The sequence below is a fragment of the Sciurus carolinensis genome, chromosome 11, assembly GCF_902686445.1.
Source record: "Sciurus carolinensis chromosome 11, mSciCar1.2, whole genome shotgun sequence".
Taxonomy (NCBI): Eukaryota; Metazoa; Chordata; class Mammalia; order Rodentia; family Sciuridae; genus Sciurus; species Sciurus carolinensis.
In genome coordinates, this window is record NC_062223.1 from 58,169,147 (window position 1) to 58,241,235 (window position 72,089).

At 37.9% G+C, this 72,089-nt stretch overlaps 1 protein-coding gene across 1 annotated transcript; it reads left to right on the plus strand.

Moving 5' to 3' along the window:
• Positions 1–24,202: 24,202 nt before the first annotated feature.
• Positions 24,203–52,582, plus strand: LOC124959477 (mas-related G-protein coupled receptor member X3-like). Its single transcript, XM_047517918.1, has 4 exons — positions 24,203–24,393; positions 39,302–39,374; positions 47,092–47,207; positions 51,574–52,582. The coding sequence occupies exons 1-4, from the start codon at positions 24,203–24,205 to the stop codon at positions 52,580–52,582; spliced, it is 1,389 nt and encodes a 462-aa protein (XP_047373874.1).
• Positions 52,583–72,089: the final 19,507 nt, after the last annotated feature.

Consider the following 72,089-nt stretch of genomic DNA (forward strand, 5'->3'; position numbering starts at 1 on the left):
TGAATTAACTGTACCTACAGGCATGTAGGGTGCGGCTGGAAGAATTAGGTCACTGGAAATATGACTTGGAGTTTGTATTTTCTCCCTAGGGAGAGGTGCTCTCTCTCTCTTTCTCTCTCTCTCTGCTCCATGGTTGTCATGTCCTCACCTGCTTTCCTCTGCCACATCCTTATGCCTTGATGTTCTGCCTCATCTCAGGATCAGTGCTCTGGAGTTGGCTCTAAAATTCTGAGCCAAATTAAACTTTTCTTCCTCTAAGTTGTTCTTTTGTTAGGTCTTTTGATCACAGCAACAAAAAAGCTTAATAAAATAGCAGCTGAGTTATGTTATCTTCCCACTAACACCATATAAGAGTTCTACTTATCCAAATGTTTCCAAGGTTTAAACAAAAAAATTATGGATATGATAAAAGAATTATTGTGCTCTTTTATATGGGTGACTAATGAGACCCTTCTTCATGGTTTGTCAATGGAATCTTCTTTTCCTTATATATTCACATGATCCCTCTTCTGTGTTTCTGTTTCCTAATTCCTCCCCCCCCATCCACCTTTTTTTATAAGCATACCATTCACTTTGGAGAAAGCACACCCAAATGAACTTCTGACTCATTTAGCACTCTAAGGACATCTTCTCAAAATAAAGTCATATTCTGAGATAATGAGATTAGTATTTATACATGTGAATAGTGGACAAACATATTTCGATCCATAGAAAGTTCTTTTAAATATTTCTTGAATTGACTGAATAAATATTTGAATATTTTAATTAACTTCTTTATGAGTCACCTTTTCTTACTATAACAAAATTTCTAACACAGAGTACTAATGAAATAAATATAATAAATTAACTTATGGTTTTAGCCAAAAATTCAAACATGGGCCAGGTCCCATGGTTAATGGTGGTAGTACATCTGGAGCAAGGGTTACATCTTCAGCAAGGAAGCAAAGAAAGCTCTCTGAGACCAGTTTTATCCCTTTATAACAAATCTCTCAAAATAAGTATGAAGGTTGTTTGAAAATTATGTTTCCAACAATGACAACAAAAATATCCTCCAAAGACCTGAAATCCTCCCACTAGTCCACACCCACCTCTTAAAAATTTCAATAAAACTCACAGTACTGCCACTCTGGAGACCAAGAATCAATCACATGAAAACTTGGGGTGACACACAATTAAACCATATCTAAACCACAGCATTTCACCCATGGCCCCCAAGGCTCATGTCCATCTCAGTTTTCAATTCAAATTATCCTTATTAAAAATTACAAATAAGCTAATATGAGTGTAATACAAAGAACAAAAATAAAGGGATAGGAAATAAAACCTAAACTTTTGAGTGTCTACATTACATAAAAATAAATAAAAATGCTTATAATGTGAAGGAGGAATATAATGTGTTATATGTTTGAACACATTTCATATGGATGTCAGATGATTAACTTCTTCATACTGACAAATTAAAATTAGAAATATAAATTTACAATTCACAACTAATTATAAGAGAAATAAAAATGGGTAAAGATGAAGAGTAATGGGCTTGAAAGAATAGGAAGCAAGACTTTGAGTACATTTCTCTGTCATTTGGAACAAAAGAGTAGAAATAAATGCTTACTGATGAGATGAAGGAAACAATTTCCAAAATGTTATGTGATCAGGGCATGATAACTCCTGAATGACCCAATGATATAAATAATTATTTAATAATAAATCTCCATTATGAAAACTCACATTGCTTATATTACCAGCTAACATCATAGCTGGCAATAACCAGATAGAAGAGCAATTACATGCAAAATAGAGGGTTGGAAGGAGCTGATATGTAAGTGGAAATAGTGCAGATGCCCAAAATCATCCCTGTGAAAATGAAGTCTCAAAAGGCTCTGGTCTCCATTTTGCTCACAACCCTGGGGTAGGAAATCACAAGGGCCATTCAAAAATTTAATAAGCATGCATTGTTCACCAGAGTTAAATCTACTTCTATAGGCATCTCTAGACTTGAAGGACAAAGAAGCATACCCTGGTTTCAGCAGTCTGAGAAAAGCTTCACTATCAGCACAGGTACAGTCTCCAACTCTGTACATGAGAATGGAAGTAAGATAATAGTATGATCCAAGAACTGTCAGAATTCCTGTTATGTATGGTATTTGCTCTGAGTTCATATTCCTGTGTTTCTACCACAGGATACTACATGAAGGGGATTGTATTAGACAACTGTTTTGCTACTGTGACTAAAAGATCTGACCAAACAATTGTAGAGGAGAAAAAGTTTATTTGATGGTCACAGTTTCAGAGGTCTTAATCCACAGAAGGTTGGTTTCATTGGTCTGGGCTAGAGGCAAGGCTGAACATCATGGAGGGAGAGTGCGATAGAGGGAAATAGCTCACACAGTGATCAGGAAGCAAAGAGACAGTCTACTTGCCACACCCTACCATGTCAGTTATCACTCATTTAATCCCTATCAGGGAATTAATTCACTGATTGGGTTAAGACTCTTACAACCCAATCATTTCTCATCTAAACCTTAAAAAACCCTAGCATCAGACTTTCCTTCTGCAGCTTCCTCCTCATTTTCTCAGTCTTCAGAGAGTTGAAGAGAGTTAGAGTCCTGGTCTGGATTATGCATCGGATTAAAGGAATCTTGTGGTTGGTTCGATTTTCTATCCAGACCACTAATGCTTTCCCCATATCAGCAATCAGGCTGTTTTATCTCCAAGGTTCACTGGAGTAGTACTTGGAGTTTCCTTCTAGAACTTTTCCTTTGTAGCCACCATTTGGCTCAGTGGAACAAAAGGCCCAGTTTTCAGCCCAGTTTGGTTTTCATCATGTCTTTCTCACTAAGTTCAAACATTTCTAACTTTTCATTTAAAATGAGAGATGTGCAATTCTTCCTTCCACTTAAACATTTAGAGGGCTTTCAGGGACTGATTTCAATATTGTGGTGTCTCGGGAAATAGGTAGGACTCAGGACATGGGGAGGAGTGGAGAATAGTCACTCAGTGCAGCAGTGAAAACACACAGCATTTATCACTAAGTTCACTGCCCAACAAGGCATAATATGTGGGCCCTGAAACAATAACAGTAGCAACATCCAAGAACAAAGCTCACAATTCACCATAACAGAAATAATGAGGATGGGAAAGTTTGAAATATGGTGAAAATCACCAAAATGTGACAACAGAGACATAAAACCTACATGTGTTATTGAAAAAGTGATGTTGACAAGATTTCCTCAAAATAGGGTTGCTAGAGTTTTCAATTGGAAAAAAGAGAGCAAGAAGGAGGAGGAGGAAGAGGAAAGAATGATATAAAGAAAAAATAAGGAAGAAATTAGGGTAGAAATATATATGGATCTCTATAAAGAAATGCACAATAAAATGAGGTATGCTCGAATTTATGTTAGGTTATGAAAGGAACCTCTTTCTGGGCAGTAGTTCTCAAGAGTGAGCTTAAAATATTCAGAATACCATGTTGCAAATAGACGTACTGCCATCCAGGCTTTGCTGTTGCAGCCCTAGAGCACAGACTCTAGGTGATTAATAATCACCTTAAATGTAAATGAATTACATCCCCAAACATAAAGGAGCAGTGTGACTTACAGGATTTTAAATAATGAAAAAGTGTAATATTGGAAATCTTATGGACATAGACATTAAACCTGCTCCTAAAGAATAAAAGTGCAATGAGAAATTTGAAAGAAAAATTGCAATCCTATTGAGAAAGACAACAATGTGCCCAAAACAAGTGTAGTGTAGCAAATGCATTTCTAAGAAGAAAACATGCAAAAACATGCATGCATGCAAAACACAGAAATATTGCAACCAGACAACCTAACAGAATGCCTCAAGGAAGTATAAAAGGATCAAACTGAGTATAATATTAGCAGAATGAAATAAATAATGCATGTTAGAGCACAAATAAAAGAGTTGAGAAAAACAATACAAGAGATGAAACAGAACAGATTTGACTTTTAAAGGATAATCAAAAGCAACAAACTTTTATCTATACTAACAAGAAAAGAGTCTCAAATGAATAAAATCAGATATAAAACCAAGGCACTATAACCAATACCACATAAATGTGAAGGATAGTAAAAATTAAGTATGAAGAAGTACTCACCAAAAGAAGGTAACCTAAAAAATGAATAAATTCCTAGACATATACAGCTTACTAATGCTTAATCATGTTTCTGCTCACAATCTCTTTGTCAGTGAATAGTAACATAAGGTTATAAACATCATGAAAAAAATGAAAAATATGGTCCTTTGTTCTGATTTAATCTTCTTTTAAAAATTTGGTGACAGAGGGGAGAATTGACACTGGAGAAAACTATCAGTTTCTGCAAACCCATGCCTCACAGGTTGTGCACTCTCATGAAAATATTTTCAAAACTTCTCAACATTTCTTTGGTCTATCTACTTGCTCTGGCTACAGTTTCAAGGACAATGTTGAATAGAAGTGGTGAAAGGGGGCATCCCTGTGTTGTTCCAGTTTTTAGGGGGAATGCTTTCAGTTTTACACCATTTAGAATGATATTAGCCATGGGCTTAGCATACATAGCCTTTTCAATGTTAAGGAATGTCCCCACTATCCCTATTTTTTCTAGAGTTTTGAGCATGAAGGGGTGCTGTATTTTATCAAATGCTTTCTCTGCATCTATTGAAATAATCATGTGATTCTTGACTTTAAGTCTGTTGATATGGTGAATGATATTTATTGATTTCCTGATGTTGAACCAACCTTGCATCCCTGGGATGAAACCCTCTTGATCATGGTGCACTATCTTTTTAATATATTTTTGTATGCAATTTGTTAAGATTTTGTTGAGAATTTTTGCATCAATATTCATTAAGGATATTGTATTCATTAAGGATATTGGTCTGAAATTTTCTTTCCTCAATGTGTCTCTGTTTGGTTTAGGTATCAGGGTGCTATTGGCTTCATCGAATGAGTTTGGGAGGGTTCCCTCCTCATCTATTTCATGGAATACTTTGAGAAGTATTGGAATGAGCTCTTCTTTAAAGGTTTTGTAGAACTCGACTGAAAACCCATCTGGTTCTGGACTTTTCTTTGTTGGTAGACTTTTGATGACTTCTTCTATTTCATTACTTGAAATTGGTCTATTTAAATTGTGTATGTCCTCCTCGTTCAGTTTAGGCAATTCATATGTCTCTAGAAACCTGTTGATGTCTTTGAAATTTTCTATTTTTTTGGAGTATAGATTTTCAAAATACCTTCTAATTATGTTTTGTATTTCAGTCGTGTCTGTTGTGATATTTCCTTGTTCATTCCGAATTTTAGTAATTTGGGTTTTCTCTCTTCTTCTCTTTGTTAGTGTGGCTAAGGGTTTATCAATTTTGTTTATTTTTTCAAAGAACCAACTACTTATTTTGTCAATTTTTTGAATTGTTTCTTTTGTTGCGATTTCGTTGATTTCGGCTCTCAGTTTAACTATTTCCTGTCTTCTACTACTTTTGGTGTTGGTCTGTTCTTCTTTTTCTAGGACTTTGAGCTGTAGTGTTAGATCATTTATTTGTTGATTTTTTCTTCTTTTATTGAATGCGCTCCATGAAATAAATTTTCCTCTAAGTACTGCTTTCATAGTGTCCCAGAGATTTTGATATGATATTTCTTTGTTCTCATTTACCTCTAAGAATTTTTTTATTTCCTTCCTGATATCTTCTGTTATCCATTCATCATATAATAGCATATTGTTTAACCTCTGGGTGTTGGAGTAGTTTCTGTTTTTTACTCTTTCATTTATTTCTAATTTCAATCCATTATGATCTGATAGAGTACAAGGTAGTGTCTCTATCTTCTTGTATTTACTAACGTTAGCTTTGTGGCGTAATATATGGCCTATTTTAGAGAAGGATCCATGTGCTGCTGAGAAGAAAGTGTATTCGCTCTTGGTTGGATGGTATATTCTATAAATGTCCAATAACTCTAAAGTATTGATTGTGTTATTGAGATCTATGTTTTCTTTGTTCAATTTTTTTTTGGAAGATATGTCCAGTGGTGAGAGAGGCATGTTAAAATCACCTAGTATTATTGTATTATGGTCTATTTGGTTTCTGAAATTGAGAAGGGTTTGTTTGACATACATGGATGAGCCATTGTTTGGGGCATAGATATTTATGATTGTTATATCTTGCTGATTTATGCTTCCCTTAAGCAGTATGAAATGTCCTTCTTTATCCCTTCTGAGTAACTTTGGCTTGAAGTCCACATTATCTGAAATGAGGATGGATACTCCAGCTTTTTTGCTGAGTCCATGTGCATGATGTTTTTCCCCATCCTTTCACCTTTAGTCTATGGGTATCTTTTTCTATGAGATGAGTCTCTTGCAGGCAACTACAGAACACTAAAGAAAGAAATTAAAGAAAACCTTAGAAGATGGAAAGATCTCCCATGTTCTTGGATAGGCAGAATTAATATTGTCAAAATGGCCATACTACCAAAAGTGCTATACAGATTCGATGCAATTCCAATTAAAATCCCAATGACGTACCTTACAAAAATAGAGCAAGCAATCATGAAATTCATCTGGAAGCATAAGAAACCCAGAATAACTAAGGCAATCCTTGACAGGAAAGATGAAGCTAGGGGTATCACAATACCAGAACTTCAACTATACTACAAAGCAATAGTAACAAAAACGGCATGGTATTGGTACCAAAATAGACAGGTAGATCAATGGTACAGAATAGAGGACATGGACACAAACCCAAATAAATACAATTTTCTCATACTAGACAAAGGGTCCAAAAATATGCAATGGAGAAAAGATAGCCTCTTCAACAAATGGTGCTGGGAAAACTGGAAATCCATATGCAACAGAATGAAACTAAACTCATATCTCTCACTGTGCACAAAACTCAACTCAAAATGGATTAAGGACCTCAGAAACAGACCAGAGACCCTGCAGATTATAGAAGAAAAAGTAGGTCCAAATCTTCAACATGTCGGCTTAGAACCAGACTTCCTCAACAGGACTCCCATAGCACAAGAAATAAAAGCAAGAATCAATAACTTGGATATATTCAAACTAAAAACCTTTCTCTCAGCAAAGGAAACTATCAGCAATGTGAAGAAAGAGCCTACAGAGTGGGAGAAAATCTTTGCCAATCATACTTCAGATAGAGCACTAATCTCCAGAATGTATAAAGAACTCAAAAAACTCTACACCAAGAATGCAAATAATCCAATCGACAAATGGGCTAAGGAAATGAATAGACACTTCACAGAAGTAGATATACAAGCAATCAACAAACATATGGAAAAATGTTCAACATCCCTAGTAATAAGAGAAATGCAAATCAAAACCACCCTAAGATTCCATCTCACCCCAATTAGAATGGCAATTATCAAGAATACAAGCAACAACAGGTGTTGGTGAGGATGTGGGGAAAAAGGTACACTCATACATTGCTGGTGGGGTTGCAACTTAGTGCAGCCACTCTGGAAAGAAGTGTGGAGATTCCTTAGAAAACTTGGAATGGAACCACCATTTGGCCCAGCTATCCCACTCCTCGGCCTATACCCAAAGGACTTAAAATCAGCATACTGCAGAGATACAGCCACATCAATGTTCATTGCTGCTCAATTCACCATAGTCAGATTGTGGAACCAACCTAGATGCCCTTCAATTGATGAATGGATAAAGAAACTGTGGCATATATATACAATGGAATATTACTCAGTCATAAAGAATGATAAAATTATGGCATTTACAGGCAAATGGATGCAATTGGAGAATATCATGCTAAGTGAGATAAGCCAATCTCAAAAAAAACAAAGGAGTATGATCTCGCTGATAAGCAGATGATGACACATAATGGGGGGTGGGAAGGGATAGTGTTAGGGTTAGGGTTAGGGTTATCGTTAGAGAGGGGGGCAAGAATGGGGGAAGGAAGGACTGTATAGAGGGAAAAGAAGTGTTGGAGGGGTGGGGGGAAGGGAAAAAATAACAGAATGAAACAAACAACATTGCCCTATGTAAATTTATGATCACACAAATGGTATGCGTTTACTCCATGTACAAACAGAGAAACAACATGTATCCCATTTGTTTACAATAATAAAAAAAGAAGGAAACAAAAAACTTCTCAACAATAATGAATAAAATAAGAGAGAACAGTGAGAAGCTCATGGAAAGAACTTGAGGAAACCAGGGGCTGGCTTTGGAAACATTCCTCTTGGTGTCATTTCAGAAAATCTTGTTTTCTGTTAAAGCCTCAGTTTCTTCATGTATTTAGTGAGGATATTACAATATATGGCCATTAAGGAACTTGAGGTTCTTTGGTGAAAGAAGCAAGCATGACTTATAGTCTTATTAAGCTTCTAATTTAATGAAATCAAACACATCACTCCCTAATGACAGCTGTGTGAACTCTAAGTCCCCTGAGTGCAAATACATAGGTTCTGGTTTTCCTTCCACATCTTTTCCTGACCAGTCAGGGATGGGAAGCTTCTTTCTCTAAGACAGCGCATGATGGAGGCCATCACTTCAGTCCTGAGTGCTTCTACATATTCAGGAGATATGCATTCCCTGTCCACTTGGAGTCATTATTTCCCTCTTATTCCTCTAGATTCTGAAAGCATGTCTCTCTTTGTGAGACAACAAAGTGCACCTGGAATATCTATTCCTAGATTACGCCACCCCACCTTTCTTTTGTTTTTTTATTTGAGTGGATTCTCTTCCTCTCTGTTTCTGGAATGTGCCACACTGAATTTAATGAGGGAATTGTTCCTTTACTTTTCCTGCATCCATGTGAGATCAGCACAGAGAGGGTGTGAGTCACAAGGACTGGACTGAGGGTAGACCATGAGACAGCACTGCTGGGTTAACCTTCACAGCCTGTGAGGTCAAGGGCTAATAACTCATCCTGTATGTGCTACAATTAATCCTCTGTAAAACGGGAAAATGCCAATTCTTGCATCATTGATTGTCACAGGATTCAAAAATGCAGCACCAGGTGGATTCTCAAGCACACACCATTTGTTTTCCACTTAGGTAGGAGCATGTTCCTCTTTCCCATTTGAAATTTTCATGAGTAACTCTCATATTCAAGCACTTAACTTTATCAACAGTTCCTCACAGATGCACAAAAAGCTTTAATCTGCAAAACAACTGTGCTAAGTATTCTCTGGAGAGAAAGGAAGTATATTTCTCCTGTACATACCCCAAAGTACCACTTATATGCTGTTCATACACAGTCCAACACTTTCTTTATTGGCACTCTGACCCCACATTGCTTATTCTTTTCCTTGATTTGCTGCACATTTCAGTTGAAATAAAAATTCTACTTCCATAGTGGATGAAAATGCTTCTAGGTGCTCAACAAAGCCATTTTAATGCCTTACTTTAAATGCATACAGTGCTCAATTTAATTTTTTGAGCACATATGAGAAATGCTAAACACACGCAGAACTTTTCACAAAAAGACTGACAATATGAAGTTTATTTAATCTAACTTTTTATGTATTTTGTAAATTTTTTCACTTTTGCATTAAATCAAAATCTTCACTATGGTTATACTCCTCATTCATTTGTTGAATGCATATGAATATACGAGATGCTAGAGATACAAACACTGCTTCTGTCCTCACTGGCACTCACACATGAGTCACTTCTAGTGACTTCAAGCCATCCTCACACCTGCCCTAGAAAGAATCCACATTCCCTTTTGGGTACTAAAACAAGGTCTTCTGTTCCTAGGAAGGAATATATTTTAGTCATGGTGGTTTCATGGCCACCTCTACATTTTCTGAATTCCTGAACCTGAGAGAAAATTTCTGAATGCCGCTCACACTCAAGTGGTGCTTCTGTTCTTCTCTTAATCATCTTGACTGGGGACGTTGAGAATAGAAATTCCCATGAAATAGAGCATCTGCTCTGCACTGCAGAGTACAAACTTTAAAGAGGGCCAAAAGTGGGTTTGCATTCAGGTTCTAGTAACGTCTGGCCTTTGATAGGTTACTTAACTCTACAAACCTCCCATTCTTCCCTTGCCACAGCCTGAGAGTAAATTAAATATAACAGTATGGTCCTGAGAATAGTAATCATGCAGTAGGTGCTCACATCTGGATGGTGTTTTCAGAAGACAAGGAGGGTTTCTCAGCATGAACCCAAACATTTCCACCCGAGGGATGGGACTCACACAAACAAATGGAAAGGACAGGATCATCTCTGCAACTTTTAATGAGAAGAATATGATCCAGGATGTGGTGGTTCTCTTTTCTACGCAGGTTGATTTGTCTGGCACATGGTTGTGCTGTGGCCCCTGGGTTCTCCAATGCACAGAAACACTACACCCTCAATCTTTCTGTGTCTACTTTCTCTTCACCTGCAACAACATTATGGATTTCCTGCTGGTACTCATCAGAACTTTCCAGTCCAGCACTATCTTCCTCCATAGCTTTGACATGGATCATATTTCTGTACATTGCAGGCCTCACCATGCTCAGTGTCAGTAGGACTAAGCACTGCCTGTCCTAACTGCAGCCTATCTTGAACTGCTTCTGGCACCCAAAAAACACGTCATGGGTAATGCACGCCCTGCTCTGGGCCCACGCTTTGCTTCTTAACATTCTGAATGAGTATTATCATGGATTCCTGGATATAAAATATGAATATGATACACAAGAATGCAAGACCTGGTGTCAGTCATCTAATTTTTTCACTGCAATGCATCTAGTGTTTTTATGTGTGAGTTGTTCTGGGGCCAGACTGACCTTGCTGGCTACATTCTTGTGGATTCCAAAACATGCAGAAGAGCAGGCCTTACATGACAATCCTGCTCTTGTGTTGGTCCACCTCCCCAGAAACCTGTCCATCTTTTGACTTTTCTAGTTTTGTTAGATAAAAACATTGGTCACAAGATACAATATCTCCTTCCTACTTGACATTACCAGTAAACTTCTCAAGTTAACTTCCTCCTATTTTCTTATTAAATGTTATCTCTTCTCAATTATTTATTGCAATGGAAAGAATCTCTGTCCAAAACCACAACTTTCTTGTTTTCAACCTGATGTTACAGGAGTTAACATCCTCAGCAGTTCTCTATATTCATGAAATTAAAAATCTCATGATGTCAAATCTTAGAGTTGTCCTCATGCTACACTCTGACATCAAAGCAAAATGCACCTCCTAAAATTATTTCGAGAAGGAGAACCTCCAGGTACTTAGACCACAGGCATTGTTCTATTCCGTACTTCCGCTACCCAGTGATTCAGCAAAGGATTTAATTCTCTCCAACCAGTTTACCTCAGCAACCAGTTTTTAAATACCTAGGGACGCAGAACCTGAACCTTGGATGGGGAAGAGCATTTCACCTAGAGTCATGTAACCTGTATTCTCAAGCTGATCTGTGACTACCTGGGACCACAGCCCATTCAGGGAAACTGAAGTAGGTAATGAAGTTATAGACTGAACTGATCTGATTTGTGCCACAGAAAGTGTGGAATCTCTGTTAGGAATACATGTGAAGTGTTATATATGGACTGAAAAAACTACCACCTTGATGAGGAGAGACAAGTTAATATCTCTATACCATCAGTATAATCATAATAGACACAGACTCTTTGTACCTGTCAGATACCTGGGATTTGCAGAAGCTCCCGTGATGCTCTCTCTGTATGTCAGCGTAATATATACTGAATCCAAATACTGTCAATACACTAATGTGGCCCTAAAGATAGGTGAGATTTGGTTCCTACGCCCGGAAGTTTAGAGTATGGAAGAAGAGATTTCCTCACATACACATAAAATATAGGCTGAACTGGCTGAATTCTTCCAGGATACAAGATGAGATGGGGAAGAGGAAAGGAGCTCTCATAAAACTCTGTATACAGAGATGAGTAAACCTGGGATGTCTTATTGGCATATGTAAAATTTAAACTGGTAACTACAGTTTTACCATCCACACCAACAGTTGTTGGTAGGCATGCAAGTATAAATACAATTTAGACAAAACAAATGGTAGGGAGGCAATGCATAGTGGTGTTTATAGGTCTTCAGGGAATGATTATCAGGATGCATAAATTTTATTCCCTTTGCCTCTCTATATATTTGGGGAGATTGAAAGATTCCTTTTAAGAAACTAGAATACTAGAACAAACATCTCTGTCTCTCATGGGCTTAACGTGACTAAAATTGGCATAATGTTTAAAACATTGGAGTCTACTCTAATTTACTGTCAAATTCAAACAACCAGTCATGGGAGGCCAGGACAAGGCCACAACCTGTAGTTCCTATCCTCTTCCAAGGAATATGTCCAACCTTCTGGGTCAGAAGCTATTTAAAAAAAAAACAGAGAAATAGAACAAGAAATTTGGGAAGTAAGGCACAAAGAAAGACTCCCTGGAATGTATCCACTTTTCTGATGCTTTTTGACCTGCAAAAAGCCCTAGCTGAGAACAGGAAAGGGTAACTCATCTTCAAAATACAATGAAAATATTATTCCTGACATAAAAATTCAACAGTGAGCATTTTCTATAGCCATATATTTGATGGCTTATGAGTTGGGTAAAGGATTTTCAGAACTATGTTGAAATTTTGCGTGCTGGTCCCTCTGTGGGCATACAGTACCAATACTATCTTTTTGGTTTGTTTGTTGCTTTCAGTGCAGGTCCTCTCACATGCCTAGCTAGTGCTCTACTCCTGAGCTCCACCCCAGCCTAAACTCTCCTTGAGTTGCTGATTAAATCTTTGTTTTGACATGCTGTGATACATGTGACAGAATAATGCTTACCCACTGGACGAGTTCTGAAGACCAGGGTGGGAGAGCACATGAAGCCATGAGCCTATAGTTCGACCAGTAAATTTTTATTTCTTACTTTTCAAACTATTAGAAGAAAATAGCATGAATCTTTAACATTTGCTTAGTTATGGTGGAGAGTTTGTGGTGTGAATCTTATATTTTCTTTTTCTTTAATTTATTTTATTGTAAACAAATGGGATACGTCTTGTTTCTCTGTACATGAAGTAGAGGCATACGTTTACATAGGGTAATGGTGTTTGATTCATTCTGTTACTTTTTCCTCCCCCCCACCCTTCCCACCCCTCTTTTCCCTCTACACAGTCCCTCCTTCCTCCATTCTTGCCTCCCTCCCTTGGCCCGTTATATATCATCATTCGCTTATCAGCAAGATAATTCACCCTTTGGTTTTTTGAGATTGGCTTATCACACATAGCATGATATTCTCCAATTGCATCCATTTGCCTGCAAATGCCATAATTTTATTATTCTTCATGACTGAGTAATATTCCATTGTGTGTGTGTGTGTGTGTGTGTGTGTATAATATATATATATATATATATATATATATATATACATATATATATATATCACAGTTTATTTATTCATTCATCGATTGAAGGGCATCTAGGTTGGTTCCACAGTCTGGCTATTGTGAATTGAGCAGCTATGAACATTGATGTGGCTGCATCACTGTAGTATGATGATTTTAAGTCATTTGGGTATAGATCAAGGAGTGGGATAGCTGGGTCAAATGGTGGGTCCATTCCAAGTTTTCTAAGGAATCTCCACACTGCTTTCCAGAGTGGCTGCACTAATTTGCAACCCCACCAGCAATGTATGAGTGTACCTTTTCCCCCACATCCTTGCCAACACCTATTGTTGCTTGTATTCTTGATAATCGTCATTCTAATTGGGGTGAGATGGAATCTTAGGGTGGTTTTGATTTGCATTTCTCTTATTACTAGAGATGTTGAACATTTTTTCATATGTTTGTTGATTGCTTGTAGATCTTTTGTGAAGTGTCTGTTCATTTGCTTAGCCCATTTGTTGACTGGATTATTTGTATTCTTGGTGTAGAGTTTTTTGAGTTCTTTATAGATTCTGGAGATTAGTGCTCTATCTGAAGTATGAGTGGCAAAGATTTTTCTCCCACTCTGTAGGCTCTCTCTTCACATTGCTGATAGTTTCCTTTGCTGAGAGAAAGCTATTTAGTTTGAATCTATCCCAGTTATTGATTCTTAGTTTATTTCTTGTGCTATGGGAGTCCCATTAAGGAAGTCTGATCCTAAGCCAACATGTTGAAGATTTGGACCTACTTTTTCTTCTATAAGATGCAGTATCTCTGGTCTGATTTCAAGGTCCTTGATCCATTGTGAGTTGATTTTTGTGCACAGTGAGAGATAGGGGTTTAGTTTCATTCTGTTGCATATGGATTTCCAGTTTTCCCAGCACCATTTGTTGAAGAGGCTATCTTTTCTCCATTGCATATGTTTGGACCCTTTGTCTAGTATGAGAAAATTGTATTTATTTGGGATCTTATGATATTTTCTACAGTCCTTGGTACCTGGTTTATAAAATTCTCTCTATGTTCCCTTATGTCCTCTTTAATGTTGACTTCAATATTCATGTAAGTTGTCCATCCAACAACTGAAACTTTCAGTTTTTTTAAAGTAATTCCTTCTGCATTAACTATAGACTAGCAAAATTTGCAAAAATGGTAGAATTTCTGTATAACCATGACCAGGATCACACTAATTGTGATATTTTACATTAATGTATTATATTACCCAAGCTAGGAAATTGATGTTATTATAACAAAATCACCTACACTACAGATCTCACTGGGGTTTCATCATTTTATGCATGTTCTACTTAGGTATGAATAACTATGACATTTAATTTTTTTAATACAAAAATAATTACCTCAGTAGCTGAATCATGTTACTTTCCCACTAGCAATATATTAAAGATCCAGTTTATTTAAATGCTTCCCAAATTTAAATTAAACAATATTATATATATTATGAGCAATGTATATTGGTATCTTATCTGGGTATGTTATGAGGCCCTTCTCAGTGCTGTTTAATTGGGATCCTTTTCTTTCTGTGTGTCCTAATTCTTGGCCCTCCTTCAGGGTATCTGTTTATTAATCTCCTCTACTTATAAGTATACCATTTATTTTAGATAATACCCACCTTAATGGATTCCTAGATCCATTAACTAGATCTTGATGGATGCCATCACCAAATAGTTTTATTCTGAGATAATGGAGATTAGAACTTCCAAATAAATTTTGCTAAGACACAATTCAACCCATAAATAAAGGTTCTAAAAAATATTTGTTGAATGTACCCAAAGAAGAAAATTTATAAAATTTTTAATTACCTTCTTTATTATTTAGCTTTACTTTCTATAACAAAATTTCTGACACAATGTACTTATGAACTAAAGAGGTTAAATTAACTTACAGTTTCAACTGGAAGTCAAAATTAAGGGACAGGCCCCATAGTGGGGGTGGTAGTACATATAAAATAAGGGCCAAATCACAAGCTAGGAAGCAGAGTGCTGGGTGTGGCCAGGCCTGCTCCTTTAAAAGACTCACAAGGAATCTAGGGATTGCACAAGAAGTACATTTTTTTTAAAAAGCCTCCAAAGAACTAAGGACCATTACTAGGATCCATATCTTGAATATTCCACCAAACCTCCACCTACTGCCACTCTTAACACCAAGCACAGATCACAAGAACACCTGAGGGAAGAAAATGAAACCATATACAAACCACTGCATTCTACCAATGGCCCCCAAGATTTATGTCCTCAGTTTATAATTCAAATTATAGTTTTAACAAATGATATGAACCTACTATGATTGTAACATGAAGAAAAAAAGGGAAGTCATAAGAGATAAGATATAAAATATTGAATGTTTACAACTTTATAAAAATTAAAAATGAAAAATTTCACAAAGTGCAGAGAAGAAAAAGAAGGAAGTTTCATGTGCTGAACACTTTACATTTTGTAAGGGATGTCACATTTTTAACTTCTTTATACTGGCAAATGAAAAATAGAAATATAAGTTTACTTATCAGAGATAATGAGAAAAATAATAATGGGTACAGGTAGTGAAGAAAGAATAGGATTCCCAGTCTTTTCCTCTGTCATTTGGACTAAATAGAAATAAATACATAACTGATGAAATAAAGAATCTTTAAAAATATATGGGACCAGACCATGATGAGACAGTGCATTAATGACCCAATGTTATACTTCCTTATTTAATACTAAAACTCAATATGCAAGTTCACACTGCTTACACTGTTGCCTAGTATCTAGTTGGCAAGGTACACAGAAGAGCAACCACTTACAGGTAGGTGGAGTGAAAGGGATGGAAGGGAGTTGATATGTGAGAGGAAATGGCACAGGTGCCCAGAAATATCTTCATTAAAATGAAGTCTCAAATGACTGTGGTGTCATATTTGCTTCCAATCCCAGGATAGGAAATCACAGGGGTTATTCAAAATCTTAAAGTCCTCAATGCTTGCCAGCTTTCAAAGCTGTTTTCATGGGCATCTCTCCACTTGGAGAAAAAAGGATTATAATGTCTTGTCACTCAATCTGAGACTCTCTTCTGTCAGCAGAGCTCAGCCCTCCATTTCTGGACAGGAGAATGGAAGAAAGGTAAGAACTGTCAGAATTCCTGCGAGGTATGGTGATTGCTCTGAATTCACTTCCCTGTGTTTCTATCATAGTGTGCTACATGGAGAGAGGCCTGGTGCTTCTTTCAGGAAAGGGAGGAGACAGAATTATACTTCGGAAGACTGGGTGCCCAAAGCTCCAACTTTAGGAATCTAAGATGATGTTAATGAGACATTTTCTTCTTCTGATTGAACTCTAATTTTCCCTTTTTTTCCAATCACTTAAATCTGCTGTCAGGGATATATTACTGCCTTTTTAAAAAATTCATGTGAAAAGTTAAGCCTCATGAAGGTGTAACTCACTAGAGCTAAGATGCTATATAATGGGCTTCATTGCTTTCACTTGCTTTTCAAAAATATTTTGTGTATTTCTCAAGGTTCTAATAAGAAACCAATGGTTCAAATTGGAATAATTGAAGTGTAGTTCAGGAGGGACTATTTACAGAGATGTGCAAGATTAAGGGGAAGATGCCAATGCGTGGTGAAGTGCCCTGAGGAAAGCAAGAAGGAAACAGTATTTCCACCCTTGGTTATAAGAGGAAAGGAAGGAGCTTCTACCAGAGATAGAGCATAGCCAGAGCTGTAGCTGTATTAGTAAAAGATGACCGGGCAGGTGGAGAAGCAGTGCCGCTGCCAACACCCAGCCTCACAGCAGAGAGCTAGGGGTTCAAACACTAAAATCCTTCTCCCCCTGTCCTCTACTGTCCTGATTGTATCGGCAGGAAACCAAGTTCACTCTGAAACAAGAAGGAAAAGGATGTCATTTATGGAGTTTGAAGAAGCCGCCAGGTTGAGAAATCTATCAAGATAGAGATGAATGATGAAATAAAATCTGTCAGGGCCTATGAAACTCTCTCTCACCTCCTCATGTGTTTTCCTACTCTCTGAGGTTTTCTCCATCTAATATCATGGAATCCCTTCCAATCTTATCTCCATTGAAATACTTGTTGCTTATTTACATATTATTTCTCTTGCGTCAATTTTGTGGAAGAGTCACCTTCCTTAGTAAAAAATGCCTTGGAAGTGGAATATCATTTTAAAATCCAAAACCTTCATTCCTGTTTAGAGTGAAAGTTTGGCTGAAAAGATCTACTCATGATCTTAACAGGATATGTGTTAGACCTGTGCTGTAAGCTCCAGAGGATCAGAAACAAGGAATTCTTTGATAGTGCTAATCTCTAGGCCTGAGAGGGTCCCATGATCTGTGTGGTCCTACATAACTCCTAGCTATATCAGTATGGATGCCTGAGAGAAAATAAAGATGGAAATGGTGGCAACAGTCTTTCTATTAATCATGTAGCTGAGAAGCTGTTTACCTCACTCTCCTCACTTGCTTAGGTCAGGGCCTAGCCCTGTGGTGATTAAGCATTAAGAGAGGAAGGGAAATGGGATCCTTCAGACCTGAAACTCAGAGAATCACTGTTAACGAAGAGAAAAATGGCACTGGGGACTCTAGAAGTTTTGACAGTGCTGATGGTGTCTCACATTCTGTCGCCCTATGAAGATTCTTTGGAAGCTCTGAAAACAAAATAAGTCAAGAGGGGACAAAGAACAGAGGCAAAGCATCAGGTAGGGCTCCAGGACACCAGGGGCTGGAGTTCGACCTGCTCTTGAAGTCACAATTTTGGAAACTTCCTTCATTTGAGCCTCAGTTTATTCTTCTCCTAGGTAAGGATGTTACAATAGATGATCTGTAAAGAACACATGATATAATTGGGGTAGGGTAGAACAAACAAGAGATGTCTTGAATATTGAAGGTCTTTACAGAGCTTCATGATTGATGACAAAGACAAATACACCACACCCTGAAGACAAATGTGGAAACTCCATTCAGTCAGGACACCAACACTTCCATTTTTCCTCCTGCTTCCTGTGAAAATCAATCAATACTGAGGGAACTTGGCTATCTAAGAAAACTCATGAATGATGCCTTCCCTTCAAGACGACACTCTGCATGACCAGAGAAGAAAGCACCCTCTATCCACTTGGAGGCCTCCAGCCCTGTGTGTCCTCTGGATTCTGAAGTCATAGCTGCCTTTGTGAGACAGCAAAGTGCTTTTCAATTCTCATATCTGTTCCTGGTTTACATTTCCCTTTTGTGCCCTAATTAATCAGCTTCTCTTCATGTTTCTGAACTTTGCTTCTGCTAGATTTTATTGTATCCACATTTGACAGTCATCTGAGGCATAACTTGGGATTTATTGCTCTGTTCTTCTCTCATCCACATATAACCAACACAGAAAAGTGGTAGGTTCAAATTGCTGGTTAAAATGTAGAACCTGGGATGTTGAAATCCACACATCAGGGGTAATCACCCATCCTGTTTGTGCTCCAAGTTCATCCTGTGTAAAAATGGGATGAATAGAAATTCTTACCTCATAGACTTTTTGGAAAATGCAGAGAAAAAATATGTGTAAACTCTTAAATTTATTCCTGTTAATCATTAAGATATGCATGTGTTAATTTACCTGTTTGAAATCTACCTGAGAAACTCTTTATGTCTCGGTCCATGCCCTTGTTCCATTACACTTCACATACTCTTCTCACACAAAAACACTCATCAAGAAGAAAAATGCTATTAAGGATTTTCTGGGAGTAAATGGAGTAGGTTCTTATTGAACACACCTTAGTAGTCCTCCGTAGATAGTCTCCTATTTCAAATACCTCTTCTCAGTGGCAAACAAATCTCACACACATTCATACCCTCTTCCTCTATACTGATTAACAATATAGCTGAGATACAAATCTGACGCCACATTGTTCACCAAATGCCTCTAGGTGCTAAACAAAGCCACCTTGAATCCACACTTCAAAGGAACATCATTTTTCAACATCAGTTGTTTCATCACATGTAAGTAATTCTAAATATACCCAGTACATAATCACATTAAGGATTATGATGAACTGTATTTTCATTATCTTATTATGTGTTGTGTTAAGGTCTTTCATTGTAATTTTTTTTTTTTGCTATGAAATTTCTTTTTATTTTTTTATTTTTTATTTTTTTATTATTGTATACAAATGGAATACATGTTGTTTCTCTATTTGTACATAGAGTCAAGGCATACCATTTGTGTAATCATATGTTTACATAGGGCAATGATGTTTGATTATTTTTTCCCCTTCCCCCCCACTCCTCCCACCCCTCTTTTCCCTCTATACAGTCCTTCTTTCCTTCATTCTTACCACTCTCCTTATCCCTATCCCTAAACCTAACCCTAAACCTAATGCTAACCCCTCCCACCCCCCATTATATGTCCTCATCCGCTTATCAGCGAGATCATTTGTCCTTTAGTTTTTTGAGATTGGCTTATCTCACTTAGCATGATATTCTCCAATTGCATCCATTTGCCTGCAAATGCCATAATTTTATCATTCTTCATGGCTGAGTAATATTCCATTGTATATATATGCCACACTTTCTTTATCCATTCATCAACTGAAGGGCATCTAGGTTGGTTCCACAATCTGGCTGTGGTGAATTGAGCAGCAATGAACATTGATGTGGCTGTATCTCTGTAGTATGCTGATTTTAAGTCCTTTGGGTATAGGCCAAGGAGTGGGATGGCTGGGTCAAATGGTGTTTCCATTCCAAGCTTTCTGAGGAATCTCCACACTGCTTTCCAGAGTGGCTGCACTAATTTGCAACCCCACCAGCAATGTATGAGTTTTCCTTTTTCACCACATCCTCGCCAACACCTATTGTTGCTTGTGTTCTTGATAATCGCCATTCTAATTGGGGTGAGATGAAATCTTAGGGTAGTTTTGATTTGCATTTCCCTTATTACTAGGGATGTTGAACATTTTTTCATATACCTGTTGATTACTTGTACATCTTCTGTGAAGTGTCTGTTCATTTCCTTAGCCCATTTGTTGATTGGATTATTTGTATTCTTTGTGTAGAGTTTTTTGAGTTCTTTATAGATTCTGGAAATTAGAGCTCTATCAGAAGTATGGTTGGCAAAGATATTCTCCCACTCTGTAGGCTCTCTCTTCACATTGCTGATAGTTTCCTTTGCTGAGAGAAAGCTTTTTAGTTTGAATATATCCAAGTTATTGATTCTTGCTTTTATTTCTTGTGCTATGGGAGTCCTGTTAAGGAAGTCTGATCCTAAGCCAACAAGTTGAAGATTTGGACCTACTTTTTCTTCTATAAGATGCAGGGTCTCTGGTCTGATTCCAAGGTCCTTGATCCATTTTGAGTTGAGTTTTGTGTAGGGTGAGAGATAGGGGTTTAATTTCATTCTATTGCATATGGTTTTCCAGTTTTCCCAGCACCATTTGTTGAAGAGGCTATCTTTTCTCCATTGCATATTTTTGGACCCTTTGTCTAGAATGAGAAAATTGTATTTATTTGGGTTTCCGTCCATGTCCTCTATTCTGTACCATTGATCTACTTTCTATTTTGGTACCAATACCATGCCGTTTTTGTTACTATTGCTTTGTAGTAGAGTTGAAGATCTGGTATTGCAATACCCCCTGCTTCGCTCTTGCTACTGAGGATTGCTTTAGCTATTCTAGGTTTTTTATTCTTCCAGATGAATTTCATAATTGCTTGCTCTATTTCTGCAAGGTACATCACTGGGATTTTAATTGGAATTGCATTGAATCTGTATAGCACTTTAGGTAGTATAGCCATTTTGATAATATTAATTCTGCCTATCCAGGAACATGGGAGATCTTTCCATCTTCTAAGGTTTTCTTTAATTTCTTTCTTTAGTGTTCTGTAGTTCTCATTGTAGAGGTCTTTCACCTCTTTTGTGAGATTGATTCCCAAGTATTTTATTTTTTTTGATGCTATTGTGAATGGGGTAGTTTTCCTAATTTCTCTATCTGAAGATTCATCACTTATGTATAAAAATGCATTGGATTTATGAGCATTGATCTTGTAACCTGCTACTTTACTGAATTCACTTATGAGTTCTAAAAGTTTTCTGGTGGAATTTCCAGGTTCCTCTAAATATATAATCATGTCATCAGCGAACAGGGATAGTTTGAGTTCTTCTTTTCCTATTCGTATCCCTTTAATTTCTTTGGTTTGTCTAATTGCTCTAACTCTTTATTGAAATGATCTCTTGCTTCCCGTATTTGGTCTTTTAACTGTTGATTGGTGTGATCATTTAATGCCTGCATTTGCTCTTTCATCTCCTCCTTCAATGCCTGCATTTGCTCTTTCATCTCCTCATTTGCTTCCCTGATCGTTTTAATTATGTACATTCTGAACTCCCTTTCTGACATTTCTTCTGCTGTGTTGTCATTGGGTTTTATTGATATAGTATCTAGGTTTGTTTGGGACATTTTCTTCCCTTGTTTTCTCATATTGGTCAGCTGTCAGTGGGACCCTGAGATATTGCAGATTTCCGCTATTGGCTTATAGTGTCCCGGTAGATTTCCAGTGTATCACCTCCCAGCCTTCAGTAGCCTGATGTCTTGGAGGAACTTGATAATGCAGTGCATCCAAAGAATGCTGCCCCTAGCCCCCTACTGGTTCCAGGGTTTGGAGCTGGCTCTGTGCGGAAAGGCTCTCACTGGGGGCCTGCACCGTGCAGCTGGCTGTGTGGGCGGGGCCCACTGCCTGAGTGCGCAGGGCTGCCTGTGGAAGACTCTAGCTGCCCTGCCTTGCTCCGATAAGCCACCTCTATCTGGGCCTGCCACCCGGGCCGAGCTTTACCCAGTGGGCAGACTCACCTGTGGCTCTATTTCAGTCCGAGTCTCTCAATGCCTCCCCTTCTTAACTCCTGGGTTCTGGAGCGACTGGGGGTGCAGTCACCCTCTAGGCCACCATCTTGGACCCCTTTCATTGTAACTTTATGTTTATTTTCCATTTAATCCACATTATCCTACAGTGTAAGGTTTCCAGTTCATATATTCATTCATTAAATAGATATTGAGGGCATGTGGGCCAAACTGAGCTCAGTATTTGGGATTAAATGGTAAACCTGTCTTCAGTGCCTGACACACTGAGCCATTTCTCTGACCAGCCATTCTCACCCCTGCTTTAGCAAAAGCTCACATTAACCTAGTGGCAATAAAGCCAGGTTTTCTTTCACCTCCTTGAATGCAACCTTCTTTGGGATGGAGATTTTATAATCACTTCTGCCTCTGTCTCCATTCCTGCACCTGAGAGAAAACATTTCCAGGACACAGTAGTGCTGGTCCCGCTCTGAGTGGAAGTGTTCGGATTATAACAGATTACTTTGTCATTTAGGTCCAGGTCAGAGAGCTCAGGCAGTTCAGACAATGACTACTGGATTTGAAACTGTATTTCAGGAATCCACAACTGTTGATAGGTTACTTCTCCTTTGCAATCCTCTGTTTTCCTTCTCTTTAAAGTGGACATAGTAATCCCCACATAGCAGGGTAATCCTGAACCTCTGAGCTGTTGCTGCAAGTGCATAAGTCTTCTTTGTGTTCCCAGGGGAACCACGGAAGAGATAAGGAGCCAGGATCCATTCATTGCAGCCTGGAGGACAAGAAACCACACCACCCGATGGAAGTTATGAGAACCATCCTCCATTTTTCCAATTGTGTGACATTAATAATCTGATCCTTGTATAATCAATAATCAATCCATGTATTGACCTTCATTATTTCCCTGATTGGGCTGGCAGGAAATGCATCTGTGCTCTGGTTCTTGAGCTTCCACGTGTGCAGCAATGCCATTTACATCTATATCCTAATCCTGACTGTTGCTGGCTTCCTCCTTCTTTGCCTCCATATCACTGTGTTCCTGAAAGAAGTCATCAAAATGTTCCTTCGCATCTCCATTATTACATATGGCATCACATTCACTTGGGTAATCATTTTCTACATTGCAGGTCTGGGCCTGCTCAATGCTATTAACACTGAGCACTGCCTGACACACATCAGCTTTCATGTGTGCCCTGCTCTGGGCCCTATCCATATTTCTGAGTATCTTGGACACAGTCTATTGTTTTCATCTCAATGAAACTGAAGTTCATTGCTGTGAAAAAGTTGATTTTACTGTAACTGCTGTTATGGTGCACAACTTAAGAACAGACCGATCACCACTGAGAAGTCCAAATTTGAGAGTCTTTATTAAGCCGGCCAGCTGACTGTCTCACATAATGCCCCAAAAAATGGTTATTGGGAGAACAGTCCCAACCACAGAGTTGTAGGGGTTCTTATACCAAAAACTACATTAATCATAAGTGTCTGTTCTATGATTCAAAATTACACATTAACATCATGAGATCATCAACAGAGGGGGAAGTGGGTCAAAATGACCCTTACCTAGGTACAAACTGAAGAATGGTTACTAACATCCACATAATCACTGTTCACATGGTACATTATTTAGGAGCAATAGGAATCAAAAGAGACCAATTTTTCTTACATAGGAATTATCATTCTGTATTGTTAAACATGTCACACTAGGTAACTGATGATGGGTACAGAGGTGGGGTATTCCCATGGGAGAAGTTTATTTCCTAGGTAACGTGAAGTCTCAGAGCAAACTGGAATCTGTTTAATCATTTCCCTTAGAGCCTGGCCTATAGCATTCTCATGGAGCCAGGTCTGTCAGCTCATCACACTGCATGACTGCTTTTTTTATCTGTGGTTCTCTCGGGGTCCAGCCTGGCTCTGCTGGGTAGGATGTTCTGTGGATCCTACCAGAAACCTCTCAACAAGCTGTATGTTACCATTCTGCTCATAGTGTTGTTGTTTCTCTTCTGTGGTCTGCTGTTAGGAGTATTTTTGTTCCCTATAGAGTGGATACAGAATGATTCTGATGCCCTCAGTTGTCTTTACCTGTGCTAACAGCTGTGCCAACCCCATCATTTATTGCTTTGTTGGCACTTTTAGGCAGCAGTTGTGGGCATGTAAACTCAAGCTGGTGCTTGAATGGGCTCTGCAGGACACTCCTGAGAAAGAGGAATGTGGAGACAGACTTTCTCAGGGAACCCTGGAGATGTAAGGCAGCAGAGTGCAGCAGGAATAAAGAGCCTCTGCTCTCGTCCTTCAGATGTGCCTTCAAGAGGTAACAGTGCCCAGCCACATTTGACAGTCATTTGCTCTCCTCTCAGCCTCCTGCCCCTGAAATTTTTTCACATCTTCCAATGGGTTTATGTTAATCTGGATTTTCTTCTTTCCCTGATGGAAACAAAACTTAAGTAAGAATGTCTGAATCCATTTGTGATATTTTCAATAAATATCTCATCACATCATCACCTAAGTCTTTTTCATTGATGCTTTTGACATATTGATTCCAATGTAAAAAGGATTCTCATAAAAAATTATAAACTTCTTATTTTTTTACTGTTTTCTATCTGAAGTTTTGGAAAATAATGACATCTTATTTCTCTGTCTATGCTGTGAGCAATTGGTCTTGTTATGTGTTGGGACATTAATGAAAATAGAAAGCTTGTTTCTGAATGAGTGAGTTCTAGTCCAAGAAATCTTATTGAATTTCCTGGGTTTTGAAGGTAGAATGTCTACCTGCATAAGAACAACCGAGAAAAATTGAGTTTATAAAAACTCTTCTGGTAGCATTTGTCTATGGCACGGTAGGAAGTTGACCTTGGATTTTAGCAGTAAAAACTGTGTCCTTTGCTCCTGAGAGCTGATATGTAGTTGTTGAACTGTTTTTTTTACTAGTACTCAACCTGGAGACATTTTCCATAACCTGAAATCATGGCATATGTAGGGATAGAGATCCTGAGTGTGCTAGATTACAGATTGCACAAGACATGGGGTCAAGACACCTGGAGTCTCAAACTGATCCATAATTTAATTGGGTGACATGCTCACCCCAAGCAATCCAAGCAGGTACTAAATTTATTGAATTGCCAAGCCTGAATCTTATGCCATTTGTGGACTAGAATTAATTTTCAGAAAAAGACAGGACAGAAAAGATGGACATAGACTGAAAAAAACTGTATTGTGATTCAGGTAACCTCAGAAGTTGAAAACATTTGACTTTTGACTTTGGGGAACTGGCTTATTTTAAAAAGTATGATAATCTCCAGATCCATTCATTTACTGGTGAATGCCCTAAATTTATTTTTCCTTATGACTGAGTAATATTCCATTGTGTATATATTCCACACTCTTTATGCATTCATCTATTGATGGGTACTTAGGTTGGCTCCATAACTTGGCTACTTTGAATTGTGCTGCTACAAATTTTGATGTGTCTGTGTAACTGCAGTATTCTGACTTTAAATCTTTGAATATATACAGAGGAATGAGATAGCTTGATAATGTGTTGGTTTTATTCTTAGTTTTTTGAGGAATCTTTATACTGATAAACAGAAGCTCATTCAAAGTAACGGGAACAGAAGAGAATAGAAGGAAGATCAGTGGAGTAGACAAAGGGGAGTGAAGGGAAGGGAAGAGATCTGGAATAGGGAAAGACAGTGGAATGAATCTGACTCAACATTCCTCTCCTATAAAGGCAATGCAGTGGCAGGCAGTTGGTGGGTCATGTCCACTGGGTCAAACATGGAAATACAGTGATAGAGAAGAGATGGACCATGAAGAACTTTGTGGGCACTGGAGCAGGACCAGTGTGATCAAATCCATCCTGAATTTGCTGCATTGTAAACTGCAAGTGACTAAACCTCTTAGGGTCTTTGCTGCAAAAATGGAGAAAACAACGGCACCTACCCTCACAGTACTGTTGACAGAATTAAGTGACATGATGTGAATGAAATGCTTGGCAACAATGTCTACATGGCAAGGCTCAAGGAATATGAACTATTCATTCCCATTATCATCACTGTCCTGTTTGTTGGTTGATTTCCATTGGCAATTGCTAAATACTTCTGATCACCATATCTGTGGCAAACTATGCTCTATTATAGGTATCTGGCACTAATTTAAAAAAATATATATAGGGGATATAGCTCAGTTGGTACAGTGCTTGCCTTGCATGTATAAGGCCCTGGGTTCAGTTCCCAGCACCACAATATATATAAAGCAATGTGTATACCCTAATAGATACTCATGATATATTGTTAGTGGAAAATGTTCTAACATAGTTAATATAAAGTAATTTTTGAAAAAATATGTACATCTACATATATGGTCTGAAAAAAAATTACAAATATACCCAAAAAAAACCATTTCTACATACATATATGAACATATTATAGTGAATCTCACCATTGTGTACCTGCACAAGGTACTAATTTTAAAAAGAGGGAAGGAAATAAGAGGTGTGAAAAAGGGAGGGGAAAGGGAAGTAGTGGGAATTGAATTAGAACAAATTATATTCCATGTTTTCATAATTATGTCAAAATGAACACTATTGTTACATATAACTAAAAATAACCCATAACTAAAAAGCTCATGTCTCTACTTCAAGGCTAAAATCACAGTGGGCATATATTCTTCAACCTAAGTAGCCAGTGCATGTACTCAGGAGATGGTGTGGTATATATTGGGAATCAATACTGTTCATACACCAAAGCTCACTTTAAAAATAGTGAGTTCTTTTGTTTTGTTTTGTTTTGTTTTGTTTGCTATTCTTCAGGATATTAGCATAGAGTTTAAAAGAAATGATCTCCCTCAGAGGATCAAATGTAATTGGTCTAATCCTCCCACCATGCAAACACAGACTCAGGGATAAGTGTGCATGAAGATTTCACTAGTAAGTGTGTATGATGTCTAGTAGATAGGGAAGACTTCTTGAAATACTTGGAATTTGAACTGATAATTCCACCATTAACTAGCATGTGCCTCTGCCACATTTTCAGTCAAATCAATATTTGAGGTTAGCAATGAATGATGAATAGAACTTGGAGGGATGGAAATGGGAGAAGAGGTGGTTCATGGTGACAATGAAAGAAGGAAACATATGTAGTTCACCATAAATAAAAGTGGAATAAAGTGAAGTCCACCTGGACTTATCTATCAATAATTACATTGAAGTAATTGAATTATGTTCCCAATTGCAAAGACAGAGGTTGATTTATAGGATTTTCAAATGAAGCAAGACCATACCATATACTGCCTATAAGAGATTTGCTTCACTCCAAATGACATGCATAGATTTAAAGTGAAAACATGAAGTCTGGGAATACAGCTGTTTTAGAGCCCTTGCCCAGCATTCAGAGGCCCTGGGCTCAATCCAGAGAACTAAAAAGCATGGGAAAGATAAAAAATTATATTCTATACTACCATAAACCAAATGAAATCAGGAAATAGGCTTTAAATCAAACATATACAAAGAGAAAAATAACACATTGTGTAACAAAAAGGAGGTCAATTTTAATCAAGAGGATATAGTGATTGTAAATATATATGTACCTGATAGCAGAGCCCATAAATATACAAATATTAAGAATCTTAAGAATCAGAGACATTGCAATATAATAATAGTGGGAGATTTCAAAATGCTACTTTCAATAATGGACACCTAATCCAGACAGAAAATTGTAAAGAATCATTGAAGTTGAAGAACACTTTAGACCAAATGAACCTAACAGACATATAGAGAACAATTTATCCAACCAAAATACAAACCACATTCCCCTCAAGGACACACAAAACATCTGCCAGCATGAGCCATAAGTAGATCACAAGACAAATATTGGTAAACATAAGCATATTGAGTAATTTTTCTGATGACAGTATAAAATAAAATAAAAATAAAAAGAAGATAAAAAAATGTGTCAATGAAAGAATTTTTAAAAATTGCTAAGAATATTGAAAAGGAAAAAAGTGTAAGCACAACATATCAAAATGTGTAGTGCAGCAAAGACATTTTAAAGATGAAAAATTATAACACCTAATTCATGCATTAAAAACACAGAAAGAGTTCTTATAAACAAAGTAATAGCTCAAGAAAATAGAAAAGAAAAAACAAGCCCAATGTTAGCCCAAGGAAAGAAAAAGTAAATATCAGAACTTAAATAAATCAAGTCACAAAAACAATACAAAAGATGAATAGAAACAAAGATTTGATTTTTAAGAGATGCACAAAATTTAAAAAAATTATGTATACCAATAAGAGAAAAAGAAAAGAGGCTCAAATAAATAAAAACAGAAATCAAAGACAAAATACTACAATGGAAGCAAGAACAAAGGTCAGGCAGTTAGTGTAGATAAGATGATCTGGTTGGATCCTGAAACTGGAAGATGAATCAAAGGGAATGGAATGTTAATACTTCAGAACACATCCCCCTCAGTTGTGGCCAAAGCCACCTGCTTCTGAGGTATTGACATTTTAATACCTTCAGAGCATATAGCCTTCCCCTAACTGATAACCAGAAAGTCACCTGCCTCTAGAGAGATAGTTCCTCCCAGCAGGGAATTGTTCTTTTGTATTCCCTGGGCAGCTACCCCTGAATTGCACCTTTCCAGTCTTTTTGCCTCATTGGCAAGATAAAATGAGGGGACATGAGACTAAGAAATCTGGACATTTTAAAAGGGACAAGATTTACTTCCTCCCATAAACACCCAACTCAGGGTCCAATTCTCTGTGGAGAGGTCTGTGTTACAATTATTTAAATAAAACTTGCTTTCTAAGCATACTTCAGCATGTCTATGGTGCTCAATCTTCACATCTTGGGAAACAGAACTCATCAACACTCATCAACATTGGTGGTAACACAAAGTCACAAAAATAAAAAGGATCCTAAGGGGCAATTATAAGCAAACATTGGGTACAGTAATAAGATAAATACAATCCAAGACACATATAGTATACTAATGCTAAATCATAAAAAGTATGAAATATGAATGAATCCATAATAAGCAAGGAGATTAAGACAGCAATTTAAAAAACCTCTGATCAAAGAAAATCTAGGATTTGATGCCTTCACTGCTCACTTGGATCAAATATATAAAGAACTCAATAATTATTCACAAATCTTTCCAAAAAGTAGAAGAGAATACAGTCAAGTATTTTTAAAAGACAAGAATTTCTTAATACTAAGGTCATACAAAGACATCACAAGACAAGAAAACTATAGGATAACATTCAAGATGAACACAGACACAGAATTCCTCAACAATTTACTGTAGGGAACATTCCTCAAGCTTATCTGACAGCAGTCACTGACACCATAGTCTAAGTAAGTCAAACAGTCTGAACAGAGAAACTGAGGTAATGGTAAAGACTCACCATGGAATGAAGGTCTTTGTAGCTGTTGAGACTGAGCTTGAACTGAGGGGAGGCCTCGTTCTGACATGCATCACAGAAAGCTGTGATGTGAGCTCGCCCCTGCTGCCTTGCCTCATGCTGTGTGCTGGAGCTGCCATTCCCCCAGTCCTTTGTCTCAGACAAAGGCAGAATTACTTAGGCATGCTTGGTTTGTTTACACTACCTGGACCCTCAATGTATAGTTCACCTAAGGCTGACTCTGTTATACTTTAACAAGCATGTTAACCTGATTGGAAATGTATCTATATATGTCCTGTGCAACCCTAAATAAAATTAGAACCGTGCCTTCAGAGCTTGATCTCCAATGCCAGGGTAAGCACACTGGGTAAGGCTAAGAAGGGTAGGCATCGTTCATCCTCACCCTCAGCAAACCTGTCTCTGAACATCTACAAATTTACTAGCAAACCTAGTTCCATACATTAAAGTATCATGTACCATAACCAAGTGGCATTTATCCCAGGGATCCTAGTAGCCTTACACATTCTCAAGTCAATAAATATGAATCTATGAGGGATAAAAATCATAAGGTCATCTCATTAGATACATATAGATCATTTGACAAATTTATTATTCTTTCATAATAAAAACTCTAACAAATTAGGTATGGAAGGGTAACACTTCAACACAATAAAGTCCATATGTAATAAGCCTACAACATGATATTCAATCATTAAAAATTGAAATCCCTTCACTAAGATATGGGACAAGGCAAGAATGGCTACTCTTACTGAATGGTTATAGAAAATAATATTCCCATAAGACAGGCCCCCCAGGAAAAATGGAGGGACAGTGTGGCTCAGGAGGAGGGAGAAAAGTTAGCCAAACATTAAACCTCTCCAAGTACTAAAATCCTCTCCCCGTCACAATAGGCCCAAGGAAAAAGCAAAGTTTTGATACCACCGTTTATCAGGGACAAATTCTACTTCTTCATGTGTTGAAGTATGACATTAGAGAAGCATGCCAAGGCAAGCATATTAAGCAGATTTTATTTAAGGATAATAATACAGACTTCTCCCAGGAGGGAGAAGGGGGCCATGGTTGATGTTCTAGAATCCCAAGAAGTGAGCACACCCTACATCTTTTATAGGTTAAGGTCTCTTTTATTCTCCAGTTCTCTCCACCCTCATCACTCCTTCCTACCTATGTGACTAGGCCTGGTTTTGCAGGGAGATGTGCAGGGGGAGGGTCAAAGTGATTCAACCAGGCAAGGGCTCAGGGGGCATTAATTAGCACCTTCTTGCCTGTAGTCCTTGATAAGGGCAGGCAAATTTGGTAATCAATGGACTCCAGAGATCCTTGATATTCCATTCTCCCAGGGGCAGTCTCCAACTTCCAGAGGCAGATGGCTTTCATGGCCTCCATTTACTCCATTTGACCTGATCTCCTATTGCTATACACTGCCTGTCCCCAATTCTGGCTTCATCCGCCCTTTTGTTTTAGGATCTCCTTACTGCTATAAGGAAAGGGGGCAATGACTGCTCTGACTGCTTCGAGCTGGAAGGGGACAGCATGGGGCAAGAAGTTTGGAGTTCCCTTTTAAAATCGGGTCAATTGAGGGGTCCAACGTAGAAGTCTGGTTGGAGAAGAGCAGGTTGTAAAGGCATCTGGGAGTGGGTGCTTCTATGACAGAAGAACAAAAAGACATGAGTACTGAAATGAGATTAATACAAAATAAATGTTGCAGAATCTGGAACATGTCAATAAATATCATGAGGATGACAGAAGTCAATAATCCCTCACCAAGAGGTAGAGGAACTGAGAAATTGTTCCCATAAGAGAGCCTAACAAAGGCTGGAGAGGACAAGGCCTTTTTTTGGGAACTTTAACATTGTCCAAGATATCAGGAATGTAAACACAACATTTAACTCTTAATGTCATTGATGTCCCCAGAAAATATAGTTAAGCTATTTAATGTTATCTGATTTTTGTAAAGTATCCTTTTATTGGTATAACCTGTGTTTAGTAGAGATCTCTATATTTCTGTTACTTAGAGCTAGATAGTCATACCAGCAAACATAAGTTGAGCCTACCTGTGTTGCTTAGGAAGATCTGTAGGCCTTACTGACTAAAAATTTCTGACTCTGGCAGTTTCTCTTGGTAGTTATCAGGCATATTTGCCTATGAATCTCTTTTATGTAGCTTCCAGTCTTTATTTATTTTAGGGGGCTAACACAAGTGTACATCTTAAGTTACATTTAACCTTTTTTTTTTTTAATGCCCAAGAATGACTATATTTTGGTTTTAACTCTTTTGCTAGGTGTTTAAGTTCAAGTTGGTCAAATTGACCTGTTCCTGTCAAACAGTCAGCTGAGTTCCCACAGCGTTCACTCATGGGGAATTTGAGAGCAGCTTCTTAGCTCCTTTAGTGCCATTTGCTAGGTAGGGTGTCCTTGATGTGGTTTCCCTTGGAAGCATCAGGGATGTCTCCCTTTTTTCATGACCCTCCTGTGCAGCAGGTGCAGTGATTGACTTTTCATCCTCCAGTGGTCTCATCAATCTCCCTGATCGGGAGGTCACGTGACCCAGAGTTGCAAAGCTCCTTAGAGAAGTTCCCTTGTTTTCTGGATTCAGGCTGACTCTGAGGGCAAGAGCCAAATACTAGTTTTTATTGGCCTCTGTATTTGATCTCAATCTCTAAGTTTGATCTTAACCATCCAACAAACCAGTCTCACTAGTCATAATGTAATGAGTACTGGGCTTTATCTTCAATGCCTATTACTTTACAGTCATTTACCCTTTTATTTAACTGGAGTCTGTGTTAGTACTGAAGTTACTATTATATACACTCTCTGTTCTGTAGGTGATAGTTTATTATCACAAGTTACCTAGGTTGTGTGTACTTGAAGCAGTACCTCTGCAAAACTAACAGGTAACAGTTTTACAAAATGAAATTAGCAAGAGTAAAAATATATTTAGCTTGTATGATACCTATCTTGAATTTTGGCTGAGCTATACATTATATCTCCTATTTGAGATCACAATAATTCTACAACAAAAACCAATCTTTTGAATATAACTTTAAATAAGCTGGAGTCTGGCTTATTTTGGAGCCACTCTAACATACAGTAGGGTGGAAAGCAGAGCTTATCTCGGGTAAGGTGTGGCTCTTTACAAATCTTAAGTGAAGTGTTCTAATTCTGATGCTGATCTTTATTTCTTTCTTGTCATTTTAAGAAGTTTACTTATATTGTTTCCTGAGTCTATATGAACATTAGTTAATACAATTTAACATTATATCTAAAACATGAATTGAAGAAAGACTGAGAGAACTTTTAGCTTTCCTTTTGTGTGGCAAGTTAGCAAAATGCTTTTATGTTTCACAATATTAACCTTTGAACAAATCAGGCTCTCACTAACTTTTAGAAGTACACTTAGATTTAAAAATTTTTATCTCACTGTAAAAAAGTAACAAATTTTAAATATAGCCTACTGATAACAGGTCCTGTAATAGAGCATTAAATGATATAAATGAATCCCCAATAAAATTTACTCTTTATAAGTTTAAAATTATCATTACAGACAAGTTTAATTTGGATAATAACAGCTTGATAAATTTCCTGCTTTAAAGACTCGTATACCTGGAAGAAATGAACACATTTAATATACAAAGAATGACCATTCCGATTCCCTTGATACTTTTATATTAACCAAATTTAGTTTTTAAAGAAAAATTTAGACTCTTTAACATAGTACAATACTCTTAACAGTTGTCATGTAACCATAATTGTATAAACTCCAATTTTTAAGACTAATTTTTCTAAAGAATAAAACTTAACAGACATAATATTAAGAGTAGATTAGTGTTTCTAAGAAATCCTTGTCATTTTAGCATATAGATTAAACTTTGGTTTATATCAGTACTTTAGTATTTGACCTTAGGAAAAATCTTAAATAGGTTTAACTGATTGCCTCACATACATATAACCAACTTAGTTACACATAAACTTGTTGAAATTTGCCATTTAATTACCCAGACTTTCTTAGTACTTACTTAAACCCTCATGTATTTTATCACACAAAGACTTTCTTACCCAGAAACATTTTCTTTTCACTAAATATATTTCCATATCTAGAACCTTTTATTTTCTCTTTCCTATCTGTTGACCCCTTTTTGTTCACATTCTGAAACAACTCTTATAAAATTTCTAAATTTAGATAAATTACTCCATTTTAATAAGATTAAATATTTTGTTATTTATAGTACTTTAATTGAAACACAGTTGAAACTTTTGTATATAGAACTGTACCTGTTAGGACTTAACTCTTAGTAACCTTGTTTTTAGTGATGACAAAAAGCAATTTTACACCCTTTTTATTTACCAATCTATGAAAACACCAATAATGTTTATGTTACCCATGGAATTAAGGAGTTGAGTACTCAATGTTTTTTAACAGTTAGCACTTTAACTTTGTAAGTTAATCAGATGTCTCTAACACTTTTGAGGAATCCTGTGTATGTCAAATATAATTCAATTATTCTGTAAAAACCAAGATATCAGACAAGTGTATTGAACAGTATCTGCTCTTTCCTTAAAAGAAATTCCTAGAAACAATTGATAATAGACATTTTACAGACATAAACATTTTATTATTATCCAGGAAGGAGTGGATGTGGGGGGTGTTGTGTGGCCCATATGGAGGCAAAAATAATTGGCGCTTTCCCTCAGTGCCATTCATCAACTGATCACACTAGGTACCTCTTAGGGCAGTTGGGAGGGGGAGTCCAGAGAAGAAACATTTGGGATCCACCCGAGAGTAGCCCAGGCCAGAGAAACCCGCAGTTATTCCAACACTTCATCTGCCTCCACACATCCTGGGTTGATCAGTACTAGGGACACTGTGTACTGATGACAACTGCACTCCAGACCTGGACAGAAAAGTAGGAAATGGCTTTGGCAGAGTCTGACATGCTTGGTCTGCATACAGCAGGTGATTGGAAACTGCCTGGGCCAGGAAAACTCTCACCAGAGTCTTGAAGAATGTAGGCTGCACTAGCTGCATTTAAGTAACTGACTGGTGCCCATTTTTTCTTCCATAAAGAAAGAGACAGAAAGGTGCATGTGGGGTGCATGGAGAGAAAAGCTTACCTCAGCATAGATCTCAGTGGGACCTCCAAATCTGATACCGCCGTTTACCAATGACGAGTTCTGTTTCCTCAGGTGTTGAAGTGTAACATCAGAGAGGCACGCCAATGCAAGCATATTAAGCAGGTTTTATTTAAAAGTAGTAATAATATAGACTTCTCCCAGGAGGGAGAAGGGGCCATGGTTGATGTTCTAGAATCCCAAGAAGTGAGCACACCCTACATCTTCTATAGGTTAAGGTCTCTTTTGTTCTCCAGTTCTCTCCCCCGCTTATCTCTCCTTCCTGCCTATGTGATTAGGCTTGATCTTGCAGGTGTGATGGGCAGGGGGAGGGTCAAAGTGATTCAGCCAGGCAAGGGCTCAGGGGGCATTAATTAGCACCTACTTGCCTGTAGTCCTGATAAGGGCAGGTAAATTTGGTAATCAATGGGCTCCAGAGATCCTTGATATTCCATTCTCCCAGGGGCAGTCTCCAATTTCCAGAGACAGATGGCTTTCATGGCCTCCATTTCCTCCATTTGACCTGATCCCCTATTTCTACACTAACTGCCTGTCCCCAATTCTGGCTTCACTTTCATCCCTTCCCAGGTTCATCCCCAACATCTCCAGCAAAAGCAAATATTTACCCCTTCCCAACAACACTGGGTCCTGAAGGTGAAGCCTTCAACATTAGAGGAAGCAGAACTCATCACTGGTAAACAGTGGTATCAAAGGGACGAGGCTGACACTGAAATGATGGACCCTGGACTTTTACCTTTTCCCATTGCAGATGAGTCCTGGAAGGAGAAAAGCACGTAATGAAGCTGTAGTTAACCATGGGTCCCAGTGGAAGGAAAATTAGCAGTGAATACTGAGTTGTGAGCTTTTCCCAGTGACAATGAGTTTCAACCTTTTTTACAATTGCCTTCCTCAGTTAATATTTTAACCTCCACAGCTAGGTCCCTGACTTTCCAAACTGCATGTCCTCAGTCTCTAGTGATTAATTCACCTTCATTGTAAACTATAAAACTCAGAATTCTTCTGTAACTGAAGCCAAAATTAAAGATAGGCAGTTAGTGTAGAATAGGTAATGGGGTTGAATCGAGAAAATGGAGACTGATTTGAGTCTGAGAAGTTGGAAACTGCCCCTGGGAGATTGGAATGTTTATGTCTCCAGAGCCCTTGGATACCACCCCTCCCAAAAATGTTGTAATGAAGTAACTCCTGAGCAGAGAGCTACTAATCAATGTCCTGCTTAGCACTCCAATGTGGCCCTCCTAGTCAACCTACTTACCCCCGGACCATCCCACCAGCATCTCCTGGGCCTGGTGAGGTAGACAGGAAGAAGAGAGATAAGGGGGAGAGAGCAGGAGAACAAAGAAAACTTTAGTCTATAAAAGGGGCAGGGTTCTCTCATTTCTTGGGATATGGAATACCAGCCATAGCCCCCTTCTCCCTCCAGGGAGAAGTCTATGTTACTACCTTTAAATAAATCCTGCTGTATATGTTTGCCTCATTGTGCTTCTGTAATGTTCAAGCTTCAACATTTGAGGAAGCAGAACTCATCACTGATAACTGGTGGTATCATAACCTGGGGGCCATTTCCATACCCAGAAAATAAGCCCTCCTGTGTCTGATTGATTGACTTCATAGCAAAATAAAGGAAAGCTTGCTGTTCCATTTGTAGTCTGCTTTCATCCCAGTTTTTTTTTTAATTTTCATTATGGTGCCAAAACCCTGTAGGTTATTTTTGCTTATACTTGCCACTTCTATTCAATATAATCAGAGAAGTCCTATCAGAGCAAGAAGGCAACCAAAAAAACAAAATATAAAAGTGAAGTAAAGAGGGTCACTCTTTTCTGATGACATGATTGTTAGGTCGGAACTTTAGCAGCTATGTGCGATAGAGCAAAATGACTGAGGAAGCAAGCAGCGCACCAGAGTGACCAAGCAAACATGGACAGATAAACTTCACAGATCCTTACATCCACCTATCACTCAGCAGGACCCCCCTGCCTATTCTGGCCTATAAAGACCCTGGGCAGCCAGGGCCGCATGCAATTTTCTCCAGCTGTTCACCTGACCTGTACCCTGGGGGACTGGGAATTTTACCCATGAGCCAAATTCCAATAAAGCTTGCTTCGGCCATTTCTGTCTTCTTTTATTTGAGCACCAGCCCTCACTCCTGAGCTCACAATGCTCATATACAAAGAAAACTCTAAAGATTCCATTACGAAAAAGTGGTAGAATTGATATAAAATTCAATAAAGTTACAGATACAAAATTATTTTACAAAGTTAACAATGTTTTTCAACACTAACAATGAAATTTACAGAAAAGGAATTCAAGAGCTATTTAATTTTCTACAATAAAATCCTAATAATCTTATGATAAGAAATATGATATGATAAAATAAAATAATAAATATTATATTTATAATAAAAAATATGTAGGGGTAAATTTAATTGAGGAGGTGAGAGACATATAAACTGAAAACTATAAAATATATTTTAAGGAAATTGAAGGAGATGCAAATAAAAGGAGAGATATTTCATGTTCATGGGTTGCAAAAATAAAAGTATTTAGTTTATTTGGATTTATCTCATTATATGGAAAGTACTGTTTCATTATACATGGTCATCTATTTGTCCCAATTACATTCATTCAATAGTACATGTTTTACTCACTTCTTTAACATGCAAACTATATAACATACTACATTCACTTATGCACTAGAAGTTTAATTTCTAGAATTTCATTATTCAACTTTTCCACCACAAGGTTGTACTTATTCAGGCTTTATATCATGTTTTAATCGTCTTTGTTGCTCTTCTATTTCAGAATATGTAACTGGGATGAATTTTCACTCATTTTTAAGGGCCTCTTTCTGATACAGACACTCTAATGATTGTTTATACAATAGCAAGGCAGGCCACCACCTGCTTAAACTGTCTCCTTGGCTGAGGTGGTGTTTCATTTGAGACCTGGGGTGTCCAGGAGTTCCAAGATATCCCTGGCAGCTACTTGCACACCTGCCCCACTTGGCCTCCAGGACACTCTCCCTCTGAAACCATGTTATCAAGTTCAACAGTGACTCCACAGAGTTTAATCAAAGGTCAGTTTATGTACCTCTCATCTGCTACTGACACTGTTTACAGAACCAAAGACTCCATCACTTGGGAATCTGGAACACCCTACTCTCTTTGTATTCCCTTTCTGAAATAATTGCTCCTTCCCATATTTTACCCACTAATCTGATACTAAGTTTCACTAAATTCCTATTTGCATTTCTGTCTAATTTTGACTTTTTATCTGTTGATCTGTTCTTCTATGTATTGGCTACTGAATCCAATGCTTCCTCCAGATTGCTAATAAAGACTCCTTCAGAACTTTTCCATATTTCAGTCTTGATTGACTTTTTCTAGGAATGCTCCAGTTCTTTGGAGGTAATCTCCAAAGAGTCCATAACCTAATTAGGTCATCTTGAGACTCTGATTCCTGAAATAATGCCTAGGACAAACTGAGTCTGTATTAGTTTTCTAGGGTTGTAATAACAAAGTACTGTAGACTGGGTAGAACTGGGTGAGCAGAAATTTCTTTTCTCACAGTTTTGAACGTGAGAAAACTGAGATTTTGGTGCTAGATGCATCATTTTTTAATTTTTTTTCCTGACGCTTTCCTCCTGTCCTTGTAAACCTCAGCTTCTCCTTTCTATACTTTCACATGATCTTCCATTTCAGTATCTCTGTCCTAATCTCCATTTCCTTTAAGGATACCAGTCATATTGAATTAGGAAACACCATAATGATCTCATTTCTAATTCATTGCCTCTATAAAGATCCCCATCTTCAAACCACATCATATTCTGAGATACTGAAGATAAGGTCTTCAGAATAGGGATTGGGGGAGGAAAACAATTGAGCCCATAATAGGAAGCCTGCTAAATATTTGCTAAATAAATTCTCTGAAAATTCTTCTGAACATTTGAAGCAGGTTCTAGTTAAAATGACTAGTAGCTTGCTTTGACTGGTGCATGAGACATGAGAAGGGAAGTTAGAGGAGGTGAATTAAATTTAAATATCTATGTCAAGTGAGGTAAAAAAAATTTCATTAAGTGAAGGGAAGAGATATTGTATTATTTGTGTGCCCAACTCTAATAAGGGGAAGTCAAATTGATCACACTGATAAATTAAACTAGATGTCGAATTTTGTCATTCAGAGCTGAAAAGTGTAAAAGGAAGAAACATGGAGAGTTTAGAATGGGATGGTCCATAAAGAATAGAATTCAGGGATATTCACTTTGTAAATGATTCTTTGAGGTTGGGAAAGAAATCACACATATGAGTGCGCTATTTCTGTGATAGAAACAAAATACCCGAAAACATGGGTATAAGCTTTGGTGATACTTGAGGACATATTCATATATTTTATTCTTATTTGCAAAGCCCCTCATTGCATGATCACATTGCTCACATGGTGACCTAGGTTTACAGTGGTTATTAAAGCATCCATAACAATAATGACTTTCAGGAGGTTGAACTCATTGGGATTGAGAGCCTGAGTGATTGGAAATGGAAGAGCAGTCAAGAAATGTCTTGGTAATAATGGTCCATACCTGGAGTGATTCCGGTTTCTAATTTGCCCACAGTACCGTACAGGAAATAGCTGGACTGTTCAACATGTTCATTGCTTCATGGTCACCAACTTTCACTCCAATTCTTGTAAGTATATCCTAGATAGAGAATGGAACATGGTCCTCTGGGATCACTCAATACTGTAAAGGTTATCCCCCCTCATCTGGGGTAAAGGCTCCATCCTGTGTAGAAAAATGTACAAAATGAAAGGCAATAAATCTAAAATTTTTTTCTTCCCATTTTGAATTATGATTTTTTTCTAAATACACATCCCTTTTTTTTTAATCTTGCAGTGTTATATGTAGTTTCCTTCATGAAAAGTCAAGATAATGGGAATCATTTTTTGGAAACTAGTTTCTAGCAACCCTGACTGTGGGGTTTCAGAATGGGAATTACCAGAACTTTCTCCATTCAGATCCATCACCTCCTCAAAAACTCTCCTATATTCATCCCTTGGAAGTCTGCTTTCCTAGCGAGAATGGCAATTTCTACATGATTTGAAGAAAGAAGGTGACAAGTAGGCCTTGCATCCAATCATGAGCTGTTATAAACTCAATTTCACTGATTTACTTGCTTTTCAAAATGATTCTTCATTGAGAATTTGAAAGTATTTGAAAGGTCTAAAGGAGAAACAGATAGATCAGTCTGAAATATTGAAGACAAATCCATGGACACATTATGTATAAAACTAGGAAGGGCTAAAAGAAGTTTACCAAGCACAGTAAAATATCCTAAGCAATAGTGCAACAAAATTTCTATTATGAATTAAAGTGACAAGGGAAGGAGTAGGTTCCGAAGAGAGTTACTGCAGCTACTTAGCAAAAGTAGGAGATGATGACCAGAGAAGAGAAGAACCCCTGCTACTGGCAAAACAGAGCCTGTGTGAAAATGTACTCCTTATTTGTTAAGAGTAAAATTCTCACTGATCTAACAGACACCAATTTCATAAAGTCTTAGGCACGAAAAAAATGTTTCATACCTGAGCTAGAGGCTCCAACACTATCAGACATCAAAATTCCTTCCAACTTGCTACTCTACAATTGCAGAAAATGTACCCTCATCCTGGTTATCCTACATGGTATGTGGACATATCAGGATGCCTGCTTGGGGATCAGGAAAAGAGGAAGAACTGTCTCCTATTAATCCCATGGTCCAGGATTTGGTTACATTACTTGTACTCACATTCTCTTGCTCAGGACCTAGTAACATAGGGTTATAAACAACATGAAAAAACTGAAAACTATGATCATTTTTCTGCTTTAATACTCTTAAAAATATTGTGTGAATGATGGGAGAATTGATATTGGAGAAAATTGACAGTTTCTATAACCCATGTCTTGCAGATTCTGCCCTCATATGAAAGTATAAGTGAGTAACATCAGAGAAAACAATAAGGAAGTCACAAAAAGTGCTCCAGGAACTGTGTATGGTGGTGCATCTCAGAGGCTCTAGAGGCCGAGGCAGGAGGATGGTGAGGAGGATGGTGAGTCCAAAGCCAGCCTCAGCAATTTAGTGGGGCCCTAAGCAACAAATTGAGTCCCTGTCTCTAAATAAAATACAAAAAAGGCTGGAGATGTGTCTCAGTGGTTAAATGCCCCTGAGTTCAACTCTCAGCCCCCCAAAATAAAAGTGCTGGAGTAGACCAGGGGCTGGGGTTGGAATAAATCCTCTTGGTGTCATTTCAGAAAATTTGGGATCTAGTACTTATTAGCTTCCTAAACTAAAGCAAGCAAGTGCTTCAAAAAATAAAAAAGAAAAGAAGGAAGGAAGGATAGAAATGAATCCTGTTATCTGTTAAAGCCTCAGTCTTTTCTTGTATTATTAAGTGAGGATATTACAATAGATGGCCCTCATTAGTGAAAACAATAAACATGACTTACATCTCATTGAGCTCCTAATTTAAAGGAATCAAACACATCACACCCTAATGACAGCTGTGTGAACTGTAAGTCCCTTGAATGCAAATAACACAGGTTCTGTTTTCCTCCCACATGGTTTTCTGGCCATTCAGGGATGGGAAGCTTCTTTCTCTAAGGGAGCACATGATGGAGGTCATCACTTCAGTCCTGGATTCCTCTACATCTTCAGAAGATAGACATTCTCTGTCTTCTTAGTGACCCCATTTTCCTGTGAGTGAGCTTGATTCTGAAGGCATGACACCCCTGTAAGAAAACAAAGGGCATTTGTAATATCTATTCCTAACTAACTTTCACCCAACCTTCTTTTGTACTTTCTTTGAGTGTTTTCTCTTCCTCTGTTTCTGGAATGTGCCACATTGGATATAATGAGGGCATTGTTTCTCTGCTTATCCTCCATCCATGTGGGATCAGCACCCAGAGGGTGTGAGTCACAAGGACTGGACAGAGGGCAGACCATGAGACAGCATGGCGATGTTCAAATTCACAGTGTATGAGGTCTAGGGCTAATAACTCATCCTGTTTGTACTACAATTTCATCCTCTATAAAATCAGAAAATACACATTCTTGCATGAAGGTTTCCCACAAGTTCAAAGATGCAATGATGGGTACATTCTCAAGCACAAGCCATTTGTTTTTCACTCAGGCTGGAGCATGTTCTTTGCCCCAGATGAAATTTGCATGAGAAACTCACCATCTATTGAAGCCCTGAACTTCTACAACTTCTCACAGACACCTCACAAAAACATTTTATCTCCAAAGTAATTGTGCTAAGAATCATCTGGGAGAGAAAATGTACATTTCTATTGTACACACCCCAGAGCACCACTTAATAGTCCTCCACAGACACTCCAACACTTATCTCTCTCTTCAGTGGCACTCAGACCCACATGGCTTATTTGTTCCCCATTGGTGTTGCTACATAACTCAATTTAAATCAAATCCCACTCCCATAGTGGATGAAAATGCTTTTAAGTGCTCAATAAAGCCATTTTGAAACCTGACTTTAAATGCATTCAGTGCTCAATTTAATTTCTTTGAGCACATCTAAGGAATGCTAAACACACCCAGAACATTCCACAAAAAGAATGACAATCTGAAGTTTCTTTCATCTAACTTTTTATATATTTTTAATATCTTTTACTGTATTTTCATTAAATCAAACTCTTCTTTATGGTTAGACTCCTCATTCTTTCATGCATTCATTGAATGAATTTGAATACACAAGATGCTGTACATAGAAGTAGATGCTGGAAATACAAATACTGCTTTGTCTTCATTGAGACTCACACATTGAGACACTTTAGGCCAAGCAATTCTCACACCTGTCCAAGAAAGAATGCACATTCCCTTCTGGGCCTTAAAACAAGGTCTTCTTCTGTTCCTAGGATACAACATCTTTTAGCCATGGTGGTGTCATGGCCATCTCTACATCTTTCTGAATTCCTGAGCCTGAGAGAAAATTTCTGAATGCTGCTCACACTCAGTGGTGCTCCACTCCTGTGCTCAAGCATGTTGACTGGGGACGTTGGAAATAGAATTTCCCATGCAATAGAGAATCTGCACTGCAGTGCAGAGTACAAGCTTTAGAGAGGGCCAGAAGTAGGTTTGTATCCAGGTTCCAGGACTATCTGGACTTTGATGGGTTATTAGCTTCTGCTTCCTGGCTTTTAACAGCCTGATAATAAATCCAATGTAGCAGGATGGTCCTGAAAATAGTAATCGTGCACCAGATGCTCACATCGGATTTGTGTTCTCAGGAACAACATGGATGCTTCTCAGCCCTAACCCAAACACCACAGCCTGAGTGATGGAATTCACACCAACAAGTGCAAAGGACAAGCTGTTACTGCAACTTTTTAAAATTATTTTTCAAATTATTAATGGACATTTATTTAATTATTTATTTATATAGGGTGCTGAAAATTGAACTCAGTGTCTAACTTTTAACAAGAACAATCTAATCCAGAATGTGGTGATCCTCATATTTTCCCAGGTTGTTCTGGCAGTTAACGTGGTTGTGTTGTGACTCCTGGGCTTGTACATGCACAGAAACACTACTCCGTCTACATCCTCAACCTAAGTGGTGTCTATTTCCTCTTCACATGCTACAACATTATGGATTTCCTGCAGGTACTCATCGTAGATTTCCATCCCAACACTATCTTCCTCCATGGCTTTGCCATAGATCATATTCTGTACATTGCAGGCCTCAGCATGCTCCGTGCCATTAATACCTAGCACTGCCTGTTCTAACTATGGCCCACCTGGAGCCACTTATGCCACCTAAAACACACTTCATGTGTCATGCATGCCCTGCTTTGGGTCTGCTCATTATTTCTGAGCATTCTAATGAGGTATTTTCATGGATTCCTGAATATAAAATATGAAGATCACACAAAAGACTGTAAGGCCTGGTGTCTTGATCCAGCGCAATGCATGTAATATTTTTAGGTGTGAGTTGCTCTGGGTCCTGAATAGCACTGTTGGCTACATTGTTTGAGGATTTTAGCAGATGCAGTTTAGCAATCTTTATGTGAAAATTTAGCTCTTGTGTCAGTCTTCCTCCCCTGAAACCTGTACACCCTCTTTAGAAAGATTGTTTTAGCCTGATTTTACTAGATTTCTTAAGTAAAAATTAGGTCTGAAAGTACAATAACTCCATCCTACTTGATTACCAGCAATCTTCTCAAGTTAACTTCCTCCTAATCTTTCTTATTAAATGTTATCTCTTTTCAATTTTTTTTTTCTGTAATGGAAAGAATCCCTGTCCAAATCCACAATTGTCTGGGTTTCTACCAGATATTGCAGAAAAAGAACAAACCAGAAAGTTTTACATCAAATGCCCTTAAGGTTCAACATCCTCACCAATTCTCTTCATTCATGAAACCAAAACACTCATTATGCCAAATAACCCTCATGTTACATTCTGACATCAAAGCAAAATGTTCACTCCTAAGAACATTTTTATTTGGAGAACCTCCAGGTTCTTAGGTCATAAGCATTGTTCCACTCCCTACTCCCACTACCCTGTGGTCTAGCAAAGGATTTGGTCAAAGTGGAAATATTCCTCTTAAGAAGCTAGAATTCTCAGCAAACTGTCATGTCTTTCATAGGCATTAAGTGACTGAAATTGGCATAATGTTTAAAAATTCATTGGTATTAACTCAAAATTACTGTCAAATCCAGGACAAACAGTCAGGTAATCCCAGGACAAGGCCACAACGTGTTGTTCCTATCCTCTTCCAAGGAATATGTCCAATATACTGGATCACAAGACACAAATGAAAACCAAAAAGAAATAGAACCAGGAAAAGCTTGGGAGGTAAAGGACAAAGAAAGAAGCAGTGGAATATATTCACACTTCTGATATTTTTTAGACCTGATAAAAGCACTTGTTGAAAGTAAGAAAGGTAATTCATCTTCAAAATAAATTTAAAATAATATTCCTCACATAAAAATTCAAACTCAAACTATTTATAGCTTTGATGATTGATGGCTTAAGAGTTGGTAAAGAATTTTCAGAAATGTATTTAAATTTTGCATGTCACCAGCACCTCTCTGGGGCATAAAGCACCAATCTTATCTCTTTGGTTTCTTTATTGCAGGTTCTCTCACATACCTAGTTAGTGTTCTAACCCTCAGCTCCACAATAGCCGAATCCATTCTTAATTTTTAGATTAAATCTTTGTTTTAACATCATGTGATACATGTGACAGAATAATGCTTATCTACTGGACAAGAGCTGAGGAGAACAGCAGAAGAGTAGGTACAGCCTTGAGTCAGTAGTTCTACCTGTAGATTTTTATTCTTCACAAATTGCCATTGACAGAAAATATCATAAAATTTTAACATTTGCTTAATTATACTGGTGAATGTGTGATTGCTTATGATAGTTTCTACGGCCTTGGACCAGGCTTACAAAATTCTCTCTAGCATCCCCTATTTCCTCATTTATGGTGACTTCAATATTCATCTAGGTTTTCAATCCCACAAAGGAACTTTTCAATTGTCTTTAAGCAATTTCTTCTGCACTAATTAAAAACTAGCAAAAATATTAGAGTTTCTGTACACCCACCATCATCACCATGCTATTAGTGATATTTTACAGTAATATAGCATATTACCCAAATCAGGCAATTAATGGTAGTAAAACAAAATAACCTACACTACAGTTCTTGTTTGGCTTTCATTGTTTTATGCAGGCACCACTTATATTTGAAAATCTATGACATATAATTTTTTTAGAAAAATGAAAGTTTAATTGAAAACTTGAATTACTCTCCCACAAGTAATATATAAAAAATCCAGTTTATCCAATTTATTCCATTTAAATTTAAAAATATTGTGTATATTATAAACAGAGTATAGAGGTCTTTTATGTGGGTGTGTTATGAGACATTATTCCATGACTGTAAATGGGATCATTTTTTGCTTATTTCGCCTTCTTGGTCCTCCTTCTGCAAGTCTGTTTCTTAGTCTACTATTCTTATAAATTCACCATTTACTTTAGATAATACCTATCTTGATGGATTCCTTTTAATTCTCTTCAAGGATGCCATCTCAAAATAGTTATATTCTGAGATAACACAGATTAGGACTTTCAAATAAATTTTTCTAAGACAATTCAACACATAATGTAGGTTCTTATGAAGCATTTGTTGAATCATTCCACAGAAGAAAATTTATGAATTTTCAAATTACCTTCTTTATTATTTAGCTTTACTTACTCAAACAAAATTTCTGACAAAAGCTACTCATGAAATAAAGAGGTTAAATTAGCTTACAGATTTGACTGATAGTCAAAATTTCATAGCTCTGGCTCTGGGTCAGGCCCCATAGTGGGTGGTGGAAGTGCATGTGGAATAAGGGCCATATATTTAGTCAGTAAGCAGTGGACTAGTCTTGCTTCTTTATACAGACTCTATCGCAAAAAATCTAGGGGTTGCATGAGAACATTAATATAAAAGCCTCCAACGACCTAAAGACCATTACTAAGACCAACCTCTCAAATATTTCATAAAACGTCCCACTACTGCCAGTCTTAAAACCAAGCACCAATCACATGAATTCCTGAGGGAAGAATATGAAGCTATTTCCAAACCAATGGATCCCAAGTTTTATGTCCATCTAGCTTCTAATTCAAATTACAGTTTTCACAACTGATATGTTACCTACTATGAGTGTAACATAAAGAACCAAAGGGAAGTCATGTCAGATAAGGGATAAAATTTTGAATGTCTACACTAGATAATTTTTTTTTTAAATATCAAGGAGTGTAGGGAGGAAAAGAAAGAATGTTTTATGTGCTGAACATTTCAAATTTGTAAGAGATGTCAGCTAATTAACCTCTTTATACTGACACATTAAAAATAGAAATAAGTTTCCTAATCAGAGCTAATAATGAGAAAAATAAGAATGGGTAGAAGTAGTAAGTAGAAAATAAGATTCAGTGAGAACAGGTTTCCCAATTTTTGCTCTGTTCTTTGGAACAAACTTATTGAAATGAATGCATTACTGATGATGTAAAGAAATAAAAATATGGGACAGGTCATGATGAGCCTTTAAAGACCCGAAGATAGTTTGTTGTCTAGTAATGAAACTCAGTATGAAAGCACATAATACTTACATTGTTACCTAGGATCATAGTTGACACAGCACAGAGAAGGAGCACTACTTACAGGTAGGTGGAGTGAAAGGAATGGGATAGGAGAGGCTGATATGTGAGTGGAAATGGCCCAGATGCCCAGAAACATCTTCATTAAAATGAGGCCTCAAATGACTGTGGTCGCCAATTTGTTCCCAATCCAAGGACTGGAAATAATAGGGGCCATTCAGAATCTTAAAAGCCTCAATTGGTCACCAGCTTTATATACACCTTCCATAGGCATCTCTCCACTTGGAGAACAAAGAATTATACCGTGGTGTCACTACCTCTGAGAAGGACTCTCCACTGTCAGCAGAGCTCAGCTCTCCACCTCTGCACAGAAGAATGGAAGAAAGGTAAGAATTTTCATTTCAAAGGAAGAACTCAGAACTTCTGAGAGGTAAGGTGTTTGCTCTGAGTCTCTAACCCCTGTGTTTCTACCACAGTGTGCTACATGGAGGAGTCATGGTGCTTCTGTCCTGGAGACAGAATCTTATTTCTGAAGACTGGGTGCTGAAACTCCTACTTTGAGAGTTTAAAAAAGGGTTAATGAGACCTTTTCTCCTTATGATTTAGCTCTCACCCTCCTTTTTCCAACCATTATATCTGCAGTCATAGATAAATACCTGCCTTTTACAAAAATTCATTTAAACAGTAAAGTCACATGGAGATATTACTTACTAGAGCTAAGATGCTATAAAGTGAGTTTCATTATTTCATTTGCTTTTCAAAAATACTCTTCTTTTGTATTTCTCAAGTTTCTAACAATAAATAGATGGTTCAAACTGGAATATTTGAGGAATTCTCCAAGAGGTACTATTTGTAAAGATGTGCAGGATTAAGGGAACAATAGCAATGCATGGTGAGGCACCCTCAGGAAAGAAAGGGTTGAGCATTATTTCCATACCTAGACTGTAAGGGACAAAGGAAGGAGCACTAACCAGGGACAGAGCCTAGCCTGGGTGTAGCTGTATTACTAAAGAGGACCAGGCAGGTGGAGGAGCAGGGCCACTGCCAACACACTGCCTGCAGGAGAGAGTTAGGAGGTTGAAAACTCAATCCCTCTCCTCCCATTCTCTACTGTCCTGCCTGTATCATCAGGTAGCTCAGTTCACCCAGAAACAAGAAGGAAAAGGATGCCATTGATGGGGTGATAAGAAGCCACCAGCTTGGGAACTCCATTGAGGCAGAGGAGAAGGATGGAATAAAAACTGTCAGGACACATGAAACTGTCCCTCACTGCTTTTTCTATCTTTCTACTCTCTAGGGTTTTATCAATCTAATATCATTGAATCAATTCCCATTTTATCTCCACTGAAATAATTTTTCCCATTTACATAGTATTTCTCTTGCATCAATTTTATGGGACAGTCAACTACATTAACTAAAAATGCCTTGAAAATGGAATGTCATTTGAAAAGACAAAACCTTCCCACTTGTTTAGAATGAAAGTGTGGCTAAAAAGAAACACTAATGACCTTAAACGGATAGTGTTAGACCTGTGCTGTAAGTGCCAGCACATCAAACTCAAGGAATTCTTTGATAGTGCTACTCTCCAGGCCTGGGAGGGTCCCATCATCCTGTGGTCCTATATAACTCCCAGACATATCAGAATGGATGCCTAGGGGGGGAAATGCAGGCTAGGCTCCTTTTATTTATCCTATTATCCAGGAGTTAGTTACATCACTCTCCTCACTGACTTTGGTCAAAACCTAGTCACGTGGTGATAACAGCATTATAAGAGGAAGGTAAAGGGGTTCCTTGAGACATAAAACTCAAGGAATCACTATTACAGTAAAGAAAATTGATATTATTGGGGATAATTTAGAAGTTGTGACAGGTTCTGATGGTGTCTCACATTCTGTGGTCCTTTGAAAATTCTTTGGAAGCTCTGAAAACAAAATAAGGCAAGATGGGGCAGAGAACAGAGGCAAAGCGTCAGATAGGGCTCCAGGACACCAGGGGCTAGAATTAACTTACTCTGAAAGATGGGATTTTGGAAAATTTCTTAGTGTGATCCTCAGTTTTTTGTTTTTTTGTTTTTGTGTGTGTGTGTGTTAGGTAAGGACATTACAAAAGATGATCTGTAAAGAACACAGGAACACAGGTTAATATTGGGGCACATTAGTAAATAGAAAGAACAATATACGCCTTGAAAGAGGAAGGTCTTTACAGAGCTTCATGATTGATGACAGAGACAAACACACCACACCCTAAACAGAAATGTAGAGACTGCATTCAGTCAGAACATCAACATTTTCATTTTTCTTCCTGTTCCCTGTGCAAATCGACCAATGCTGAAGGAACTTGGCTATCTAAGAAAACGTGATGGATGCCTTTACTTCAGGATGACTCTCTGCAGGCCCCGGGGAAAATGTGCCCTCTACCCACCCAGAGGTCTCCAGCCCCTGTGTCCTCCGGATTCTGAAATCATACTTCCCTTGTGTGACAGCAAAGAGCTTCAGGATTCCCTTATCAGTTCCTGATTCCTATTCAGGTTCCTTTTGTGCCCTATTTGATTGACTTTTCTTCCCATTTGTTTCTGAACTTTGCTTCTGCTAGATTTTATTGTATCCACATTTGACAGCCATCTGAGATATAAGTTGGGATTTACTGCTCTATTCTTCTCTCATCCACATATAACCAACACAGAAAAGTGGTAGGTTCAAACTCCTGGTTAAAATGTAGAACTGGGGGTGTTGAAATCCACACTGTGTGATACCAGGGGTAATCACTCATTCTGTTTGTGCTCCAGGTCTATCCTGTGTAAAAATGGAACAAATATATATTCTTAACTCATAGGCTATTTGGAAGATGCAAAGAGAAATTATGAGATAAACTCTTAAATTAACTACTGCTAATCATTAGGTTATCAGTGGGTCCCTTTACCTGTTTGGCTCATTGTACTAGGAAATCTGCAGGAACTGAGCAGAGACAAGCCAACAGGAAGGCCTCATGGGTTGCAACCAATAAGGCCACAGAGGCAGAGATGCACATGCCATTTGCATAGAACATCAAGATGCCACGTGCCCCAGGCACCAGACATGGAGCTAAAGGACTTGTTTGCTCATCAGGATTTCAGACTTACTTTGGTCCTATCCTTTCTTTATATGCCTCTATTTCTGTAATTGGAAATGTTTACTCAGTACCACTATGTGTTGGGTGTTTGTAAACTGCTTTTAATTTTATAGGAGCTCACAATGCAAGATTGCCTTGAGCCTCAGAGATGACTTTGGACTTGAACTGTGAGCAATCTTGGAACTGTTGAGACTATGGGTACTCTGGGGAATGGATTAAATGTATTTCGCATTGTGAGATGGTTGTGAACTTTTGGGGGTTGAGGTGGAATGTTATGGCTTGGATGTGAAGTGTCCCCCAAAAGCTCATGTGTGATACAATGCAAAAATGTTCAGAGGAGAAATGATGGAGTTTTGAGTGTCTTAACCCAATCAGTGAACTAATCCCCTTATAGGGATTAATAGTGGTAACTGAAATGTAGGGTGTGGCTAGAGGAGGTGGAAATTGGGGCATGGCTTTGGAGTATATATTTGTATCTGGCCACTGGAGTCTCTCTCTCTGCTTCCTGATAACCAGGATGTGAGCTGTTTCCCTCTGCCACACTCTTCCACTGTGATGTGCAGCCTCACCTCAAGCCCCATGGATTTAGCAAGAATCCATGTATTTAGCAAGAATACTATGGACTAAGACTTCTGAAACAGTGAGCCCTCAAATAAACTTTTCCTCCTTTAACATTGTTCTGCTGAGATGATTTAGTCACAGGAGTGAAATAGATGACTGAAACAGTAGCCACCTGTAGATATTCTCTTATTTCAAATACCTCTTTTCAGTGGCACTCATTCCTCACCCACATTCACACCCTTCTCTTTATAACTGGTGAGCAATTCAGCTGAGACACCGATCTGACCCCCACACCATGCACCAAATGCCTCTGGGTGCTAAACAAAACCACCTCGAATCCACACTTCAAAGGAACATCACTTGTCAAGATCAGTTATGAGGTTAGATGTGAGTAATTCTAAATACACCAAGTACTGCTCATATTAAGGATTATGAAGAATGGTACTTTCTTAATCTCATTATGTCTTAAGTCTTTCATTGTATTTTCATATTTATTTTCCATTTAAGCCATATCATCATGCACTGTAAGGATTCTAGTTCAAATATTCATTCAATAACAGGGATTGAGGGCATGTGGGTAACAAAGCTCAGTACTAGGGACTCAAAACGAACATGTCTTCAATGCCTGACACACTGAGCTATTTCTATGACCAGCCATTCTCCCCTCTACTTTAGCAAAAGCTCACATTACCCTAGTGCCAATAAAGTCAGATCTTCTTTCACCTCCTCGAATGAAACCTTTGTGATGGGGATATTACAATCAACCCTGAGTCTGTCTGCATTCCTGTACCTGAGAGAATACTGTTCCAGGATAGACTAGTGCTGGTACCACTCTGAGTGAGAGGGTTTAGATTATAATATATTTCTTTGTCATTTAGGTTCTGGTCAAAGAGCTCAGGCTGCTCAGACAATGACTACTGGATTTGACTCCATACTTCAGGAATCCCTGGCTGTTGATCAGTTCCTTCACCTACACTTCACCTATGGTTCCCTACTCTTTGAAATGGGAAACTCTACATAGCAGGGTGATACTGATCAGCTGGGCTGTTGCCTCTAGTGCTCAAGTCTTCTTTGTGTTTCCAGGGGCCCCACTGAAGAGTTTAGGAACCTGGATCCAACCATCTCAGCCTGGAGGACAGAAGCCACACCAACCAATGGAAGTTATGAGGACCTTCCTCCAATTGGTAACATGAATGAACTGATTCCACAAGTGTTCATCTTCATCATTTCCCTGTTTGGACTGGCAGGAAATGCATCTGTGCTCTGGTTCTTGGGTTTCCGCATGCACAGAAATGCCTTTTACACCTATATCCTAAACCTGGCTGCTGCTGACTCCCTCCTTCTCTGCCTCTATATTACTGTTTGCCTGATAGAATTCATTGAAAACATCCTTCACATTCACATCATCACCTATAGCATCCTACGAACTGGGACAATCATTTTCTACATTGCAGGCCTGAGCATGCTCAGCGCTATTAGCACTGAGCGCTGCCTGTCGGTCCTGTGGCCCATTTGGTACCACTGCCATCGCCCAAGGCACACATCAGCAACTGTGTGTGCCCTGCTCTGGTCTTTGTCCATGCTTCTGAGTATCCTGGACAGAGTCTATTTTTATCACCTCAATAAAGCTAAAGATCATTATAAAAAAGTTAATTTGACTATAGTGGTATGGCTGGCTTTTTTGTTTGTGGTTCTCTCAGTGTCCAGCCTGGCCCTGCTGGGTAGGATGCTCTGTGGATCCCAGAAAAAGCCTCTGACCAGACTGTATGTTACCATCCTGCTCACAGTGTTGGTCTTCTTCTTCTGTGGTTTGCCATTTGGAGTCTGTTTATTCCTGTTATATGGGATTCAGAAATATATTGACCCAAACAGTTTCCTTTTTCGGGCTTCACTTGTCTTATCCTGTGTTAACAGCTCTGCCAACCCCATCATTTACTTCTTCGTTGGCTCCTTTAGGCAGCGATTGCGGGGGCAGAACCTCAAGCTGGTGCTTGAACGGGCTCTGCAGGACACTCCTGAGGAAGATGAAGGTGGAGGTAGCCTTTCTCAGGGAACCCTGGAGATGTCAGACAGCAGAGTGGAGCAGGGGTGAAGAGCCTCTGCTCTGCTCCATCAGATGTGCCTTCAAGAGGCAACAGTGCCCAGCCACACTGATAGTTGTCTGCTCTCCTCTAAACCTTGTGTCCCTGAAATTCTTCCATGCCTTCCAATGGGCTTATGTTAACCTGGATTTTGTTCTTTCTTTTATGAAAACCATTCTTAAGACTCAGTTCATTTCTGATATTTTCAATAAATGTCTTATCACATCTTCATCTAAATCATTTTCTTTAAAGCTTTTACTTGACATACTTATTCTAATGGAAAAGGATACAAAATTGTACAAATTTATAAACCTCTTATTTGTCTATCTGAAGTTATCAAACTCTCTCTTTCTGTGTCGTGAGCAATTAGTCTTGTGTTATGCGTTGGGACCCTGAAGCAGAGAGAAAGCTTCATTCTGAATGAGTGAGCTCTGGTACAGTAAATCTTGTTGAGTTCCCTGAGTTTTGAAGAATCTCTACCTGCACAAGAACAACCCAGGAAATTAAGTTTACAAAAAGTCTTCTGGCAACATTCTTCTAGGGCATGGTGAGACTTTGGCCTTGGGTTTTATCAGCTAAACCATAACCTTTGCTCCTGAGTACTGGTACGTGGATAGTTAGCCGTTTTCTGTACTGGTACTCAACCTAGAAACATGTTCCAGAACCTGAAACCGTGGCACATGTAGAGTGCTAGATTATATATTTCCCAAGACATGGAAACAAGGCCCCTGGATTCTCAAGCTGATCCCATGATTACATTTGGTAACATTCTCACCCCAAGTAATCTAGGCTAGCACCAAGTTTATTGAATTGCCAAACATAAATATTATGCCATTTGTGAACTGGAATCTGTTTTTCAGAATAAGACAGAGGCATTTGACTCACTACAGACATGGACTAAAGGAAATAGCATTGTGAGACAGGCAGCATCAGAAGTTGACGATATTCAATCTTTGATTTTTTGGCACTGGGTTGTTTTACTTGGCATGATCATGTAAAGATTCATTCGCTTACAGGAAAATGCCATAAAGTCATTCTTTATGACTGAGTAATATTCCATTGTGTATATGTACCATATCTGCTTTATTCATTCATTTGTGGAGGAGCAACTGGGTTGTCTCCAAAACTTGACTGTTGTGAATTATGCTGCTGTACACATTGATTTTGCTTCATCACAGTAGTATTCTTATTTTAAATCCTTTGGATATATACTTAGAAAGGAAATAGCTGGGTCATGTGGTGATTCCCTTACTAGAGTTTTGAAGAATCTCCATACCGATATTCAGAAGTTATTTCAAATAACAGGGCAGGGGCAGGCAGAAGAAAGATCACTGGAGGAGACAAAGGGGAATTCAGGGAAGGGAAGATAAATGGGATAGGAAAAGACAAGGAATTGAATCTGACCTAACATTCCTATGTACATATGTGAATATACCCCAATGAAACCCACCATTGTATATATCCATATGATACTAATTAAAAAAAAAAAACTATAACCAAGGAGCAGAAAGATCAGAAGAGTAGAGGGAAAGGAACAGGAGGTGGGAAGAAGGGAGGGGAAGGGGAAGTAGGGGAACTGAAATAGAACAAATTATATTCCATGCTTTTAAAATTATGTCAAAATGAACCCTATTGTCATGTATAACTGCAAAGAACCAATAAAAGAAGTCTGTGTCTCTACTCCATGGCTATAATCACAGTGAGCATATATTGTTCAACTTATATGATGGACACCTGGACTCAGGAGATGGTGTGGTATATACTGGGAATCAATATTGTTCATACACCAAAACTCACCTAAAAATAGTGTATTTTCAAATTTTTTTGCTCATCCTTGGTAGATCAGCATAGAGTTTAAAAGAATTGATCTCCTTATTGATCTAATGTAACTGGTGTAATCCTACAAGCATGCAAACATAGGCTCAGAGGTATAAGTGTGCAAGATCTCACTAGTACACATCTGTGTGGTGGCCAGAAGATAGGGAAGTCTTCTTGAAATAATTGGAATTTGCACTGATAATTCTACCATTATGTAGCATGTGCCTCTGCCAACTTTTCAGTCAAATCAATATTTGAGGTTGGCAAAGAATGAAGAATAGAACTTGGAGGGCTGGAAATAGGAGAAGAGGTGGTTCATGGTGACAATGAAGGAAGGAAACATATGTAGATCACCATAAATAAAAGTGAAATAAAATAAGGTCTGCCTGGACTTATCTACCAATAGTACCTTGAGTGTAATTGAATTACATTCCTGAATACAAAGACAGAGAGTGATTTATAGGATTTTTAAATGAAGCAAGGCTCTACTATATACTGACTACAAGATATTTGCTTCACTCCAAATGGCACACGTAGAGTTAAAGTGAAAACATGAAGTCTGGGGATGTAGCTCTTTCAGAGCACTAGGCTCAGTGACCAGACTCCAAAAATGTGGGATATTTTATACCATTGTAGATTAAATGAAATCAGGAATAGGTAGATAGATAGATAGATAGATGATAGATGATAGATAGATGAATGATAGATAAATGAAAATAGATGATTAGATTATCAATAGATAGAAATATAGATGATATAGATCAGTTGAACTGGACTTTAGGTCAAACATATAAAAAGAGACAAAGAACATATCTTATATTAAAAAAGAAGTCAATTAACAAAGAGGATACAATAATTGTAAATATATATGCACCCAACAGCATAATCCATAAATATACAAAGCAAATATTAAAGGAGCTAAAGGATCAGATAGATTGCAATATAATAATAGTGGGAGATTTCAATATACCACTTTCAATAATAGACACTTAATCCAGACAGAAAACTGATAAAAAAAAAATTGAACTTGAAAAACACTTTAGGTCAAATGAATGTAACAGACATATAGAGAACACATTATACAAACAAAAGACAATACACATTCCCCTCAGGTGCACACGAACATCTGCCAGAATGGATCATAAGTGGGACACAAAACAAATTTTGGTAAATCTAAGCATATTGATAACATGAAATGTTTTTGACAACAATGTAATAAAATAAGAATAGAAAAAAGATGAAGACAAAGAAAGGAAAATGTAGGAAGAGGAGAAAAGAAGGAAGGGGAGAGTTCCGGCCGAGAGCGTGGTGAGGAACGGAGTGCGGCCTGCTCTCCAGGCCCTCCGGGGCCCTCCGGCCTCAGGCGGCGGGTGAGCTGGGGGGCCCGGGACAGGCCGCGGCCTCTTCCCTGCAGACATCCGGAGCTCCTGCTGCGACTGCCCACTGGCGGGCCCTGCCTGTGAAGGACCTGCGAGCCTCTTCCCCTGGCTGGATGACCTGATGGCGGCGGCGACCTGTCGGATCCCGGCCCCCGGACCCCGCGGGCGGCCGGGTCTCGGGGCCCAGTCCTGTTCGTCCCAGCCAAAGCCGCCGCAGAGCTCGTGGCGCCTTTGGGTGGCGGCGGGCGTGGCGGGGCGAGAAGAATGGCGGCCGCTCGGTTGCCGCGGAGGCCGGCTGGGGCTTCGAGGGCCCTCGGAGGAAAGTGGACGCCCCAAAGCTCGGCAGCGCGTTGGACAGAGGAGCCGCGCAGACGAGGGCCCTCCGCGACCGCGCGGGGCGGCTCCTCGAGACCGCGCCGGGTCGGGACAGGCGAACAAAGGCCTTAACCGTCCCGGAAGGTGAGCGAAGCCCGGAAGACGACGACGGGTGGAACGGTTCCCGGCGTCGGGCGGCTGGTGTGCGTTCTCCCGAGAGAAGCGGTCGTCACGTGCGTGGCCGCCACTTGGGGAGAGGTCCTGGCCGTGTGTAGAAGGCCTGTGTATGTAATATGAAAAAGCTGCTCTCAACTTGCCCCCAACCTGTTAAAACCTGTGCTGCGTCTGGACATCTCAATGTGAAGAGGTTGCCGAGGTCTGATGGTTAGAAAATAGCGGCTTGTAAATGGCCTTTTGTTTTTAAAAATCGGAAATGTCTTCTGCAAGTGGCTTTGCAATGGATTCCTTAGCCCATCTCTGGAGCTGCACGTGTCCACGTTTGTTAAGGGGGTTGGAGGACGTGGAGAAGACTGACCGTGAGGAGGAGGAGGTCCTGTGCAGACTGATTTTATGTCAAAGACATTTTCCTATTGTAACCATTGTTTTGTGTGTGCATTTTATTCCTCGTTACTGTATAGATAGTTGAAAATGATAAGTACTTTTTTTGAAATATCTAGGCTTTCTAGATGTTCTAAAGTGCCTGATATATGTTAAAAGTAGAAGTGGTAACATAGAACACGTTTTGTACATTTCTTTTTGTTAAAATTCTTATGAAATTTTTTTTGGGGGGGGCAGTAGCCAAACCCCCTTTTGAATCCTACAGAGTTGTGTGCTGGTCCTTGGGTGTGCCTACCGTGAGCTAAGACTTGTACTTTATGTCTATGGGTTTTGTTTTACTTTGCTGTGTATATAGTGTATATAAAGGACAAGTGAATCCTAATCTGCATCTAGTCTGTCTAGATGTTAAAGAGGTTGCCAGTGTATGACAAAAGTAGAGTTAGTAAACAAATTTTGTATGTTTTGTGTTAAAATTCCTAGGAAGGATTGTCTTCTGAAAATTTTGAGCATTATAGCCCACTGGGTCGGTGACAGGCCAGAATGCTCGTATTTTGAAGACATTTTAAAATTAAAACTATTGTTACATGTGTGCAGTTTATTCAAGACTGTCGTGTACATAGTGGACAAACTGAGTCCTTACTTGAAACATCTAGTCTGGCTAGATGTTTAGAAGTACCCGATGTATGTTAAATGTAGAGATAGTAAAATATCACTTTGTAAATATCTTTTTGCTAAAATTCATATGAAATAGTCTTTTGGGGAAGGGAACTGTTAAACCACCTCTGTGAGCAGTATAGTACTGTCTGCACTTGTTCAGTGATGTGGAGGAGGTGGGAGGGAAGCAATTGCAAAAGGTAAAATGTTAGTGTGTTCATACCTGGGACATTTTCAGACATCAATTTTCTTTGTTTCGTGCATTTTGTTTTGCTGTGTATATAGTGTATATAATGGGCAAATGAGTCCCAGTTTTGCAACATCTAGTCTCTAGATGTTAAAGAGGTTGCCATGACCAAGTAGTTAGTAAAATTAGCACATTTTGTACACTTTGTGTTGAAATTCATGGGGAAGCTTGTCCTCTGTAAATGACTTCTGAATATGAATTTGTTCAGCCATCTCTAAGCACTACATATGCCTGTAATTGTCCACTGGACTGAAAGAGAGAGGGATGCGAGGATAGAAAGGTTCAAGGACAAAATGGTCATATTAGAAAATACCTCAGATTCTAACCATTGCTACATGTGCAATTTTATTTACCAGTGCTGTGTGCATAGTGGACAGGTTCTTATGTGGAATATCTAGTCCTTCTATATATTTAGAAGTGCTTGATATATTTAAAAGTAGAAGTGGTAGAATTAAAACTTTGTAAATAGCTTTTAAAAAGTGATGGGAAATACTGTTTGGGATTGTTAAGCCACCTCTGAACAGAATACTGTCTGTACTTGTTCACTGGGTTGAGGGAGGTGGGAGGGAAGAAGTTGCAAGGGTGTTTTGTTAAGAGTGTGCTAGAAAACTTCAGCTTACCCATTGCCCTGTGATGTGCATTTCATTTAACTTTGCTGTGCTGTATATATTGTATATATACTGGACAAAGGAGTCCTAATTTTATAATATCTAGTCTCTAGATATTAAAGAGGTTGCCAATGTATGACAAAAGTAGAGTTAGTAAACTAACACATTTTGTACACTTTGTGTTAAAATTCATAGAAAGGCGGTCTTCTGAAAAGGACTTTTGGAAGTGAAATTATAACATCACGTGACACTCAGATGTGGCACATGTGACATAGGAGAAAGAAGTGGAAGAAATGAAGGATTCTAGGCCAGAGTGATCCTACATAGAAGACACTTTCAGATGTAACCATTGTTACATGTGTGTAGTTTATTTAACACTACTGTGTACATAGTGGACAAACTTAAGTCCTTATTTGAAACATCTAGTCTTTCTAGATGTTTAGAAGTGCACAAAGTATGTTAAAAGTAGAGGTAGTAAATAAAACATTTTGTAGATATCTTTTTGTTAAAATCCATAATGAAATAACTGTCTTTTAGAAATGGAATAATCAAAACAGTTCTCTGAGCAGTACACGTTGTATTTGTGCTGTTCAGGGAGGAAGAAGGAAAAGAAAATGCAAAGGGCTTTATACCAACGTATTTTCTGTGAAGCAAGATTGACCATTGTCTCTTATATCTGAGTTTTGTTTTACTATGTAAATAGTGTATATAAAGGACACAAGTCCTAATTTACATCTAGTCTATCTAGATGTTAAACAGGTTGCCAGTGTATGACAAGTAGAGTTAGTAAACTAACACATTGAGTATGCTTCATGTTAAATTCATAGGAAAGACTATTCTTAAAACCACTTAGGAAGTGAAATTGTTAGTCATCTCTCAGTATTACAGATGCATATATCTGACCCCTGTGTTGATAAGAAACTAGAAGGGGAAGGGTTCTAGGCCAGAATGTTCTTGTTTGGAAGACACTTTCAAATTCTAGCCTTTAAAAAGAGGGGGTTTTGCTTCAGAGTCTAGCCTTTGTTCAGTAAGTTGCAGTTTATTCAATGCTACTGTATGTATAGTTTAAAACTTAGGTCCTTGTTGGAAACATCTAGTGTTTCTAGATGTTTAAAGGTGCACAACACATGGTAAAAGTTAAGGACTAAAGTAATGCCTTTTAAGTATTTTTTGTTACTGTATAGGAATGGTTGCCATTTAGGAGAATGGAATTGTTGAACTTGATGTCTTGGAGAATACGTGGAAGATTCACTGGGTGGTGGGTGGGGGAATGAGAAAGTATGCATAGAGAAGCACTCTGTGCCCTTAGATTAGTTCCGATTGTCTAGCCATTGTTATATGTGCATTTTAGTTAGTATTGCTGGGTATTAAAGGATAAGTCCTAATGCCCAAAGTTTTGTTAGAAGTAGCAAAATAATTCCTATATAAATATCCTTGTTAGTTTTTAGGAAGAACTGTCTTCTGGGAATGACCCTTATTAATCCACCTCTTGGAGCTAGGGGTAGTCCTGAATTTAGTCACTGAAATGGTGCTGAGGGAGAAGAGAAAGGGTGAGGGGACATGCTCTTTGCTAGTAGCTCCATTATCTGTAAGGCAGGTTTAGATTATAACCATAGATCTATATGCATTTTTGGTAAAGTACTTGTGTTTATTGTGCACAAAGTTCATACTTTATTTCACAACATCTAAGCTTTCTAGATGTCCTGAGGGTAACAGTGAATCATAAAAAGTAGAGCTAGTGAATTAGCCAATTTGTAAATAACTTTTAGTTATAATTGATAGAAAAGATGCATCTGGGACATGGAATTGCTTTGTCTCTGGGCTTTGTGTATCAGGACTTGCTCATTAGGCTGGCAGCAAAGGGGCACAGGGGCGCACACAGGGAAAGACAGGAGCAAGTGCTCAAGGATTGACATTTCCATGTAAGCCACTGGTGTGTGCATCTTCTGGCTGTACTATAGGAATACTTTAATTCACTGGGAACATGCATTCTTGCTAATACTTTAGTAGAAATCTGGTAATGAAACAAGCTTGGCGTATCCTGTTGCTTTGTCTCATTTTAAATTGAGCATTAAGGGAATGCATTATTTTAGTTGTAACTCTGCCAATATGTCTATCCTAGAGGCCTGTTGCCATTTCTGTCTTCAATGAAATTTTTGTCCCCAAGAAAGGATAACAGATTGAGTTGGTGTAGTGTATTCTTGGTTATCAAAAATACTCATGTAACTTTGGGATTTTGAATTGGTGAATATTCATGATGTGTGGAAAAGCATGATACGCACTACAATCTCAATCACAAATGGGATATTGTGTATGTATATGCACGACCTGGAGGGACACGTCCAACTAAGCTGCTTGTGACTGAATGACTTTGTTCTTTGCTTGTCTTTTTATTTTTCCTGTAATGCACACATTAACATTTAAAAAATAAATGCTATTTAAAAAAAAAAAAAAGGAAGGGGAAAGAGAAAGAAGTGCAGGAAGGAAGGAAGTAATGAATGAAAGAAGGAAGGAAGGAGAAAAGAAAGAAATATATATGGATCACCATAAAAAATACAATAAAATGGTCTTTTATTAAATATATTAAATATATCTGGACTTAAATATCAATAATAGACTTGAATGTATTTGAATTAAATTCTCACATGAAAAGACACAGTGTGACTTACAGGGTTTTAAAATATCAACAAGAGGAACTTGGTAAAGATCACAAATGCATGAAAATTAAACATACTCCTGAACCACAAATTGTCAATGAAATAATTAAAAGAAAAACTGCTAAGAATATTGAGAAAGACAAAAATGAGCACAACATACCAGAACATGTGGAGTACAGCAAAGGCATTTCTAAGAGAAAAAATTATAGTACCAAATTCAGTCTTAAAAACAAAGAAATATTTCACATTAACAACCTAAAGCAAGGGCTCAAGAAAATAGAAGCAGAACAAACTAAAGCAAATGTTAGCCCAAGGGGGAAAAAGTTAATATTAGAGCATAAAAAGTAAGGTACAGTTGAGAAAAACAAAAAGATGAAAAAAAAAGTTTTAAGAGATACACAAAATCAACCAATAGGTATCTACATTAACAAAAGAAAAAGAACAGAGACTCAAATCAATAAAATCAGAAATCAAAAACAAGACATGACAACCAAAGTCACAAAAATAAAAATATCCTAAGAAGTAATTATGAACAAGTACATATGAAAAATTTAGGCATGGTAATAAAATGAATAAAATCCTAGACATCCATAACATACTGATGCTTAATCAAGAACAAGTATAAAATATCAAAACAACCATACTAAGCAAGGAAATGGAAGCAGCTATTAAAAAACAAACCAAAAATAAAACCCTCTGATCAAAAACAATTCAGGATTGATGTCTTCACTGCTCACTTGGATCAAATAAAAAACTCACCAATTCCCCACAAACATTCTCACAAAGTAGAAAAGAGACTATAGTTTTTTGTCTCCTTAGAAGATTAGCATTACCTTAATACTAAGGACATACACAGACATACAGGATCAAGGAAACTATAGGATAATATTCATGATGAACACAAGACACAAAATTTCTCAATAATCTACTAGCAAACTAAATTCCATAGGAAAAAACTATCATGCAGCACAATTAAGTGGAATTTATCCCAGATATACAAGTAGGCTTACCCATTCTCAATTCAATAAATATGAATCTGCATCTTTAAAAAAATGAGGGACAAAACTCATATGGTCATCTCATTAGATGCATAAAGATCATTTCATCAATTCAACATCCTTTCATAATAAAATTTCAAACAAATTAGGGTCAAGGGAAGGTACTTCAACACAATAAAGCCCATACATAATAGCCTACAAATAACACCAATCAACGCTTAAATATTGAAACCTCTTCTCCAAGAAATGGGCCAAGACAAGAATGCTCACTCTTGCCACTTCTATTCAACATCAGAGCAGTGAGGCAACCAGAAAAATGGAAAGTAAAAATAAAGGAAAGAGGGTCACTGTTTTCTGATAACATGATCACATATAGAGAAACTCTAAATTCCATTGAAAAAGTGATAGATGATATAAAATTCAATAAAGTTGTAAATACAAAATTATTACACCAAAGTCAGTAATGGTCCTCAACACTAACCAATGAAAACTGCAGAAAATGAAATGAAGAGTAACTCCATTTCCTACAATAGAAATCCCAGCAATGTCATAATAATAATTAAAATAAAATAAAATAATAAATAATACTTACAAAAATAATTTTTTAAAACTTGGGGTAAATTTAATTAAGAAAGTGAAAGCTCTGTAACCTGAAAAGTATAAAACAATTATTAAGGAAATTGAAGGAGATACAAATAGATGGAAAGATATTTTATGTATGTGGATGGAAGAATTAATGTTTTTAGTATATTTGGATTTATCACATCACATGAAACATGTTTATTTTATTTTAGGTGGCCACCTATTTTTCCCAATTCTATTTGTTTAATAGTTAAAGTTTACTCATTACTTTGACATGCAAACTATGTAATATACTACATTCACTCATGCATTAAAATATCAATTTCTAGAATTTTTCATTATTCAACTTTTCCACTACAGTGTTATACTTTTCAAACCTTATATTACAATTTTAATCATCCTGGTTACTCTTCTCTTTCAGAATATGTAATTCTGATTAATTTTCTCTTATTTTTAATGGCCTCTTATAGATACAGACACACTGATGACTGTTTGTACAATACATGGCAGGCCACCACCTGCTTAAACTGTCCCCTTGGCTGAGGTGGTGTTTCAGTAGAGACCTGGGATGTCCAGGAGTTCCAAGCCATCCCTGCCAGCTGCTGGCACACCTGCCCCACTTGGCCCTCAGGACACTCTCCCTCTCTAAACGTGTTATCAAGATCAACAGTTATTCCACAGAGTAATATCAGAGGTCGCTTTATCTACCTCTCATCTGCCACTGGCATGATCTACAGAACAAAGACTACATCACTTGGCATTCTGGAACACCCCACTCTCTGGGTTTTCTCAAATAGCTTTTCCTTGTCATATCTTACTCACAAATCTGATATTAAACTTCACAAAATTCTCATTTGCATTTCTGAGAATTTTGATCCATTCCCTACTTCCTGTGTGTGTAAATTGTTGGGCATAATTCTTCCTCCAGTCTTTTAACTGATGAAGACCCCTTTAGAACTCTTTCCTGTTCAGTCTAGGTTTGTTTTCTCTAGGAATGCTCCAGCATTGGAGAATAATCTCCATAAATGTATTGGAATATTATTCAGCCATAAAGAAGAATAATATTATGGCATTTAAAAATAAAAGGATGAGCAGTTGCAGAGCGAGCTGGTGGGTGAGTCAGGCCACTTGCATCATGGAGGTAGGCGGGCACCCAACCCACCTGCCTTGTAGAGCTGGGCAATGGGTAGCCAACCCACCCAACCACCAGGCCAAAAATAGATGCCATCACTGAACAACCCCACCCGAACACCATGCCGAGGTTTGTCACCATCAAGGAGCTAGCCAGAGGCTTCTTTATTGGCTGGTGCAGGCATTTTGAATTACTCCTGAGGGCGTGGTCATCATCATTGGAAGGGCAACTCCCTTTCTGAGACACCTACAGGAGGCTAGATGACCTTTGACAAGACCTAGGAGTGAAGAAGAGGAGGTATTGAGAGACTCAGGACCAACTCAGAGCCACCGGGGAATATACCCCACCTGAAGGCCACCACCCCTAGAAGGCAAGTTTCCTAGTGGAGCACCGCATTATCAAGCTCCTCCAAGACTTCAGGCTACAGAAGGCTAAGAGGTGAGTTGTTGGAAATCTACAGAGACAATAATAGTCAATAGAGGAAATCTTCAGTATCCCAGAGTTTCACTACTAGAGGGGTAGATACCTGAACAATATAAGAAAACAAGGGAAGAAAATGTCCCAAACAAAACTAGATTGTATAGCAATAAAATCCAATGACAGCATAGCAGAAGAAATGTCAGAAAGGGAGTTCAGAATGTACATAATTAAAACAATCAGGGAAGCAAATGAGGAGATGAAAGAGTAAATGCAGGCATTGAAGGATGAGATGAAAGGGCAAATGCAGGCATTGAATGATCACACCAATCGACAGTTTAAAGAGCAAATACAGGAAACAAAAGATCATTTCAATAAAGAGTTAGAGATACAAAAAAAAAAAAAAGCAAACAAATCCTTGAAATGAAGGAAACAATAAACCAAATTAAGAACTCCATAGAAAGCATAAGCAATAGGATAGAACACCTGGAAGACAGAACCTCAGATATAGAAGACAAAATATTAAATATTGAAAACAAAGTTGACCAAACAGAGAAGATGGTAAGAAATCATGAACAGAATCTACAAGAATTATGGGATATAATGAAAAGGTCAAATTTAAGAATTATTGGGATTGAGGAAGACTTAGAGAAACAAACCAAAGGAATGAACAATCTATTCAATGAAATAATATCAAAAAATTTCCCAAATCTGAAGAATGAAATGGAAAATCAACTACAAGAGGTTTATAGGACTCCAAATACACAAAATTACAATAGACTGGTACCAAGGTACATTATAATGAAAATACCTAACATACAAAATAAAGACAGAATTTTAAAGACTGCAAGAGAAAAGAATCAAATTACATTCAGGGGGAAACCAATAAGAATATCAGCAGATTTTTCAATCCAGACCCTAAAAGCTAGAAGGGCCTGGAACAACATATACCAAGCCCTGAAAGAAAACGGATGCCAACCAAGAATCCACCAAAACAACCTTCAGATTTGATGACAAAATAAAATCCTTCCATAATAAACAAAAGCTAAAAGAATTTACAAAGAGAAAGCCAGCATTACAGAACATTCTCAGCAAAATATTCCATGAGGAAGACATGAAAAACAACGATGCAAATCAGCAAAGGGAGGAACTACCCTAAAGGAACAACCAAATAAAGGAGAAAACAAGTCGTGCCAAAAAAAAAAAAAAAAAAAAAAAAAATGAGCCAAATGACTGGGAATACAAATCATATCTCAATAATAACCCTGAAAGTTAATTACCTGAACTCATCAATCAAAAGACAGAGACTGGAGATTGGATTAAAAAGAAAGATCCAACAATTTGCTGCCTGCAAGAGACTCATATCATAGAAAGAGATACCCACACAAAATAAAGGTGAAAGGATGGGGAAAAACATACCATGCAAAAAAACTGGAGATCCATTCTCATATCAGATAATGTGGACTTCAAGCCAAAGTTACTCAGAAGGGATAAAGAAGGACATTTCATACTGCTTAGGGGAAGCATAAATCAGCAAGACATAACAATCATAAATATCTATGCCCCAAACAGTGGCTCATCCATATACGTCAAACAAATCCTTCTCAATGCCAGAAATCAAATAGACCACAACACAATAATACTAGGTGATTTTAACACACCTCTCTCACCACTGCACAGATCCTCCAAACAAAAATTGAACAAAGAAACCATAGATCTCAATAACACAATCAATAATTTAGACTTAATGGACATTTATAGAATATACCATCCAACAAAGAGCGAATACACTTTCTTCTCAGCAGCACATGGATCCTTCTCTAAAATAGACCATATATTATACCACAAAGCTACTGTTAGCAAATACAAGAAGATAAAGATAATACCTTATATTCTATCAGATCATAATGGATTGAAATTAGAAATAAGTGACACAGTAAAAAAAACAGAAACTACTCCCAAACCTGGAGATTAAATAATATGCTATTGTGTGATGAATGGATAACAGAAGATATCAGGAAGGAAATTAAAAAATTCTTAGAGGTAAATGAGAACAAAGAAACATCATATCTAAATCTCTGGGACACTATGAAAGAACTTCTTAGAGGAAAATTTATTTCATGGAGCGCATTCAATGAAAGAAGGAAAAATCAAATAAATGACCTAACACTACAGTTCAAAGTCCTAGAAAAAGAAGAACAGACCAACACCAAAAGTACTAGAAGACAGGAAATAGTTAAAATCAGAGCTGAAATCATTGAAATTGAAATGAAAGAGACAATTCAAAAAATTGACAAAATAAATAGTTGGTTCTTTGAAAAAATAAACAAAATTGATAAACCCTTAGCTACACTAAGAAAGAGAAGAAGAGAGAAAACCCAGATTACTAAAATTTGGAACAAGGAAATGTCACAACAGACACAAGTGAAATACAAAACATAATTAGAAGCTATTTTGAAAATATATACTCCAACAAAATAGAAAATCTCAAAGATATCAACAGGTTTCTAGAGACATATGAATTACCTAAACTGAACCTGAAGGACATACACAACTTAAATAGATCAATTTCAAGTAATGAAATAGAAGAAGTCATCAAAAGCCTACCAACAAAGAGAAGTCCCGGACCTCATGGGTTCTCAGCCAAGTTCTACAAAACCTTTAAAGAAGAGCTCATTCCAATACTTCTAAAAGTATTCCATGAAATAGAATAGGAGGGAACCCTCCCGAACTCATTATAGGAAGCCAATATCACCCTGGTTCCTAAACCACACAGAGACACATCAAGGAAAGAAAATTTCAGACCAATATCCTTAATGAATATTCTCAAATATTCTCAACAAAATTTTGGCAAATCACATACAAAAATATTAATATTATAAAGATAGTGCACCACAATCAAGTGGGTTTTATCCCAGGGATGCAAGGTTGGTTCAACATCAGGAAATCAATAAATGTAATTCACCATACCAATAGACTTAAAGTTAATAATCACAGGATTATTTTGATAGATGCAGAAAAAGCATTTGATAAAATACAGCATCCCTTCATGCTCAAAACTCTAGAAAAAATAGGGATAGTGGGAACATTCCTTAACATTGTAAAGGTCATCTACGCTAAGTCCATGGCCAATATCATTCTAAATTATGGTGAAAAACTGAAAACATTCCCCCCTAAAGACTGGAACAAGACAGGGCTGCCCTCTTTCACCACTTCTATTCAACATTGTCCTCGAAAATACAGCCAGAGCAATTAGACAGGCCATGGAAATTAAAGGGATACAAATAGGAAAAGAAGAACTCAAACTATCCCTGTTTGCTGATTTCATGATTATATATTTAGAGGAACCAGAAAATTCCACCAGAAAACTTTTAGAACTCATAAGTGAATTCAGTAATGTAGCAGGATATAAGTTTAATGCTCATAAATCCAATGCATTTTTATACATGTGATGAATCTTCAGAAAGAGAAGTTAGGAAAACTACCCCATTTGCAATAGTTTGAAAAAAATAAAATACTTGGGAATCAGTCTAACAAAAGAGGTGAAAGACCTCTATAATGAGAACTACAGAACACTAAAGAAAGAAACTAAAGAAAACCTTAGAAGATGGAAAGATCTCCCATGTTCTTGGATAGAACTAATATTGTCAAAATGGCCATACTACCAAAAGTGCTATACAGATTCAATGCAATTCCAATTAAAATCCCAATGATGTACCTCACAGAAATAGAGCAAGCAATCATGAAATTCATCTGGAAGAATAAGAAAACCAAAGGACGAATGATCTCACTGATAAGCAGAAGATGACACATATAGGGGGTGGGAAGAGGTGAGAATGGAGGAAGGAGGGACTCTATTGAGGGATAAGAGGGGTGGGAGGGGTGTGGGGGAAGAAAAATTAACAATGAATCAAAAATATTACCCTAGGTAAAAGTACGATTACACAAATGGTACGCCTCTACTTCATGTACAGAGAAACAAGATGTATCCCATTTGTTAACAATAAAAATGAATTAAAAATAAATAAATAAATGAAATTGGAGAATATCATGCTAAGTGAAATAAGTCAATCCCCAAAACCCAAAGCTCAGATATTTTCCCTGATAAGTGGAGAATGATATATAATGGGGGTGGAGGGTGTGGGGATTGAGAAGCATGGAGGAATTTTGGATTATGTAGAAGGAAATGAGAGGGAGGGGTATGAAAAATGGTGGGATGAGACAGACACCATTACCCTATGTACATGTATTATTACATGAATGATATGAATCTACATCGTGTACAACCATGGAAATGAAATGATGTACCCCATTTGCGTACATATATCAAAATGTAGTCTGTAAAAAATTCAAAAATAAATAAATAATTAAATTGAAAAAAAAGAAAAGGTCATATTCTAGTCTAGGTCACACTGAAAAGCCAATTCCTGACTAGGACAATGTGGGTCTATATTAGTTTGCTGAGACTGTAAAAAGAAAGTATTATATCCTTGGTAGATTAAACTACAGAAATTTCTTTTTCACAATTTTGAAAGTTAAATTACTGCTATTTTGGTGTTGAATTGGTCAGTTTATTCTGAAGCGCCACCCCTCCAGTTGCCTTACATCATCAACTCCTTCTTGTATTTTCATATGACCTTTCCTTTGTGTATCTCTATCCTCATCTCCTCTTCCTGTATAGTCAACAGTCATGTTGGATTAGGAACCACCCTGATCATCTCATTTTAACTTCTTCACCTCTTTAAAGATTCCTATCTTCAAAAAGTATTATATTCTGAGGTACTGAATGCCAAGTGATGGATCTTCAGAAATGGAATTGGGGGAGGAATACTATTGAGCCCATAATTTTCTTGTTGAATATTTGCTAAGTAAATCCACTGAAAAACTCTTCTGAATATTTGAAACTGGATGTAATTCAAATAGAATTTTAAAAAATGATGAAGAGTTTAAGTAACTGGAGCATGAGGCATAAGAAGGAATGTCAAATGAGATGGAGACTTAAAATTTTAATCTCTATGCAAAGGAAATAGCAATTTCATTAAGCATAGTGAAAAGGAACTAAATAGTCTATGTGCCACACCCTTTACATTTTATAAAGGAAGTCAATTGATCATACTAATGCATTCAATCAAAATGATACAACCATTATGGAAAGCATTATGGAGTTTCTTCAGAAAACTTGGAATGGAATCAACACTTGACTGAGTTATTCCACTCCTCGGTTTATACCCACAGGACTTAAAAAATCAGTGTACTATGATGACACAGCCACATCAATGTTTATAGCAGCTCAACTCACAGTAGCTTACCTATGTAACCAACCTAGGTGCTCTTCAACAGATGGATGCATAAAGAATATGTGGTTTGTGTATACACACACACATACACACATATATGATGGAATATTACTCAACTTTAAATAATAATGAAATTATGGTATTTGCTGGTAAATGGATGGAATTGGAGAATACCATGCTAAGTGAAATAAGCTAAACCCAAAACACCAAAGGCTGAATGTTTTCTCTGATAGGCAGATATTAATTCATCATAAAAGGGGCAAGGTCTGTGGAAGAATGGTTACTTTATATTAGGTAGAGGGGAATAAAGGTAGGGAAATGGGTATGGGGGTAGGAAGGATAGTAAAATGAAACAAACATTATTACTTCATGTACATATATGACTACATGACCAATGTGATCCTACAATATGTACAATCAGAAAGATGAGAAATTATACTCCATTTATGATGATTTATCCAAATGTATAAATGCATTATACTGTCTTATACAACTAATTAGAACAAATAAAAATTTTATATGAAAAAATGTAGTATTCAGAGCTAATAATTGTGAAAGAAACAAAAATGGAAAGTACAGTAAGTAATGACCTATAAAGAAGGGGATTCAGGAATATCTAGCTGGTAAATAATTATTTGTGGTTGGAAAAGAAATTATACACACAGATGCATTATTTGTGATAAAAGAAAAATATCCAAAAACATGGGAATAAGCCATGATGATCCTTGAAGACCCACTCATATATTTTGCAAAGCTCACATTGTAAGATTTCATCACTAACATTGCTCTCTAGACTGACAGTTGACAAGTGATCCAGAATAGCAAGAACTCACAGTAGGTGAATGGGTTGGGATGGAAGAGCATGGAAGAGAGGCCAAGAATATCTTGGCAATACAGCATACCTTGAATGGCTCTGATTTCTAGTTTGCCCACAGTACTGTGCAGGAAATCAAAGGATTTAATATCTTTATTAGCTTTCCTTGGTCACCAGCTTTCAATCCAACTTCTATTGGCAGCTCCCTTGTAGATAATAGAAAAGGATACTCTGGCATCACCCAATCCTTCATGTTAACCCCCTCCCACTGTAACTTTTTCCCTACCTTTGATGTACTCCCCCTTAAATAAAGAATTGAGACCTTTTTCAGTCCTTCAGTTCAAGTTCATATCAGGGCATGAAAACCCATCAGGAGCCCCAATTTTAAATCTAATCTTTGGCTCTGTCTTTATTTCTTACTGATTATTTCAGACTCTTTTATTTTCACAGGTAGCTCACACCTTCTGAGCAGGAGCATGCTCTATCGGGGTGCTGGTCACCCCATAATAAAATAGGAAGATGCTGGGAACATAAAGAGTACTTCTGTCTTCAATGACTGGCACATGTAGTCATTTCTAGCTCATTAGGCTCAACCATCCTTATACCTGTCCTGGCAAGAAACCACATTCCCTTCAATGTCCTAAAACAAGGTCTTCTTCTCTTCCTAGGATGGAATATCTCTTAGTCATGGTGGTGTCATGATCACCTCTACATCTTTATGAACTCCTACACCTGAGAAAAATTTGAGAGGTGCTTGGGGACTTAAGTATGTTGAATGGGAATGTTGGGACCATAGAATTCCACATGAAAAAGAGCATCTGTTCTGCAATGCACAGTCAAGACTTTAGAGTACTCTAGACATGGCTTTTTCCAGCCTCTAGGACTCCCTGGACTTTGATTAGCACTTGAACACTTCAAGTCTCTGTATCCTCCCTTGTAATGACCAAACACTACATCCCACATAAAGTGTGGCCCTGAGAATAATAATAATACAGCCGGTGCTAATTTCTGGTTTGTGTTCCCAAGAGTAACCTTAAAGTATTCTGAGCATGAACCCATACATCTTAGCCTGGTAGGTGGCATTCACACCAACAAATAGAAAGAAGAGGGATATTTCTGGAACTTTTCAAAAGAACATCCTGATCTCTAGCATGGTGATACTCATCTCTGAACTTCTTGTTTTGGCAGGCACACAGTTGTGCTGTGACTCCTGAGCTTCTGCTTATGAGGAACACTTAGTCTACACCCTTATCCTATGTGTATACATCCTAATACCGTCTTCTTATAGTACACCTTTATTCTTATAGAAACCTCACCCTAATTGATAATTCTTAACTTCATTTGCTACTGAAGTAATTTATCTCCACATATAGTCATATTCTGAAATAAGGAGGAATTATAGCCTCCACAGGTAAATATTGTAGATCTTCCACAAGTAAATAGTGAAAAGATATAATTCAACCCATAACATCATCCTTAATAAAAAATTTCTTTGGCAGATCCAAGATGGCAGACTAAAGGGAGGCTGCATTCCTTGTGGCTCCGTAACTCTGGTATCAAGCAAAGGATATCTGTTTCTTGGTGAGGCAGTTTTTGCTGCTTATCGATCCCCTGCTGTTTACCCCATATGTCTACTGTGATCACCTGCAGTCTGCTAGCATATCGACGCCTTTTTTGAGTGCAGATTGCTCACTGGCAGGCACCTATCACCCACCATTCACCTGTCTCTTGCTTGTCCATCACCTGCCTTTCACCTACCCATCACCCACCACCTGAGGTTCACCTCCTGATCATCCAACTGCTGCCAGCAGACAGACTGCAGACCGCCAGTGGAGTGCGAGCTGCATGCTGTTGCCTGGAAGTTCTCTGCCACAGTACCTGCAGGTTTGGTTACATGAGGCTGCCTCCATTTTGAGACAACAGCCAGGCACCATAGGACCCCTGGCCAGACTGACTGAGCCCTGTCTCCAAGATCCCTCAGCCCGACCAATCACCCCCTGCCTCCAGAGCCCTCACATCAACTGACTGCTCTCTGCCACCAG

Excerpts from the sequence above, each read along its gene's own strand:
- LOC124959477 (XM_047517918.1), top strand. The coding sequence starts at position 24,203 with ATGATTCTGATGCCCTCAGTTGTCTTTACCTGTGCTAACAGCTGTGCC. Across the intron at positions 39,375-47,091 it reads CAACTTTCACTCCAATTCTT|GCATCTCTCCACTTGGAGAA; the intron begins GTAAGTATATCC and ends CACCTTCCATAG. Across the intron at positions 47,208-51,573 it reads CACAGAAGAATGGAAGAAAG|GGGCCCCACTGAAGAGTTTA; the intron begins GTAAGAATTTTC and ends TTGTGTTTCCAG.